This window comes from Buteo buteo, chromosome 17 (assembly GCF_964188355.1).
Source record: "Buteo buteo chromosome 17, bButBut1.hap1.1, whole genome shotgun sequence".
Taxonomy (NCBI): domain Eukaryota; kingdom Metazoa; phylum Chordata; class Aves; order Accipitriformes; family Accipitridae; genus Buteo; species Buteo buteo.
Genome location: NC_134187.1, coordinates 20,099,079 through 20,171,167, shown reverse-complemented (window position 1 = coordinate 20,171,167; position 72,089 = coordinate 20,099,079).

The window sequence follows — 72,089 nt, the reverse complement described above, 5'->3', positions numbered from 1 at the left end:
TGTGCAGATGTTGTGGATTCCCTTTCACCACCTGATCCAACAGAAGAGTCAGCTCTTGGCTCTAGGGATGTTTCTATTCCCAGTGACATGTGGAGATGCCAGAAATAAAATTACCTGTACGTGGCAATATCGGGTGAAGTCAGTATAGCTATAGCAGCATACTCTATCATCACATTTAAATAGAGTTAGAGAACCTGATTTAAATGCACTTTTTTTTCTCACATCCTCTCATGTGCTTCCGCAATACTTGCACACTATTGTGTAGACTGAACTTTGGATCTTATTATGGCTCTATCCTGATTTCAACCCCTTTGAAAAGAGGATTGCACTGGACCTCCAGATATCCTTTCCAATCCAGTTACTCCACAATCCTGTAAATTATATACAATGCAGTCTCTATATCAAAATAAGCTTTTGGATGATCTGTTAACTACAAGGACTTGCTGTCACAAATACTGTTTTATTTTTGTTTTCAAATAAAACTGTTACTTCTACACTTCTTTAATTCTTAGATCAGCATACACAGTTTTAACATATCATTAAGGCATATTAGGTACAAATGTTTTATGTCACTTCATCATAACATGATATCTCAGGTGCTTAATAATCAACTTGCTCTCAAAAAAGCCTACCTGCAAAACACACAATAGGAAGGAAACAAGAATTATGCTTTATTCAACCAACTGGATTGCTTATCTTGGTAAGTCTGTCAGCCTCATAAAATTTCATGCTCCAGACTCTTAACAGTTTTTTAATAAAAGAAAACAAAAAAAAACCAAAACCACTGAGGATCTTCTCAAGCACCCTGCACCTTCTACAGCTATTCCAGCACAGAGTGAGTGAATAAAGCCAGCTCAGGTGTATTTGCACACCCTGCACCCATACTTGACTATTTTGATAGAGACATACTCTTACTGGCTTATTGACAAGTAAGTAGATGACAGGAAAGAGAAAAAACTCATCGAGTGAAATGAGAATGGACTCACACCCCTCCACCCAGTTCATCAGGCAAAGGCTAGTGAAGACTCAGATAACACCTTTACTCCTGTTACTCTTTTACAGATTACTTGTCAGGTGGTACCAACAAACCAAAATCCCTTGAAGCAGTAGCATCTGTCACGGATCTAAAAAACAACATCATACTATTTACCACCATCAAGAGGAGCCTGTTCTTATTTTCCCTCCTCACTTTCTTTTCCTTGCTGGCCCATAGTAACAGTTTTTTAAAAAAAAGCCTCTAAAATTAGTGAGTAGCCTGGGTTAGAAATGCTAGTGGTAATACTTGCAGATCTGCTCTCATGCCATACTGTCAATTTGCAAAATGTCTTTTGTATTAGAAAAGATGCAGTGACTGTTACTAAGATCTAAAAAGGAGCAAAAAGGGCAAACGGATCAGGGTAACAGTGTACTGCAAAGCACCACACAGTTTATTTATATGCAAAGCTATCTGTAATTTGCAAAAGCATTTCACAAGACAAAAGAAGTTGCACAATGTTACACAACGAGGTGTATCCAAATCTATTTTCTATATCTCTGCCATACAGTGACAAACCCAGAATCTCTACAACTGTAAATGAACCTCAGGTGATTACAGTTATTTTGTTGAAAACAATTTTTTCACTACGCAGGCCCAAACGCAGATGCCTAACGTTGAGAAAATGCCCTTACTCTCATGTCTCCTAACCAGACATGAGGTTTTCAAGCAGTGCCTGCTGAGCGCTTGGAAAAACAGGATGCTTAGGCAGAATTTAGGGATGCACGTACCTCAGTGCCACTGAAGTAAGTAAACTTGTAGGAGACAGTACCACATAAATCTTTCCAATTTCAGGTCCAGAAAAATTTCAACATATAAGGTTAACTTATACATTCTTGTTAATTTAAAATTAGGCGTTTGGCAAATCAAGCAGTAGTAAAGTCATATATATGAGTTCAACTGATCATTTGATTTAACCAAAAGTATTTTGGATTTAATTGTAGTTTATTTTGTAACATAAGTTAAGGAAATGCTAAAAAAGCCATTTCTAATAGAAAATCAAACTATTTCATTCTGGAAGGAGAAATATTGTCATGTTTTTCCCATTATTGTCCTACTTACAGGTTTTTATAACAAGAACTCAAAAAGTTTTCCAGTTTTAGGGAATATGCATTTATTTTGTCTCAAAACTTCATTTTAGTGAACTTGATTTCTGACTCAAATTCTTAGGCCCTAATTCTATAAACATTTAAGTTTAACCTATGAGCAGCAGATAAATAGGCCTGTGAAGTTCAATATGAGCACCCAGGTAAGTATGTCATAAAAGAATCAGGATTTTATTCTGCTATGTTCTGTCTACAAACAGACACCTTGTTTTCTAAAGCATGAGATTCCTCTCAATGTTCCTGGCAGACATCTGCAATTATTAATATATAATGTAGTTGGCTCTCAAGATTTGCAGCAATGCATTCAAACTTACCTATTGTCTTGTATGATGCATATAAGAGTTTATGTGCTTAAAGCAATGGCATGCTCTCCATTTGCATGCAGATTTTTTTTAATTACGTGAGTAAAATCTCTGTCCACAGTTCAAGGTAAGCAACAAAGCTTCAAGGAAGATGAAGAAAAAGAGGCAACAGCTGAATATATTTAGAAGATTATTTCCCAGAAGCAGTCAAGATCTTACCACAAACGATTATGAACGTATCAGTTATATGCTGCTTAGTAAAGAGAAAGGTTGTTGAATACAGATACCCTATGCCTTTCAATTTGATACTGTTTTGATCATTAGTGTTTCAGGCTACCTGCAAACAGGTGCAGCAACCTGCCTCTGGAGAGGACAGTAAAATAATTCTTGGCTTATATCATGGGTGTGATACCCTTGGGGAAGATTGTTTTTAAGCTTACCACAGCCAAGATAATGGTTGATCAAGAAACTACTTACAGCAATGACATGCCAAACTCAAATTTAGTATTCAGACCTTTGGGCAAAATGATAAAGTAATCAAGAATTCAATTGATAAAGCATGGGTTAATAATTATATTTTAAATTGAACTGCTTTGAAAGCTGTACTGGAAAAGTAAGTTAACAGCTGAAAAACCTAGAAACTAATACAAAATGCCTTCTTCCCCTGAAGAAATTCTCAATGACTTCAGTAGAACAGGATTAGGCCACTGGCTCTGTAAACGTAGCCATGCAAATGTATTGTCTCCTTGTACTAATATAGCTGTCTGGCAAATTCTTTTTGCTGTTACCATGGCTCTAACATTTTGATGTTTCAGCAGAAAAATAACAGTTAAGTGTATGTGTGAACACTAACTGAGACATTTTTTAGTCATTTTAGGGTTACAGTTAACAGTGAGGTCAAAAATTCTTCTTTAAAAACATTAAGCTATAATCTGAAATCTGTAATTCTCATATATGAAAAGTCATAATATGTATCAATGATAAATTTGTCAGGAAAGCTACTGATTTTGCTTTCTCAGTTTCCAGTTCTAAGGGTTTTTTCTCTTCATCCCTCAGCTGGCCAAAACAAGGAACAGGTGGAATCTCCTGACTTACTCGCATCCTTACATCAAAATACTACAGATGATTAAGTAAAAGGCCTCTATTTCTCCTACAGCAGATTATTTTGAAGTCCAGCCTACAGTAGAAACCTTTCCCAGTAACAGCTGTGCCACTCAACAGCTCTTGGGAATGCAGTTTGTCGAGGACTCACACTACCTTAAATCACAGAATATCTCAAGTTGGAAGGGACTCATAGGGATCATGGAGTCCAACTCATTGCTCCTTGCACGACTACCTAAAACTAAATCATATGACTAAGAGCATTGTCCAGATGCCCCTTGAACTCTACAGAGGCACTTACGAAGGCCCATACATATACTCCCCATAAATGACTCTACTAGACAGAAACATTTTGCAATTTGGGATAGTTAATGCAATTTGCAGACATTTTTGAGGGAAATACTTGGCAATGCAATGTGGGACCCCAGAACTCTGCCTCAGGAATGTTAAGAGTTCAGGCTCAGCTTCCCCCGATTCCTGTTTTCTTTGTGCTTTTTGGGGAGGGTAACCCCTGGTTCTTCCTTCATTTCCCCATTTTCATGCTTCCAGTTTCCCAGACTCAAGTCTATAACAGCATTAGAAACATGTATGGAACAATTCAGTGTTCTTATGTCCCTTTCATAGGGTAGTACCTGTTTTCCCTGCATGTGCAGAGCTTCAACTTTATCAGCAGATTTTTCAAGAAAGAAAGAAAATTGAGAAGTAGATGATGGAGGCAGACAATAAAACTTGCTGTGAAGCACAATTATTCTCCAACTGGTTAAACACAGTAAGACTCATGATGTTTAGCCCTTGGAACAATCATTGTGCAAATCTAGCATGGTCAATAGCAGAAGCAAAGCTTTTAAATATAGGCAATTGTAATCCAGTTCCTATAACTGTGTGCTGCGCTTATATCAACCTTTCAATGGAATTGCCTCAAAATCAAAAGCATTTATACCGAGAAACTAGTGGCGTACTTGCGCTGGGAACCTGTAAACCCTGATGCTACCAGGGGTTAGCAACGTGGAGTTGAAAAATCTGTAGTGAACATGATTATTATAAAGGTGTAAGAACTGTGACTCTTGTGAAGTATAGGAAAGCAAGAAAATTCCTAAGCAAGGTATCCCATTTCCACTGCTCTTAACTTCCAAGTACATAAACACAAGTGAGACTTTTGAGTAGTTGCATGAAGTGATGATGGCTCACTAACTTCTGTGCAATTATGAAATCTACACAGAGCTCACATTTTTAGGAATCCTTTTGCAATACAGTAATGCAAAGTTTTCTAGACCACAATATTTATAAACATAGTTACTTTATTAACTGTAATTCTCAAAAAGCTGCTCTACCTTTTCTTTCCTAGTTCCTAAGTGATATACCTGAGATCTGGAAACAAAGATACAGGAATTGCTCAGTGGCTTCTGCTGTGTATTTGGTAAATTAAAAACCCCTCTAAAAACAAAAATTAAGATGTTTTCACTGACAGTAGGAAGACTGGTGATTCTGAACACAAAAGAGCAATTAGAGGAGTCAATCTGAATACAATTTCTGGAAGCCTCAGAAGCATACTCTGCTATGTGGTACTGGCAGTATTGCTTTGAATCTGCTTGTTCTGCTCTTTGAGTAAGCTATACTTATGACTGCTAAAAAAATGAATTTCAAGTTAACCACATTTTACTGAATTCAGCAAGAAGTGCAGGTATAGGAAAACGGTGTTGCATATCAGTTTTTTTAAACAGAACAAATACAGCACAGTTTTCACAAAATAAAGATTTATTAACCATAACAAACAACATATAAAATGACAAGTAAGAAGTGCAGGGTGCATGAGTCATTAGCATATGTCCACTCTCGTCATATGCCCTTATTTTCCACTGGAGTTGGCTGCAATTAACACTGTGGCAATCTGTGCTGGCTCTTGGGCAGGTAGGAGGTAAAGAAAGAACGTATATGGGATGAGACCTGCTCCGCAGAGGTATCTATGAAGCACAGTGGCTGCTGCAGTGAAATGACTGGGTGTTTTGTTCCATACAGCTTTGCAGTGCCTGCATTTGCTAAATCAGGATGCTCCGTCTTCAAGGTAAACTATTCAAGTGTGTCTTTTCTCCAGTGTGTTATGTCACGAAGGCCAAAGAGACCTATGGAAAAGATCTACCCTCTTCTTTCTTTTCTTTCTTCTAATCGTCATCTGCTCCTTCTCAGCCAAGGTCACTGATAAGCAACAACAAAACAAAAAAGTCATTGTTAGATTGGAAACGTCACAAATAAAAATCTCCATCCTTTTCCTACATGTATTTTTTCTCATAAAATATGAAATGGGTCAGCCTCATGGTGGGCAGTTCAGAAAGTCCATCAATGATGGCTACTTTATCACCTTTTGAAGAGCTGGCATACAAGGTATGGACTACCACATATACCAGCTGTAAAAACAAGGCAGTAACTATGACTGAACAGGCAATGATCTGTTCATAAAGTGCAGAGACCCCTGAGAAGGTTATTCAGAGAGCTGGAGTTCACCTAGACACGTTACCAGCTTTTTTGCAACAAGCACTTCTCCTGAGCTGATAAAGGTGAGGCAGTAACACACTGTAAAAGGAAAAGTAAAACAGGCCTTCCTAGACACTCACTCTCAAAGTTTAAAGAATACATGCTGAAAAATGCTGACATTGTCCTGAAGGTAAAAGGGGATGTTCATGCAAAGATCAACCTGAAAATCCATGAATGGAAATGGATAGCTGCTATTGTTTAACTCGGTGAGCAGGTTCTCTGAACCAAAACCAAAATGTCTCTCCTTCCCTGAATAAAAAATAAATGTTTTGAATTTGGTTTCCTCTCAGACAGGAAGGGATTGCTTGAAGGTTCATACTACATGTCTACGTTTTATTCACAGAAAACACAGTTTTGGCGACCAGTTACAAGACTGCTTGCAAACAGTCTTGTGTTTCCCATCTGTTTTAATGGCATACTAAGGTATCTGTTTCAATGCCATTGGTTTTGCTCCTGCATGCAAAGAATTGATATTTAGTCACAAAAATTCTACATGTCCACATACATTTATGTATATTTAGCACATACTTATGAATATTGGGTGTGGTCTATTCTTTTTTTTTTTTTTATCTTAAAATTGACAGTGCATATAGGGAGTGTTTTTAAAATAAACTGGCCATCTGAAAGGCATTTTCTCTGTTCCCTGTCCCCTTATAATTAGACACTATTCTAAGAGAGGGATGGAAGAATTGAAGAGAAGGGATGAGTTCTTAGGCCTGTGAAAGAAAGTTTAAAAAAAAAAAAAAGACAAAGAAAAGACAGACTAGCAGAAGTAGCATATGCAAATAAACCTACCTGAGCTTCCTTTGCCTTTCCAGCTGTCTTTGGGTTCATGAAGTACTCCTAACTTCCATCCAAGTACGCCTCCTGACTCCTCTGTGTACCCCTCTTCAATAAGCTTCTTGTCCATATCCATTTCTGAGGTTCTTTTTCTTCTCTTTTTTGAGGTCATATGTCCAATGGTCATGGAGTTCTACTTTTCTTTAGCATCAAATTCTGTATACTGGTCAAAAGAACCTCATCTTTTCCACAGGCAGCTTCCTTTTCATCAAATGTTTAATTCTTTTTCCCTACCATGACATTGTAACTCATTCATCTCATCACAGCCTCTGCATCTTTTATTCACAATGTCCAAACATCACCTCAGTTCTTGTGAGAATGCTGCAGCCTGGCCCGAGCCTACTATCCCTGAGGACTGAAGTATACTACTTTCCTGGAACACAGAGGTCCAGTAACTCCACACAGAGTAACACCCTTAAGCTTAGGTAGATCCGAACACCCAGAGCATTTTAAAAGGTTGAGAAAAATGTTTTTTCATCACTGGATGTGATGAAATATGGAATTTGATGAAAACTGGAGTTTGAGATTGGGAGCAGACTGGTCACAGCCAAAGGGTCAGAGGATTATGAAATTCTTCATGAACTTAGTAAATTTGTTTCTCTTAGTAAATAAATAACATACCACCTGTGCAGGCATCTTACCACTGATGGAACAGACAACATTTTCTCTGTGTGAATAGATAGTTTAACTTGACCTGCTTAAACTCTGCGTGCTTCCTGGCAAGACATGGAATGGACTTTGTGTGTGCACATGCTGAACAAACACAAGCATTACTTTGTTGTGTCAACTCCAAGTCCAAGGAGTTTGTTTTTGTGGATTTTTAAATCGAACTCTGCTGCATGACCAAGACACTGCAGAAATACCATTCTGAATTCATAACAACTTGTCTTAGACACACCATACCACTATAAAGATACACAGAAAATAAAAAGCCCTGCACTCAACCTTATAATTTTCTATGACAGAACAGTTTTATTTCTTTCTAAATATGCACATACCCAAAAAACAATCCTGAATATTTATACATGGGACATGACAGCCACGATGTATGCAAAGTTGTTATAAACGTAGTTTCATATTTAAACATGGGCCTTTTCCTCTTCAGACAACAGAGGGATTGCTAGTATCTCTGAAAATGTTACTAAACCAAATCACCAGTGCTGAAAATTAAGACATTTGATTTAACAACTAATTCTGGGGAAGGTGATAAGAAATAAAGGGATGAGCCACTGACTCACAGTGTCACAAGAGGTCTGGGGAACCCCTTTCAAGGGTATTCCTTACATGAGAGAATGCCCTGCTGCAGCACTGGAAGGAATGCCAGAGCATCTACTCCAAGAGAAAGAACAATCAGTCCCTACAGTTTATCCTCATAACAAACCTTGGATATCTTCTCTTTCCGCATTTTGGCTATTTTATTTGAACCAAGGAACTGTTCAGCAAGTGACAAAGATGGACTAGGTTAAATGCTGTAACATGGTACTTATTCACACCACATTAGGCAGAGGAACACTAAAATTAGGCATAAAATTTTATTCCCTTGGTAGTATCCTCCCGTATTGGCTAGAGACAAGAGGAGAAAAGGGAATTTCCCTTGGAAAAATAAAGCAAGCTTTTGATATGTAATATAAATATCGTGGCATTTCACCTTTCAAGTACCTATGATCATTGCTATCCGGGGGGGGGGGGGGGGGCAGGTGAAACATCACCAGAGAGACTGGGAAAAAAATTAGCCATTCAGTGAGCAGCCTAAAGGCTCTTTTGAATGCTTACTATACTCTCCTTTACATTCTGGCTGTAAACAACCTTATTAATTACAAACACATAAGAAAGTGAGGAGATGTTTTCTTTTGATTTTACTGGAGCCGCACGAGAAATATGTTTGGCCTATCACTCTACAAAAAGATATTACAGGCCTGATCCAAAGCTCATTGCTGTCTTTCCTTTGGGGTCAGGAGAATGCTCATGAAAAGTAGGAACGAAACAGCAGACTTCTTAAAACCTATCATGAAAATAATTTTTTAAAAATTGCTGCTTTGTACTGATTCTCTTCACCACTGCACATACTGATGGACAGCACTTGCTGGGTTCAGACTGAAACAGCTGAAGTTATGCCAAGTGAACATACATCTGTAGTATACCATGCCCTTTTTAATCAACTTCCTGATTAAAAAAATGCCATGCTGACATTAAGGTATGAGAGATGTAGACTTTTAATACTTTACAAAATAATAGACCCCGATGCTGGTTTGGTTGAAAATCCGTGACCTTACGGATGTTTATGAGTTTGCCTGGTGCAGAGCTATAATCAATTTGGTTATGATGGACCCTCAAGATACATAAAATTTATCCTGAAGGAAGCTGGTTTCTGAAACCAATTGCCCAGATGCATTAGGCAGGTGGGAGTTTCAGCAAACCAAAGGGTCTACTGGCAGACGCAACACTGATTTCTTAACGTTTACAACCTATCAGACAGTTCTATACCAGACCTGATTTGATGGATCCTTATGGGGCGTGCTGCAGCCCTTGGTTATTTCCACAACCAAGTTGGCTAGTTTCGCTACTTGGTGACTGTGTTCCACATCTGCAGCTTCAGTGCAAACATACTGAACTACTACATACACTGCAAATCTGATCTGAGATCAGATTTTAAATCCAATCTAATAATAATGTTTACTGTTTTCCTCACTAAAAGTATGATCCCTTTTAAGGGATCAAAAATCCTATTGTGGTTTTTGTCTGTCTCCACATCCTACTCCCCCTCCCAACACAAGACGTTCCCCCTTCACTTCAGTTTCATTACATTTGCTGCTTTCTCCTCTACAGCTAAAATAGGCAGAGTGGTTCTAATCAAAGCAAAATACTGTGAAGGATTCTAAAGAGATAATCTTTGTCAACAGCCTACAAAACCTTTGATTTGCTCTCCTTGTGACTTTTTAATCTAGGATACGTGGAGAAGATGATGCTATTTGGTCTGCACCCATTTTCATTCCATAGAAATCTGGCTGCACTTCTGTTTAAAACATCACTGATAATCTTATTAGGATTTCTCATCACTCCTATTGTGGAGAAGGAAAAGGTCAGTAAGTAATCTACAGCCATAAAGTTTTCTTGTACTATAGCATCAAGAACTTCACATCTTTACTGAAAGTTGATCAACATGATGCAAACATTTATCAAGTTCAGGTAAATTGATATTAAATTCAGAATTTCCATTAGTATATTCAGTGTTGTATACGTATTTAATATCAAAGTACTTTTCCACCACTGAATCTCTCAACAAAACAATGACTGTGCTCAGTTGATCAAGAAATAGGTTCTAAGACAGAGAACTTTGTTTTATATATGTGCTTGTGCAGTGCACTTAAAAAGAAATGCCCATACTGATCTCTCATGGAAATGCTGATGGATGGGAATTATATTTTCATTCTTTTGGAGTCCACATAAAAGCCTGACTCGTGCAGGAGAACAGTTTTCAAAACAGTACCTTTTTTGCCATTCAAATGGCAAAGTTTCTATGCCTAGCTAATAAATTGCCGCATATGTGTATGCATGTATATGTATGTAATCAAAATACTCTTTTGCATACCTTACTCATCTGTTCAACACAAAAATTAAACAAAATAGAAAAGAACAGAAAAAAGAGACCCTCAAAAATTGTTCTTAACAAATCTTGAGAAAGAATACACCTCTGAATACACTGAAGTAGCTCCTCTTCTTTCTTAATTGTCTTTGTCTCCAAACACACAGTTGCTCAATTCTATAATATGTAAGATACAAGATTGTAGAGTAAAACAACAAAGTCATACTATGAACTAAGAACTACTATGATAAAACTGATGCCCTTTTTGAAAATGTGGGCATATAACTGGGTATTTGAATCTAAAACAAAGAAACCACCGCAAATGTTTAGTATTTAACTATTGCCCTTGTTGGTTAAAATAATGGAGGGGGGGGGAGGAACAGTCACTCTCCAGAAAGTTCAGGCTGTAAAATACATACAAAATTGAATCTAGTCTTAGATTAGTTTAAAATGTACCGAATTCTGCATTTACTCATTGTAATCGTTTACTCTTCTCTTTGTTTCACTTGATAAACCAACGTAGTTTTCAGAAAAAAATAATAATTACTTTTCTTCCCAGTGAAAAATCCTGATTTATTGCATAGTCTTACATCACTCTGTATTTCTAATGTTAGGAGTGTTATGTTGCCTTCTCAATTGTTTTTAAATATGTCATATTGCAAACAAGTATAAACATATATATTCACCAGACCAAACCACAGCAATCAAGTTTAACCTTATCATTCCAAACTTGAAGAACCTTGATAAATCATCAGGAGTACCTGCTAACTGCCTACTAAGGGTTAACAGTTTGTTCCAATATTTTTTTGTTTGTTTGTTTGTTTGCAGAGTGACATGACAAAGACTTTTATTTGTTTGGTAATTTTTGAAAATAAAACTATCACACAAAACTGAAATGTCAACTGGAAAAAAAAAAGGAGAAAGGTAAAAACTAAACATCGCTGGGAACTGTATGCTGTTGTTCTTCAAAACAACATAATTAAAGGTGACAAAACCCCCACACCTCTCAAATTAAAGCAAATCATACATTAAACTGGTTTACAATAGTCACAAGAACTATGTAAAGACAATTAAAGGATAATAATTTCTACTTAACCCCAACCTTAACTGCAGTTTCAAAATTAGGTCAGTTAAAATGAAAATCACCATTTTTAAGGAGATTAGGAATCATTAAAATTGGATAAAAACATTCCTAAATGACCACACGAAAAAAAGCAAATGTAACTAAATGTTAAAGCCCCCCATATTTTATACACAGCATCAGAATTATATAAGAAATGCCTATCAATGGATGCTCTGTTCGAGAAGTGGGATTCCAGTCTGACTCAGTGTTATTATCTCTCAACAAAATATGTAATTCAAAGATAGCTTGTTTATTTTCTTCTTTTGTTTTCTCCTTTCAATAAAGAAGCCTTTATAAGGAGATATTTGGAGCTGAGAGAATCACTAGTAATTTGTCAATCAATAACTTCAGGTTTTAGCATTACTGGTGAGTTTGTGTTAAATAAGCATTTTTTTCCTTTCAGCCAAGAAAACGCATACCACACCAATCAAAACTAATCACATCTGGGCTTTCATTAAAACAGCAGTTGCTAATTTTACAGGTCTGCCCACATCGTTCTAGAAAATAGGAAGCAGAAATCTGACAGTTCCAGCAGTCGTTATTAAAACAACAACCACTGAGAGCTCGATCCCGTTTCCACTGGAAGCAATGTCAAACTCCCCGTTGACTTCAGGGAGAGCAGGATCGAGCCCTGAGCTGCTCAGCCTCCTCCAGCTCTGTGCACAGGAGATGTGTTGAGGAGCTGGGGTGGGAGAAGAGGAGAAGTACAAACCCCAGCTATTCCTTTGTTAACTGCCCAAAGAGTTGAACTTTCCATCACTTTGTGAACAACAGCGAAGTGCCCTGCAAACAACAACGGTGATAAAAGGACATATTTACCTTGAGGGAATAGCAAAGGGAAAGCCGTAGAATTGCAAAACAAAGTAGTCCAAATGAATTATCTATGCGTGCAGTCCAAACGCGCGCCTTCAAGTAGGCCACAGTCTGTCAAGCAGTCGTCTCGGCACCAGCCACCCTGCCTTCCATCTTACGAGATTCACCCAGAAAACTGACAGACCTGCTCCACGACAACAAAACTCTCCTAATGCTTTTGAACGCCCACCATTTGTTCTCCATTCATCCAATCAACTTTCCACTGCACATCTTCTCCTGCGACTGAGGCTCAGAGGCAGGATCCCTTCTCATCTGTATGCTAATTATTTTGCCACATGGACAAAAGTAATAATGCTTTCAGACAGGAAACCAACGGGCCCGAAGTCGAAGGCAGAAATTAATAAGTTGCCACCACTGAACGCTGAGAAGATGGGCATGCGTGCAGCTCCGTGGCTGACGGATCAGCTGTAACCTCCATTTAAGAGCAGCAGAGAGGCGACGGGCTGGAGGAAGCAGCCTCGGCAGCGTAGCATGCATCAAGCCCAAGTTCCCTCAGAGACCACATTACTGCAGCAGAACAGCATCCGTAGCAGATTGCCGACTTACCCCGCCTCAGCCCGCGTCCTTTAAGCAGCGCGACGCGCATCCATTTCCCCGGCCCCGCCGCGCGGGTGCAGCTGCCCGCCGCGGCCGCGCACGCCCAGCCCCCGCCGGCGCGGCAGGAGGCGGGCAGGGCTGGGGCCGCGCTCCGCGCCCTCCCCGGCACCCCGGGCCGGGCTCCCCGGCGGCGTGGGGCGCCGCGGCGGCGCTGTATTCCACCGAATAGAGGGGAAAACAGAAACGCCGCAGCCGCCCGCCAGGGGAGACCGCTCGAAATACTCCCCGGCCGCTGCTGCTAGCGTAAAATGGTGTCTCCGTTAGAGAACGCCCCCCCCACCCCCCCAAAAAAAGGAGAGAGAGAAACAATAATTAGGCACCTAGATGTATCTTTAGGAGAAAATCATGACTTGGAAACCATCGTTGTTTTGCCACTGGGGTACCACTCCAGGGCTTATAGAGTTAATTCAGCTGGGTTCCTGAAGCCTCGCTTATTTTACCTGCTCACACCATCTTCTCCCCTTTGAAACAAAAGAAATGAACTATTTCCAGAGGAAGAGACTAGCAGCCTTCCACCATTAGCAACTCGCGCGGCTCAGCTTTATGTGATCAACAGCCCAAACATAAACAAGGGCTCGCGGGCAAAAAAGGGCCAGATTTGCACGGGCCCCTCAACTGCGTTTTCCCCAGCAATCTGACGTGGATATCGCGGCTCCTGCTGCCTCCGCTTAGCCGGGGAGCGCGTTACTAAACGTGTCGCACAGACAATAACTGGGAAGAGGCACCTCACCGCCTCGCAACGCCGCTGCGGAGGCTTTCCTCCGCCGTGCGCCCGCCCCCGGGCAGCCTCCCTGCGGGGCTCGTCCCCGGGCAGCCGGATGCCGCGGCGACGGGAGCGGCTCGCCAGCGGGGAGTCACTTCGTTTAAACCCGTCCCCGAAATGTCATTTCGGGAGCCGCGTGACAGGCTGCGATCTCCACGCGGAGGCGGCGGCACCCCCCTGCCCTGGCACGGCTCCGCACGCCCCCGCGGACTCAGCCCTGCCGTGCACCGGCCCCTGCCCCTGCCCCTGCCCCTGCCCCTGCCCCTGCCCCGGCCCCCGCTGCGCCTCCCGCCGACTCCCCGGCGCTGCCCCGCAGAAGCCCGCCCTCAGCGTCCCTTCCCGCAGGCAGGCTGCCTTTCCTATGGGGAGGACCCTGGCTAGCGCACACGTGCAGCCTATATGCCCTCCCTATACACCCAGGCGCGCGCCTGCCGGTTTCGTTGCCCTCCTTATTGCCATTGTGCTGCTGCAGCCCCCTCCTCCCCGCATCCCTCCCTCCCTCTCCCCCTCCTTCCCTCTCCCCCTCCTTCTCTCCCTCCTTCCCTCTCCTCCTCCTTCTCTCCCTCCCTCCCTCCCCGCCGCGGCTCGCCCTGCGCGGTGATGCTCGGTGCGGGCAGCCCCGCGGCTGGCAGGGCATCGCGGGCAGAGCCCGCTGGCCGCGACAGAGGCAGGGGAGACTGACCCAAAAGTCACAAGGAACACCCTCCTCCAGCCCTGGGAGGTAATCCCTCCCAAGCCCGAGCCCGCTGCCTGACGTGTGGAGACCAGACATGTCGGTTACCGTAGAGGTTACCATTCCCTTCCCATCTAGCCTTGCCAGGAATCACACTGCGCTCTGAAGGGAAGGCGAGTCTCCGCGTACCAGCCCTCGGCATCCCGAGCCATCGCAGCAGCTCCACAGCCGCACGCCGATGGCAGGAGAGGGGCTTTTGGGGGGAAGCCTGTCACAGGGATTCAGGGGAGAGCCAGCCTGCTGGGGAAGGGACTAACAATAGCAGAGCCCTCACCACTTCCAAGCTTTTGGTGGAAAACGCAGTGTTTCCCTCAGAAAGCAAAAAAAGGACTTGTGTGTCTCTTCCCCCGCCCCCCATCTCCACCTCGCTCATGGTTTGGGTTTTTGTGTGTGTGTGTTTGTTTTTTTTTTTTTTTCCTTAATTTTTCTCTGTCATCTCTGATTACATCTCCCCGCACTCGCAGGGCTCCCCCGAGGCCGAGGCGCGGAGCCCTCGGGAGCGGCGCCGCGGCCGGGCCGCAGGTGCGGGCGGGGAGCGCAGAGGGCGCCGGGCAGAGCGGGGGGGGGAGTGAGGGGGGAGTTGGGGAGCGGGTCTGCGGGGAGGAAAGCCTCCTCGTAGCGGGGAAGGAGAGCTACCATGTTTGTGTCGTAGCGAGGGCATGTTAGTTTGGGTTTTTTCCACACAAATCAATGTAGCCTGAGAAGCACAGGCACACCTGGAGATGAAAGGGCCCAGTTGTAAGTGTACAGGGGCACCTGCACCCCTACAGAGGAATCTCATCCTTTTCTAACGCAAGGTTTGCATGCAGAATCTTTGGGCAGCTGTATTCGCGTTTCAAAAATCAAGGCTCGTCTCTTCCCTCTGCTAAAGCTAACCTCCTTATGTTAGATCCTGGCTAGCCTTAGTAAGATGGTGAAGGCGACTATGTGGCACACATATCATGGCAGGTGTTTTCAAACTTTGTGAAGGCGATTTAGCTGGAAAAAAACTCATCATCTTGTCCAGCCTTCAGGATGACACAACGAAATGGCACGGTGCTTCTCCCACTGAAGACAAAAACAAGACTTGCTTTAATCGGGGCAGAATGTATATAAATCCCGTTGGTGAGAGTTAAGGGGGGGGAGGGGAGAACTGCATAAATTAGAAACATTTACAAAAAGACCAGTGTGAAAAAAAATTTGGGAGACTGGTGATTCATTGGCCTAATTATCCTCCATAAGACATTAGGGTATGGGTTTAATGTTGTGGGTTGGATTCTCCCTCCCCCAGCCTGTGTCTCGTCAACGCGCATTATCCATGGGGAAAAGGAGATGCAGGTCATGTTTAAGCAGCGTTAATGAGAGCACAGTATTTTTCCTGAAGGTTAAGTTAGCCAGGTTAGCAAATTTCAGGTAAAGTATGCTTGAAAACCTTCCATTTATTTTACTTTCTGGCTGGTAGCAGTTTCTAACAAGACTTGAAACATTAGACAAACACAGAAAGCAGAATTCAAGCATCAGACGAACCCACTACTGTCAATAAGGGACTACAATTTCAGCTTGACAGGAGTATTACAAGAATATACCCGCTAACGAGCAGCCTTAATTGGCCTGCATATTGTGGCTGTCACTGTTAAAACCTGTTCCTATACAGTCCTATTTTATACATCCTTTAAACGTATAGTTCTCTAAAGCAGTTAAGGAGACAATACTTTACTCACTGGGCTTTTGATTTTGGGTGGGAAAGAAATGGGAAGAAAAGGAAATGAAAAGAAAATAGGAAACCCTGTTAAGAATATGGTATCAGTGACTGAAAAACTACGCGGAAGTCAAACGTATAGTAAAAAAAGCAACAGACTTTTTTGGTTTCAGTGCACTTTGTCAGTTCTGAACGTAATTATTATTTACCCATAGACTGCAATGGCTGCAGAAGTTTCACTGACATTTACTACACTCAAATCTTTTAAAATGTAGTATGTTCTTTAACAGATCCCACCTTTTCCTCAGCAGGACACTTTGTCTTAAAAGTATTTTTAATTTAGTGATTTGCAGGAGTTCACTGCTGGTCCTGGCAAATCCTTCACACAATAGAGTTTAACGTGTGGCTTCAGTTTCCAGTACAGTGTCATGCTCATAAAGAATACAAATGAAAGAGAAGATATTTTTTAAAAAAAGTTACTGCGCATGTGCAATTGGCAGTTATTAAATGATAACAATGTAACTTCTAGATAATAAAAGTCAAAATACCAAATAGGGCAGAGCAGATGATGCCCTAATGCTATGTAAAGTGCCTTACTTTAAAGAAGTTATTCCTAGTCTGATTTAAAACGGCCTAACCTGCAAACTTGAACATAAAATCCTGCTTCAACTGAAGACTGCAGAAGTCATTTATATGTATAATGAAACCTTAAAAAGATCTTCCAGATCAAGTTTCAATCGATAAAATGCTTCCTATTGTCAAACTCCGGAAAACGGGGATTTGCAGTGCAGGCACAGGAAAGACCCTAGGCACAATAGTGCTGGGGAAGGCAAACGTAATTCTGAGGTGGTGAGCTGGGTAGGTTGTTTCTTTGCACAAAAAGAAGATAAATGAAAGCATTTAGCTCAACAAAGCACTCTTTTACTAGGAAGGAAAAGTCTGGCTAAGTATGGCAACACCTGTAATGTCCCTCACGTTCCGAGAGTTAAATTGCACGGCTGCAAGGAACTGCTGTTTAAACTACACTGCCCCGTGGATCTCCCCGAGAAAACAAAACGCACGCCAAGACAGCTCTTGAAAGAAAAGAAAGGAAGAAGTATTTAAATGCAGAGATTCGATGCTTTACCACAGCCATCTTCACACCGCCTAATTAGAAGGCATAAAGCCTCTCCCGCTTTTACCTCACTGAGCAGAGTCATTAGGGTGATGAAAGCGAGTCGTTTCCCCGCTGCCGGTACGCGGGAGGGAGGGAAGCCGGGCGGCGCGGCGGTAATTGCTGCCGGCGGCGGACAGCTCCCGGTGCTGAAAGGCGCGGGCCGGCCCCGCGGGCACCGCGCCGCTGCCCGCCGCCTCTGAACCGGCACCGGCACCGGCACCGCCGCGCCGGGGGGGGCGGCAAGGGCTCGGGCTGAATAGCGCTGGCTGCAGAACAATGGCAGCCAGCTCCAAATCCTGCTATAATCACGTTAATGAGATTAATCAGTGAATTAGCAGCAGTCAAATGTCAGGGTGGCAAGGAGGAATCCAACCAAGCTCGGCAATTAACTTTTGGGGGGGCAGGGGAAGGCGACCGGCTGGGTTATCTGTTAGGCTTTTCTCGAAGTTTACCGGGGTTTATTCACCAGCCTTTAGAAGATGCTGACAATTCAAGTGGAGGGGGGAGGAGGGGATGAGACGGAGACCTCAACCTTTGCGTGCTGTACGACAGCCTGCTAATACACAGCATCCCGTTAGTTCCCGCTGAAGTCCATTGAGGAAACTGGTGCCGTTTCAAACCACCCACCCCAGCCGCCAGAGCTGCTGCACTGTGCTGAACTCTGAGTGTGAAATTAGTTCTGTGATCTAACTTCCACCGCAAATTCCAACAGGCATGATAAATATGGCGGATGCCAAAGAAGCATTAAATCTTATTCCTTTTTAAAAATCTACAAGAAAGATACTCTTTCTGAAATCAGAGGGGTAGGAGAAAAGAGTACCCTTTAAACAACTATCAGCAAGAGGTTATCACGACAAGTTAATGCTAGATCTGTTGCAGAGTGTTTTCTAAAACAAACAAACAAAAAAAAGAGAGGCATTTTAATCAAGTAATTTAGGGTAAGTTACTTAATGTAGACGAGTCAGAGATCTGGTCTCTAGCTGACCTCAATAAAAGTGAAACTTCTCTCCACCTGAAATTTAGCACCCACGACCATTTCTCGGTTGCAAGTACGAAATATAAAGAGATTCCCCGTAGATTATAAATAAAATCCAAATGTATTTATTTGCAAGAAAGAGAGTACTGCACATCTCCTTGTCTACCTTTAAAAGGAGTATCGTCAACCATGCAAAGCATTTGTCATGTAAAAACTCTACTTTTTTGCACACACTATTTCTGCATAAAACAAATAAACGTTTAAAAAAAAAAAACCTCTTTGCCAAGATAAGGCTGTGCACGTTGTTCAGTACTCAGAAGAAAATGGCATGCTTCTGTTCCACTGAGTTTAATCTTTGTTAGTGACAAATAAAAGAAGCAAACCTGTGTAAGGTCTCTTCCATAACAGACTAAGTCGTTTCTTTTTTACTAATATAAATCGTTTTCTTTTATACTCTTCAGTTACTTTTTAGCACTAAATTAATAAAGATTAACACATTTGCACTAAATGTACATGGATTAGTCACACTTATCTGAACTATTTTAAAATTGAAGTATAGACTGTGATGTTTTCAGAGAGTTAACTGAATTAAGCATCCCTTATTTACAAAGCTTTTTCTCTTTAAAGAAAAACTATTACAGATACGAAACATTTAAGACAGTGTTCTTTCAAAATGCTACTCTTACATGAGTGTTCCTCTTTAAAGTACAAATCCACTGTTTTTAAACGTTGTTTTAGTGTGAAAACATAGTATCTTATAATCTTTTATTTAATTGCACTCGGCTGTCATTGAGCATTCCAATCTGTGAAGTTTTTGTCTCGGGTTCTCCATATCAAACAAGTACCATCCAACATGCAGCAAGTTTATATAAACAACAACATGCTTAATGCATGCAACATTATGCGTTCATATAGTAAACACACACTTTAGGATTTTTTATCAGCTATTCTACAGCCCAATACAATTTCAGCTGCACAGCAATATTGCCAGAAGAACTTGAAAAGAGCAAACAATGGACATTTAAGTACAAGCTACAGAACGACTGCAAAAATCACAATAATCTTTCCAGTTAGCTACAAGAATCAACCCCCACCCTGCACAAAACACAGCCCACACCTGCACCGTTAACCATTTACAAGTTAAACATAAGCAAGACATTTCAGCATGGTTAAGAAACACCCTGGCTTACTACAACTTTGAAAGGATGAGGAGTAAGAAGCATACCACAGAGACCCAGAAAAGGCTGCTTTTTTCTTCATTGAACACTGAAAAGATACCCCATGTTCCAGGGAATTCAAAAAATATATATATATTAAAATACACCCACCAACACTGAGTAAAAAAATCAGGGGGGCTTCAAGAAGACTGCAGGGAAAAAGCTCTCACTCTCTTTAGTGTGCAGAAGCTTAGGGGGAAAAAAATGTCGCCCTGGCAGGAATGACAAATGCAGTAGGATAGGCTAGCAGGCCTGAGGGATCTGTTTTACTTCCACATACATCCTCTAATGCACGCACTCCCACTCATCCTCTCGAGATGCCTTTTTTTTTCCTCCACTTTTTTTTTTTTTTCACCAGCTCCAAATCCCCGGCATATGACCTTCTGTTAAATAGATAAAAAAAAATTTGCTTATCAGTCATGCAAATGAGGCTGAATTCATTTTCCACAACAGATGGCCTCATAGATAATGATGATGGAAGAGAGAAAATTGAATGTCTCTCACAAGGTGGTCATGGCAACCGAGAGCAGAATAATATCAATAATAAGCTCACTGCATAATAAGGTTGTCAATCCCACAAATCAAAGTCTCCAGCTAAATCAGGTATCCCACCCCCAGCTAGTTATCAGGTAAATAGAGAAATAGAGAGCGTCCTTTTTCTTTTTAAACGAGGAGCTGTGAAAAGAAATGGTAGCTCCAGCGATTCCAGGGTACAAGGGGAAGGAAGGAGCAGAAGAGATTTTGCTCCGCTAATTGTATTTTATTTAATGATTAGGGGAGGGGGGTGTTGGGTTTTTCCTCTTTTTTTTTTTTTTTTTTTATTATTTCCACAGGGGTTTTATTTGTTAGAGGGGGGGGGTCTGGTTTGTTTTTTAATAGCGAGGCTGGTATTTTGAACTCGATCTGCAGCCGAAGCCTTGCCTCCCCTCCCTGTGTCTGATGTGGAGTGCTGCATTGATGCAATAGCAGCTCGCCTCAGGCTTCCACCTTGGCTCCCAGGGGGCCATCCCGCAAAATGAATCAGCAGCCATCCTGAGCAGACTGATTAAAATGAAAATGGCAAGGCACATGTCTGGGCGGAACTAGAGCTGAGCTGCGCTGCCTGTCTGGCAAGCATGCTCAATATAGCTTTTGCTAATAATGGCTTACCGCCTTTCGGTTTTTTAAAGGTATTACCGTCGCCCCTTCCCCCACCCCCTAAACAGAAAACGGTGCTGGGGGGTTCCCCCCCTTCGCTGTATACTGCTCACAGCTAGAGTTTGCCAGACTGAGATGCAGTGATTGTGAAAAGCCACACTTGCTTTGCAGGGATTTTCTTCGCAGATGTGCTGAAATATCAAGACAACATATTAACATGTCGCTATAAATTATTCCCAGATATTAGCTGGGAAAGAAACCTCAGAGGAAGAGGAAAGCTCAGTCACTACCAGAAACATCATTTTTTCCCCCGTTTTTACACCTCAGCTTGCAATGGCACCTTGTGCATTATGCATCACGAGAAAATGACTGCCACTAAACGCAGAGCAACTTCCTGGAGCTCTCTATGCACGGTGTTTGACAGACTCCGAGCTGCATTTCTAACCGCCCCCCCCCCCCCCCATCTTCCCAAAGCAGACAACTGCTTGCATAGAGAAAGAGCCATTTAAAGCAGGCATGTCCTGTAGTCCTTTGATGAAATACATTTTGCGGACAGCTTCGGCGTGCAAAAACATCATCGAGAAAATATCGATCCATGCATGCACGGGATCTGAAACCCGGGCAGACTGTTGTTTTGTGAGGTGTGGGGATTGCTCTGCCCAGGGGTTTTTATTGTTGGGTTTGGTGGGGTTTTTTTAAGCAAATGGCTCAGCGGCATATCTCCGGAAACCGGCATGTACGTGCTGTACATATGCACATACACCCCGATGTGCCTTCGGTTAATTCCTGGTTTAAAACCGCTGGGATATTTTTTTTTTTTTTCCCCTGCCTTTTTCTCCCCCCTCCCCGCCCTGCACTCTAGCCCTGTTACTGCAGTGTGAACCAGAAATCAATAGGGCTGCTCTAATGGAGGTTCCAGCTGCAGTTGCCTGTGCAGACACACGCACACGCACACACACACACACGCACAGACACTGACGTCTGTGCAGCTTTCTCAGCCGATTGGGCACCACATCGGATGTTCTGTGGAGCAAAGAATAGGAATCATTTACAGTCTGCTAAAAAAAAAACATGGTACCTTGCATTTCCCTGTCTCCAAGAGCGCCAGGCTGGGCTGGGCTGGCCGCACCGGCGGGCTGCAGTGCGGGAGCGGGAGCAGCGCTCGGGGGACGGACGGGCCGTCACCGCGGGGTACCCGCTGTCACCCCGAGATCACCACAGAGGCTGCCGGGGCACAGAACCCCGCAATTCATATGGGATGTTTTTCTAAGGTTACCAATTCATATCGTGAAAGATAAGAATGCGAACATAGGAAAACAGTCACGAAATATCAAAGCGGTTTAATTGATAGATTAGTAGAGCTCTTGTGCCCTTCGATGTGTTTGCAAGTATTTCTGAGCTCTGAAGAGTATTTTAATGAAAGCTTTATTTTTAAGGGCTTTGTTAGAAATTATGCACTGAACATTTAAAATTTCGATGTAAGTTGCTCGCTTGCTTCCCCTTCCTTCAACAGAAAAATATTTCATTTGTTGAAGATCAGCTTCAAGTTTAATTTCCTATAGTCTTGAAGTATTTTTATATATGTATTCATGTGTAAAGCTACTCCTTGTTAATAAAATATGTTTGGGGTTTTCCCCTTTTAAACAATAAAAGCCAGGTTCTGTTGGTTACCTGATGTTGTAGCTGTTTATCTCTGAACCAAGAAACAAACCTGTTGGTGAGCGTATAAAAAAATTCTAATTCTCTACTCCCAAGATAAGGTATTCCTGGGATCTGCAGCACTGCAGAACACCTCCCCCACCACCCTGTCAATGTATTTCAACTTCAGTGTATTGACAGCAACTGCCCCAGCCTGAGTCTGGCTCCAGTGAAGCATTTATATTCCTTCCACTCAGCCCTGTGGATCTTTGCAGGGCTCAGGATGCCAACCCAGGACCCACTCTGGAGAAATAAAGTCTGGGAAAATGAATGAATCATAAAGCCGTATTGCACGACAGAGTCACATCCCAGCCTGTGTTCTACAGCTCATTCTTATGCAAGCTTTTAAAAAAATGTGGTTTAAACCCTAAAAATGATGGCATGTGGCAGGGTACTAAGTAATGGGCTGTAGGAAACGTTAGAACAAAAGGGGGCAGGAAGCACAGAAGTCCACCTCTCCTCAACATTAGCAATTACACCATCACAGTACCCCCTCCCCAAATATTTATCTAATCTCTGCTTTAATTATTTATACTAGTTGCTTTTTTTTCTGCTGTCCTTGGCAGTTTGGAGCACAAATTAACTGTTCTCTGTTTCTCTGTGTGGAGACTTTCTGCCTAAGGTTTTTTCCCTTCCTCCTGCCCAATCCTTATTAAGTTTTAACCCCTTTTGTACTGGACAGAAAGCTCAGGCTGTGTTAGTACTGTAATTGCTGTCCATTTAAAATGTCTATGCCTGCAAAAGCTACTAGGTATGTATATTCCCCAGCCTAGCAGCAGACTGTTTACAAGACTGATAAACATAGCATCATAGGCAAAAGTTAAAGCATGCAGTGCAACTACTGTCCTGGAATATGAAATTAGAGTCTGAACTCTAACCTATATGCTAAAATGGGTTTCTTTTGTATTCTTTTAGGAAGCAAGCAGATTTCCACATAATGAAGCTGTTAGGGTGCTACTGCTTGGCTCATGCTGTATTTATTAATATCAGTGAAAATGAACAGTGGCAATTGCCCAGGGATAGAAAGCCCTTACAGTGCCACTAATCCTTACACTCCTTAATCTTCTCTATCTTTTCCTAACACTGGCATTTAGCATGCCCAGAAACCCCAGCCCAAGGCATTATGATAGCCACTAAGCCTGAGCATTTACTGAGTATATGTGCATTGGGTAACTACTTTTTCGATCTGAAGTTGAGCAACCCTCTGGTAATTAATGGCTGGCTCCTACGAAATCTCCAGCTGGGAAGGGGCACCATGGGCTGGTTGGCTAACTAAGTTCTTTGCAAGGATTACCCAGAAAAGCTGGTGCTAACAAAGTGTTTAGCAGATACTGGCCATTCCAGTAGCTCAGTCCCCACCTCCACAGCCATGACAGTATCTGAAAAACAGTCCTTCCCAGTCCCTAAAGGCCTTGCCAATTTACTGATAATCTCTGCTATTTTCCCAATTCAGTGACTTTCCTTAAAGCAGCAGGTTAGTATTGATCATACCATATTCAGTAAGCAGGTGTAAAGATCACTTTCATGAGACTCAGAAGAACATCTTGCAAATACTGCTCTAGCACAGCACGGGGACATGGTGGAAAGTACACCTTAATAAAAATAAGTGGGCTTCACCCAGACAACTCAGACAAAATGTAATACACATAAGGCTCAGAGGAAAAGAAATTATTTTATTTCAAGCAGACCTTGTCTCAGTCATAAGGTTATACACAAAATATTGGTCACACTGTACCCAAACTAGTAATTCATGCACAAATGTGGCATAAATATTCTTCAGTATGTATAAAGTGGTGGCGCACTACTTTGTTCTTGCAGCTATAAAGTTTTTATACTGAAACTGCCTAGTGTCTGGTCCCCATGAACCACTAAGCAAAAAAATGTGTACATGAGTGCATCCATATGTGCAGAAATGCCCTACAATATTGAATAACTGCTTGCTGTTAGCCCCCAAGCATCTCTTTTTCCTCAAATACACTGTCCAAAATGTCAAAAGCCATTACAAATGGGGAAAGAAATCATAGGGATCAAACACCCAGTCCCAGACAAAATGCTGGTGGCTCCATATAAACACTTAGCCTGAGCATTCTCCATTTGGAGCCATATATATGAGGGCACCATTTTACTGTCTAGAGTGATAGGAACACTTAGCATTATGTTGTAGAGAAAGTACCTAAAATAGCAGGTACCTCAAGGATGACAGCTTCAGGATATTCACAATGCAGCTTTCATTTGAGTATGTAAGCAGTACTTCCGATATTTAGCAAAGGACTCTGACTAAATAGTATTTTCATCAGTGCCGCTGGCCTCATGCTCAAAATTACTGACCACGTCCTCAAAGTGTTTCCATGCAGGCTTGTAGAGTTGCAAGCAAAATTTGCCCATATTTCAAGCTGGCAGAATGCAAACTGTGTCTGGTCTGGAAGCCAGTCAGACACAGTCAAGATAATAAAAGGCCTGCCACCTAGAAGAATAGGTTGAGTTAGGTGATGACTATGTGCACTCAGGATAGACAGAGTTCCAGTCCCATTAGATGCGGAAACTGCAAAATACTCATACATTTGAGTCAGCTGAAGAAAAATTATGGAAATAGGATAAAAATTTCAGGAAAGAGTTCTGAGCAGTAACATGCCTTCATTTTTTCTCATTGGCTTCAGCAGAAAGGAGGAGCAGGCCCACAGAGACGTTAACAAATTGGAGAATTCAGAAAAAAAACCCCAATAAACAGAATTAAGGAAATTGAGGGAACATCTTATGGGAAAAGATTCAAAACTAAACCCATAGAATGCAAATACAAACTGAAAGAACAGCTATCTCAAGGATGATGGAAGGTCCAAAACTGCCAAAAGGGAAAGTTAAAGGTATGCAAAAGGATACCTCATACACACATATGAGAAGTCAGAGTAAGTTAAAATTGTCAGAGTTGAATTCCTGGAGGGGGGATGACAACGAGGCATTAAATATTGTGATAGTGTTCTTAGGAGAATAGTGCAAGGAAGTAAAAGTCATTTACAACTGGACCAAACAAAGCACTGGAAATTACACTATAGGGAACAATCATAAAATGGCAGGGGAGGGGTTTAAACAATGTAATAGGTCTTTTCAGCTTCTAATTTTCATGATTCCTAGTTATTATCAGTTGCTATCCCTATCTAAGTGACAGTCCCTACTGTAAACGCTTTTGACTAAATAGGAACCTATAAAGGGAATTAGAAATCTCAAATGGAGAAAAAAATGAGATAAACAAAACCCCTTACAGAATGCTTAGAATTTTTCCAGCTTAGAAGTGAAAATAAAAAAGAAATAAATACATAAACTTAGCAGAAAGTAATTTTCTTCGTTATTTTACAAGATTAACAAGTTTAAGGCTTTCACAGTTCTTGAAAAGACTACAGTCCAAGGTGTGTGTTAAATACAGGGGAGACCTTTTCACAGGCCTGTACAAAACAGACATGCAGTTTTAATTTGAAAAACCTGCTATGTGCTTGTCAGACCTGCATGCTTTGCTTTTCCCAATGATAACTTGGGCATACAACCATGCTTAAATTCTTTGCTGAATCAGGACCTAAACTCCTATTGCTACTAATACTTCAGCAAAGGAGTAATTCTATACTGATGAAAAGTCCTGCTGCCTACTCATATATATTTTTTTTTAATTATTTGCATTATTGCAGCAGTTCAAAGCTTAATCAAAGACTTGATAAGCACACAGGCAAAAAATGTGATCTGAAGTTCTAAACATCTTAAAAAAGGTGACCAATTAAATAAAGGATAGCTAAAGAAAAGTTTCTGACAGAATTCTTGGACTCAACATTGAGATTAGAACTTATTTCATTGCTTCTACTACCCACAGTTGTTTATAACATGTTTTCTCCATGACCTGACTTAGGAGAACAGACCTCCTGCAATAAGTGTGTCTTCTAAGGGGATGTGAAGAAATGAAGGGAGAAAGAGCAGACTAGAACAGTATGGGGCATAAAACAGGTATCATAGCAAAAAGGTTGCAGAGGAATGTATAGAGCAGGAAAAAGCCCATGAATTGTTTGTACAAGCTGCAGTTGAAAGCAGGATTCACTTCAAGGTTACGACATAGACATTTAGGTGGTTTAAGTCCCACTACAGTCCGTGGAGTCTAGTCAAGACAGTCAACATTGCTTGAAGGAAATTAAGGTGGTCAGATAGGATGTGTATACTTCAGAGAGAGATGAATGGCTCCCCAGGCTCCATCACGTGTTTCTCCAATCTCATTTTGCCGTAAGAGGAACTAAGATGCTGAGTACGTGTTCAGGACACCTAAATTAGGAGAAAGATTCAGCTACAGAGCCCGAGAACTACATGTAGATGTTTTAATCTCACCACGAATATTACTTTTTCAAGCTGATTCACTTTTCTAAACAGAGGCATCTACTGCTATCTGACACACCCCAGCTTCCAGCTGCTGCTTCAGAGGGCACAGGTTTCCCTGTAGGTCTTCCTGGAAACTTCTGCCAGCCCTGTGCAATTATCTGACACAGGTGCCATTTTGAGACTGAATTAGGGCACAGCCCCTAATGTGGCTCCTAATGACTCTTTGCTAGGTATTTTTGTACTTCTTAATAAGGAATAAAAAAACAAAAGCTGAGAAGTTCTGCCATGTTTTGCATTTTTCTTTTGCTTTCTTTTTCGCCTATCTGAAATATCAATGGTTTTCTGCTCTCAGTAGAAAAATTACCATATCGCCAGGCTCATTTTCATTAAAAAAACCCTGCTTAGTTCATACACTACCTTTCTTTTAAAACATTTACTGTTTAGTTACTAAGCTTAGATAAGTCTCAAAACTATTTAATACTACAAAAAATATTCAGAGGAAAAATATTCAGGAAACTTTAGTCAGGACACAGTATAACTCCATTGCCTTTATAAGCATAAGAACTGCTTGATTCAGGACAGTCAACGCTTTAATATACGATTAGGCAAACATAAAACAGGACAGGTATTGATCATTCCCCTGGCATATTATCCAAGGCTCGGCAGCTTGTGTTGTATGGATGTCCTAAGCCAAAGTTTGCATTGACACCATCGCGCTCAACACCTCAGTTGATAGTCTTCCATAAGTCTGATCAATTTCTGTTTGAAATAATGCATTCTTTTCCTGTCATTTGCTTTTAATGCCAAAGGATTCTGCATGTGATTACATAGTGAAATGTATTCATTATGTATTTCACAATGTGTTTTTGCTTCTTTTATACCTGATGTCTGATAATTTCACTGGGAATCTTCCCCTTCATTTATTGCATGGCCAAGCATTCCTAAGCCCATTCTCCACACCCTTCATGCTTTCATAGATCATCGGTCACGTATCTCCCCTTCCATTATCATCTCTATGCCAAGCAGAGTAGTTCTGGCTGTGAAAGTTCTTGCACAGAAGCTCACCTCTGAAACTTACTGTTGATTTTTTTCCAATTTAGTTAATCTGTTTTTGAGATAAGATCACCAAACATGCATGCAAAACTCAAGATATGGATATGGATATTTTTAGCTATACACACACACAGAGATATATATGTATATGTATTGCACATGCATACACAGACATTCATAGAGTGCCAGAATATTTTCCATTTTATTGAATTCCTTAATGTGCCATTTTGTGGGGGCAGTTCTGGGCACAGCAGTACACATGGGCACACAAAAGGTCACGCCTGATTTATGATTGGATTTAATCCCATTTAGGTTGCACAAGACAAAAACTGCCATCCCCAAACCATCCCATTAGCCATCATCTCATCCTAATAAAATCTCATCATCTTTAGACACTCACTGTTTGGTAAGAAAATTTCTCTCTTAAACAACAGCTAGAATTTTGATCATGCATAAAATTGTCAGATTAGAGTAGCTAAATGCCTTATTCCAAGTGAAACCACAGTGGGCTTCAGAAACTAGTTATGACTGGAAGGATCTGGTCCAGATGGCATGAGCCAAATATATTTAAGAAACCCTCTGTCTTCCCTCCTTATCCTCCCAACATGCAACTGCAACCATATTTTTAAAAAGAAGCAGCTACAGGAGGAAGAAGTGGTGCTCATCCTTACATGGCAACTTATTAACAAGGATATTTGCCCAGGGACTAAGGGGGCTAAGGGTACCCTTCTAGGTTTTGAATGTCAGAGAGCAAGACTCTAAAAGCCCAGGACTCCAAACAGAGGTGCTGGGGAGTTTTAAGAAACACCAGGAATAAGTGGTGCTTTAAAACAGGCAGTCTGCCTCACTCATAATTGGACACCAAAAGCTCTTTATACTCAGGTTGTATGAAGCCATACATGGAAACTGCAAGCAGAACCATGAGAACAGATGTGTTCTGGGACACCCGAAAGTTACCTGTTGCTGATTCCAAAACTAGTAAACAACAGAGACAAAATTTAACTATATTATTTGTTGTTGTTGTTAAGAAGTTTGCTTATGCACACACATTTGAAAAAAACAACCCACAAACCTGAAATACTTTAATAACTCCACAAGAAGCATTATAAAGAGGTTGAAATAAACAGAAAGCAGGCATGCAAGCAGCATCAGTGACAACCTGCCACTTGATCCACCTTCTAATCTACATCTTTACCAGTCCTGTTCCCACGTCCTGCTCCTTACTTTGGCATCAGTTTGTCAGCCATTGTGCTGAACCTCAATAGCAGGCTGACTATAATATCAGGTTTTTAATGAATTGCTTCAGAAGAAGTAAAAAGACAGTTTCCTCTCCTCTCCTCTCCTCTCCTCTCCTCTCCTCTCCTCTCCTCTCCTCTCCTCTCCTCTCCTCTCTCCTCTCTCCTCTCTCCTCTCTCCTCTCTCCTCTCTCCTCTCCTCTCTCTCTCCCCTCCCTCTCCTCTCCTCTCCCACAGAAGTAGTTTGGCAAAAAAGGACTTGGGGTCTTGGTGGACAGCAGGCTGAGCATGAGTCAGCAGCATGCCTTTGAGGCAGTGAGGTTTATCTGCATACTGGGCTGTACTAGACAGAATATAACCAGCAGGGTGATGGAAATTATTATTCCCTTCTAATTGGGATGTCTGAGACTATATCTAGAGCAGTCCAGTTTGGGGGTCCACACTGCATGAAATACATCAATAAAACTGGAGCAAGTCCAGAGGAGGGCCACCAACTTATAGAGCTGCAACATGTAACATATGGGCAGGGGCTGAGAGAAGTGTGTGTGCTCAGCCTGGAGGAGAGATGGCTAAGGGGGGATTCAGCTGCTGTCTTCAACAACATTGTAGGTGGTTTGTAGAAGATAGAATCAGACTCTTCTCAGAGGTGCAAAAATAGCATGGGAGGCAACGGTCACAAGTTGCAACAAGGGAAGTTCCCACTGACCATAAAGAAAACATTCTTCATCATGGGATCAGTCAGCCCTGGAAAGATTTCCCAAAAAGGCTGTGGGAGTTCCAGCTTTGGAGATATTCAAAACTTGATTGTGCAAGCCCTGAGCATGTTGCTTTAACCCTGAAGCTAGGCCGACTTTGAGCAGTGGGTAGAACCAGATAACCTCCAGAGATACCTGCCAACCTAAATTGTTTGGTGATTCTAATCACATATTTAAAATTAAAGTACAAGGGCATTTTCAAAGTTAAGGTTCAATTTCCAGTTAGAAAGTCTTCATGTTAAGCTTCAGAAAGATGTACAACCATTTCTAACTCTAATGCACTTGCTAGATTACAGGCTAGTAGTAATAATGTGTGTGATATGAAAAAAAAAAAAAGCAACATGTCTGTACAATCCCAATTAAGCATATATAGTCAGAAAAACGAAGGCCTGGGTCTGCTGTAACTTGACCAAGTTTTCATATCTGTACACACTATATAGCATATATCTGAACTTATATGTTTGTACTCAGAATGATAACTTGTTAACAAAAACTGAATTAGCACAAGAATATATTGCTTATGAGATTTATAAATTATGACATTATTAAATGCAATGAAAAGTAATTTTTGTAGTCAAGACTCGTAGGCAACATAGATCTGTAAAGCAAAGCATATTGTCTGAAATGAATCAGGGATAAAATCTGTGAACTTTAAAGGAAAAAGGATCTTCGGCATCAAAAGCAAAAGAGAAGCTTAAAGGAAGTAAGAAGACAAAAGTGAAACAAATGGATAACATTTTTGAAGAAATAATGAACATTGTGCTCTGGGGTAAGGATGAAGATTCCAATACAAGCAAGCAATACAAATGTAAAAGCTTTTAGGTAAAGTGAGAAGTATTTTCAAACTGTTTCAGTGGTTGAAATGGCAGCATTTGAAAAACAGAAGAAAACTAGAGCGGGTATCACATTTGTATAAGGCATTATTAATTCTACTGGTTGAACTCCCTCTTTTAACCCATCCTCACTGTGATAGGGTCATTTATTCTTCACTGACTACCTTGCAAAAACAAGGACCAGAAGAGGGAAGAAAATAGCTGTTTTCTCCAAACATTGAAAATAAATTGTTTTTAGCCAGATCTACGCAACACACAAATACAATTTAAGCCCAAACATGAGTAGTGATAGTGTCAAGGAACTCTGTGTTTACCCCTAGAATTAAACAGAAGCAGAATGTAATGGAGGAAAGATCCAAATCCCTAAATATTCATACACTAATTCTTGAATTAATTTAATATATTCTATTGGCAATATAATATTATGGGAGAAAAACATCCAAGTCTAATGGTATTTTTCCTTATGAACAGAAAGTCCCAATTCCTGGAGGAATAGTTGCTTTTCTCTCATCTAAACACAATTTACCATTATTTTTCAAACTGTCACAGAAAGCGACTAAAGAAATTCTACTAAGACACCTATAGGTGACCTTTAGGTAATTCATTCAAAGACCAACTGCTAAAAAAGCAATATGATTCTAACAAAATAAATGGTAAGTTTGCAGTGGCAGAGGATCAGACTGGTTTCTGTTCCTTGGATGTTATCCTTTTATTTTCTAAAAAGTACGCATGATGACTGAACAGAGACTGACAGCACCATAAGAACTGGTGCTCTGATTGTATTTCAGTACATATAAGATTGAAACTTTTAGCAGATAAAAAATAGTTTTACTTTCTACAGAACTGAACTTAAACATGTAGATAACCATTTATACAGGTAGGACCTAAGAATTTTGGCAGTCAGAGTCGGGTACCTAAGACCCTGGGATTTTGAAATGCATAAATAATTCACACATATAACTCCTAAGAAAAAAATGAAACTGTAGTGTCAAAAAGAGGAGACAAATGGATATCAGTGAGACTACACCTGTTGCAGAAATCCTGGGATCATGGAAAGCATTGTTTTTTTTAAATGCAATGCACAAAAAAAACCCCTAAAGTTGTCTTGTGATGTACATATGTGGCATCACCTTCACAAATTTCAAAATCCTGATTTGATCCATCACAATTTTCATGCAAAATATTAGCAAAAAATTCTACCTACCAATGAGAGAATAGTCGGACCACTTACAATTAGACTGACACTTTAAAACAGTATCAAGTAGATTGTTTAGGCAGAAGTGATTTGGGAACATGAACTGTATTTTTATTTAGAAAAATTAAAATTAGCCAGAGTCTTGTGAAGGAAAAGAAGTTTCTCTGATTTAATGAAGAGGACTTAAAGATTTAAGAAATAGTCTACTTTTAATTATGGTTAATTACAGTTTAATTGGTTAAGAAAAACATTCTAACTTATAAAGTTAAATTAATTCAACTTAAAATTGGTGCAGATTTTAGTTAGAGAAGGCCCATTATTAAAGAGCGGGTAGATTAAGAGAAAAAGTATTTGATCAAAACTGATCATGCTACCATAGGCAAATGAGTTACTAGCCATCAGCGGTATTACAGTAATTTGCCATGTGCTCGCTTCCAACTGTATCTAATTAGCATTTTATTTCAATATTCACAGTAAGTTATTATGACATAGCTTAAGTGAAGTGAATACATTTTACACCACAACAGCAAACTAAAAATACACACACTAGATTATAGCTCAGCTGAGGTCCTGAAGCTCATTACTTTATGGTAACTTAACCATTTTCAACATGATTAATGTTAACATGAGCCTGGTATGTCTTTCTTCCTTGGCATGTCCTCTTTTTCTTCTCCTCCTCCTCCTCCCTCCTTAGACAGAATTTCAGATTTGGGAAGAAGAAAGAGTAGAGAAATCACAGACTGGCCATATGAGCAGGATTTCCAGACACCCAGGATAAGTGGGATCTGGACATGCCTTGTGGAGTTGATCTGTGCAATTGCTAACCATCTGCGTAGTGTGTGCATGCTAGATAGATGTGCACATATGTAGCAAGTTCAGTGTATGGCACACAGCCCGTATTTCCCTCTGAGATTCCCTGGATGTGTGCCCATCCCTTAATTCTGTATACCTCAAACAACTCCTTCCATTCTCCTTTCTAGTGGCATAAAGAAAGTTAAGAAAGTTGTCCTGTAATGTAAAAAGCATGGTAAGAGAACAGCAGAAAGCACTTTTTAAACTTCATCAACAACACTGTCAACAATATTAGCTGCAAATAGTTTATTGCAAACAGCAGCAACCTACTATACACATAAGACAGTACAACCAGCTGAGAACAAACACCATACACTTCATCACAAGGAGCATTTACATAACACCGTGTAGGCACTCAGTATTATGTCACTAATGTGACTCTTTCTGTAGTCCCTTGAGTGCCTCTGGCTTTGCAGAGCACATCCAGCTAAATAGCACTTGTATGGCCCTAGGACATATGCCGTCTGGCCTCCTGCAGCCACTGCTCAATTGAATATAATGGAGTCATGCTAAATGACAGAGCCCTCAGCATGGTAGGCGGAGGGGGCAGGCACAAGCACAAAGAATTAATCAAGCAAGCCGACTCTAAATTGTACAAATTCTGTCAAGCAAGTATCTATAATATATTCTGTCACTGAGACTGTCAAAATGGGCTAAATCCTCAGCTCAAGTGAAAATATTACAGATACTCTAAATTACACCAGTTATGGCAATATGCACTAACAGAAGATCTTGCCTTATTTTATAGGGTTTTTAAAAATTTGATGCCACAAAGAGGCTTAGAAGCCACACTTGCTGCTTTGTACTCTCCTCCATTCACTGAACTTCATTTTTCTGTACGTTAGAAAGTCTCTGCTTTTCTGCCCAGGAGTAAAAGCTGGTCCTGTCCTGTTCTTTCCTGGACTGCCAGTGCAGTGCTAATTTTGTCAACAGCTCTGGGAAAAAGATTTGTTACTTAACTTGTACCCTAAGGCTGTGCCAATGATCTGTAGCAAGTAGTTGTCATTTCTTCTTCTCCTTCTTATGCTTCTGAAATATTTTCACTATTTGCAATTTTCATCAATTTCTTAATTTATGTATTTTCTGTAATTAACTCAAGTATCCAGCGTAGCTATATAATTATATATTAAATAAAAACCACATTCATTTGATCAGGAATTTGCTGTACCAGAAGAATACTTAAGTGTTTTCTGCAAAGCTGAAGCAATTCAATTTACTTCACACTGCACTGTTTCCCACCTCAAATAAATTAAGATAAAAATAATAAATAAAAGTTTACACCATTTTTTCAGGTGGTGTAATGGAACCACAAAGGTTTAGTTTCAGCAACTGCGTAAACAGCTGAAAAAAAAATAGAAAATCTTAAGATGTCAGATTTTCCAATGAAAGACAAGCAAAATTTTCTACAGTTCAGGTTTGAAGTAGGTATAAATTGAAAGTGAACAGATTAGGTTATAACCCTGTCTTTGGAACTAACTTTTTATGCCTATGAATAAGGAGTTTGTTTCCAAGCTCTGCTTTATTATTGACTATCTAAAATGGTATATAAAAATTCTTTACTAGTATCATTCACACAGTTTAATTAACAAGTATTAATAGTAGCAGAGGTGCTAATAAAACTGGCTTCTTTTTGTTGTCACAGCTGTTCTCAATCTACCGCTGTATTGGCATTGTAAAAGGAAAACCATGGTACACCCTCTTCTTGAATTTTGAGAGGACACAGAAATGGATTAACATCCAAACTGGATTTCTGAACTCCCTACATTTTTTTAAATCCTTAAGGGAAAAGTAATCAGTTATTGCTAGCTCAGAATATATAGGGCATGTTTTCTCTGAAGCTGGTAAGATCCAGACTGCCAGCAGGTCAGAAGTTTGTAACAAGCTGAAGATACAGATGAACAAAACCAGAAGCAGCTTAACGTCACAAATACCATTTCGAGGTTACTGTGGAAGTATAGCAAAATAGGATGTGTTTGTACAACAACAAATAAGGTCAAGCAAACATACTATTATATGAATATCTTGTGTAATGTCCTTATGATTAAACCCTCTTCCTTTTATTACATAAATATATTGGTTACTATTCATGCACCTGTCTTGTACAAAACAGGCTCAGGAGGCATATTCCCTCTGAGACAGGTGCACAGCATGTGGCTCTCTCAGCTGGGTTAAAAGAAAAGCATGCATATGTATGTTGCTGAGCATAGGGAGAAAGGAAAATGGATGAAAGTTGATCTGATACAAAAGAGAACCATGAAATGAAAGGACATACAACACACGGAAAGGGGACAGATGCAGGAGTATACTAAATGGAACAGAAAGTTCTGTGCATTAAAATGGAGAAAGTAAGCAAAAATTAATACTCCTGTACTCACATATATTAGAAAGATTATTTTCTTAGAAAGGAATTACAATTGTCAATAGTCTATAGGGCATCATTTTTCTTAAACAGGACTGGAATATTTCAAAATAAGGGCTCTTTTGTGAATGAACTGAAAAACAGATAAAAGAGCTGAACTCAGAGGGAACCCAAACAGAAGATGCACTAACAAGTTAGAACCAAAACCCTCTGATGTTCCTTATCACTTCATCTTTAGCGAAGTCCATCTGCACAGGAGCTCTCATTTCTCTACTAAAGAAGGGTTACACAATGATTAGAAGTGATCATATAAGCAGAAATCTCACAATGAATCAGGATGGGAATTCAGCATTTTCTCAGCTAACTTGAAGGAGTAGGAATGAATTTTCAAAAGCACTGGAGAGATTAGAATACTTCTATATTGTATTCAACTGCTTTTTGTTTTCTAGATATACTGCCTTTATTTATCCATCTCTCACAGGCAGGACAGTATTTTTTCTTATACATAGCAGTATATCTTTCTTTTTTGCTTAAAGCACTCTGAAGGAAAACCAAAAACCTGTGGTTTAATGTGAAGCTAAAATTAACCTTAGAGTCCTATTGTGTCCCATCTTCATATAAATTGATTAGAATCTAAGGAGAAATTGATTATTTTTCATTTCGCTGTCCTGTCCAAAGTCTGCATATTGTACACAAGTCTATAAAAAGCATAAAAATAAAAAAGCATCAAAATATTTGCTAAAGCTACCATAGGAATTTAGAGAGTCAATTGAGCTTCTTTATCTATTTTTAAAATGTACATATTCTGAAAATAAAGACTGATATAGCCTCATATTAAAGAAGTGTTTTCATACCTGCAGTTCTTCAAAACTCATTGGCAATTTCATATAAGTTTCAAGCCAAATACAATTCAAATCAACAATGTACAGTTAGAAAAATGCAACTACAATAAACTTTGAAGCAAACCCCTACCAGTGTGCGCTTTAAAGATATTTCTAGAACAGAAAATATCAGGCATAGACTCCAGATTCTCTCTTCTAGTTACTTCCAAGTGCAATTTCATGTTAACATTATAGAATTGCATAAGGAGGTTGAAAGCAGTTGAGATGTTCACCTGCTTTCAATTGTATGCTATTTTCTGTTTGGGTATGAAATTTCAGAATTCTACCTGTAGTTAGGCTGATAAAAATAAAAAGTATTCAAGCAAACATTTGCTAGTTGTCTCAATTTTGGAGAATTAAAAGGGTTCTTTTTTAATAAAAATAATAGCTATTGGTTTCTTGAAGATCCATTTTACACAAACGATTTTTGCAGAACAGTACAGGAAAAAAATAGACAGCTCTTTCAATTAAGCTGGCATTGTCATTCTGGGGATGGGGTGGCAGGAAGGCTCTTCTATCTAAACACTTCAATTTTTTTTCATGGGTTAAACAGAACCTGTATTTCTTTTTTTACCTTCATGGTATGCTACACATCTTGTCTCTAGGTGACCATGCAGGTGGGAACACACGAGCCAAGCTTACGGATATTATATACACACAGCTATTAATTTCAGCAGTGGTCTATTTGCAGAATAAGGTATGCATTCTCTATTGGCTTCTGTAAAGCCATACTCTAAGCCAACCTCACTGCATGCTGAAAACACTTAAGTCCATGAGGAACTACTCAGCAGATTAAGTCACTTCATATTCTGGTACAGAGTCAATCCAGATATGAAAATATTCCACTTTATCCCATTGCTACATTCAGTTTTGTGGTTTGTTTGCAAGTAATGGCCTTGTACACAAAAAAAACCCCAGCAAGGTGATTGGAGGTTTTGTTAGGAAAAGTTACAAAAAAGTTTATTACATTTGGGGAATTGGTCTAAATTGTTTTCCAGGTTTTACAATTCCTACTAAGTAAATTCATTAGCTTCAAGGAAAAAAAAAAGATCCCAGAGCCAAGTGAAATACAACTGATCCAATACAGAACAACCCATGAGGAAAACAGAAGTAATCAGTCTGGAAATCTGCCTGTTTATAAAGCATGGTCTACATGGCATACCCTACACTGGCAAAACGCAGATGAGGAAAGAGGGTTCTACTGGGAAGACTGTACCCTCAACCACATAATCATTATGTAAACCAGTATTCAGAGTCTGCATTGTAACATCTGACATATGAAACTGATTTGTAACTCCATGCATCTGAACACTAACATAATCTAAAATAAAATTAGCAATAGGAATTTAATCTCTATTTTTACAGAAGGCAGAGTATTGTTGGGAGGGAAGTCAGCCACAGGGAAGACAAGAAACGTGAAGCAGGATGGGATGCAACTGTTCTTCTCCTAAGAGACCCATTACAGAACTAAGTGCTCAAATTAGTTGGTCAGGTAGTATGTAGAAAAAAAAAAGACAGTCATAAAGAATCCAAACTGAAAATATGTGTATTGTTAGCATTATTGTTACAGAGAAGCTACTCTGAGATCAATGTTCAATTTTCTTGGGTTCTACTAAGCAGCTATTCATAAACTGTCAAATTTCTCTTTCACTACACAAGTAATAGCTTGTACACAGTCAGTTCTGAAAAAACAAATTTATGCTAGATAGTCCTCTATGAAAAAAAAAAACAATAAACCACACAAAACCCAGCAAGACTGAAGATGAAGAAAAAAAACACTACCCATCTACTTCCCTTCTTCCTTCAAACCCATTTCTGACCTTACCTTCTTTTCCTCTGCCCTCCCCACACACTAAAGTCCTGATGGCTCTTCCCTCTTTCCTCCAGTACTTCAGAGCACACAGTATTTGCTTCTCAATAGAAATTGTTATTCTCATTTTCTCCTCTATTTTCTAGCTGCCGGCATTTTTCTGTTTTCCTTTTCCCTTTCCTATTAATGTCCAGGTCTTTCTTTAAGCTCACCACGATCCACTACACACAAACCCTTCAACTACCAAGGATCTTGCTGCTCTCCTGAAGGATGGCTGTATCAGTATTTCATTCACAAGAATCAGCTGACTGTGATGAACTGACTATATACAAAGTCCCTTTACCCCTTTAAAGTAATATCCCCATTTCTTTTTTAAGAAAAACAGAAATTGAATATAAAAGTGCAACATTTTTCATTTACATAGTTAATAATAAAAATGTGGAAGACAGCAATGAAGTGGGGTGATTTCCCAGGGGGCGGAGAGGAAAGGAAAGGCAAGTGCGAAATGCAGTATAAAACAAGAAGTCCTTTTTTTTCTGCAGTTTGCTGCAGAGGTTTTTTTTGTCCTCCCTCTTTGTGATCATTTTTCTAGACAGGGTCCAGAAATCTGTTAGTATACTCAAAAAGGAAACTTTTGACTCATCTTTTCCTGTTATTTCCATTCTTCCTTCTTTAAGATGACTAAATGCTCATTTGAGGATAGGAGTGGAAGTGAAGGACAAGTGGGAAGTCTATTTCAAAGAGAGGAGATCTCATTTCGGGCAAATATAAACAGTATAGGGTACAATCTGAATGGGAAGCAAAAAAATAAAGAACAATGTTAGAGAAGAGGAGGCACTGTCTTTGGAGAATTGGCAAAAAGTACACAAAACATGAAGGTCATTCCCATCCCAGATCCACTTACTACAATACAAAAATCTGAAATATCCCATTTTGAAATAAATACACCACAATGCAATTTACAACTTGGCCAGCATAAATGATGATCATGAACAAATAAAGGCAGTTTTATGGCTCGAACTGTAACTAACACATGCAATATCAATGGCTGAAGCACCCTGTCACACAGGCCTGACGATACTTCCTCACTTCCCATCTAAGTCTCTCACATTTTAACTCTACTGTTTCTGTCACTGCCTCTCCCTCTTACAACGACTTCCAGTGTTTCTAAGTCCTACATCCTTCCATGTTCTATCAGTTACTGGCTTCCACAGATAAAGGCAAAAACTGCATCTTGACATCATTTAGGTAGGTGATATATAGTGTAGTTTCAGAAGTAAAACTGAGGATAGAGTGGAAAAGACTTTTTTTAAACATATTTAATTTTATTTATTTATTTACATGGGTAAATACCCCAGCAACTAGCACACAAATCTGCAATCAGTAATGAGCTAGTTGCTGAAACATGAAGTTGGAAGGACTTTAATGTGGGATATCAAGTAAGATATGCAATATAATATTTATCTAAGCACATCTACAGACAAAGGAAATGACAAAGTAGGGCTGTGGAAGAAGATATTTGCTTTCATTTGGTTGCTAGCAGTATCTTGAATAGAGTATGTGTGTTCCTTTCAAAAAAAGCAACTGGGCAGCTGAGAAAAATGCAGCTGTTTACTTTGTCCTGGAACGTGGAACCCTCTGGAGTGAATGAGGGATACCTCTTCCCCAACAAAACCCGAGAATACTCTGTACAAATAAGCTTCTGACATAGCTGGGGCAAAGACCAACATGTCCACAACAGAGAGGAATAAGAGAGCAGGGGAAAGATGCACAAAAGCAATCAGGCTTCAGGGATGAGGAAAAGAAACATATTTTCCCAGGGATCAGACAGGATCATCTATAATTTGCTGCAACCCAGGGAGCCTCTGAAAGTTGCTGAGATAAGACCAAAACTGAAAGTAAGACCTGTGAACACACCGTTGGTGAGAGGAAGATGTGCTGTGTTCTGTTTCACCCAGCTGATGTAATTCTTTCTGCTTTACTTACCTTGTTCTAAAAATAGGTTTAAATCAGAGTAAGAAGTAGGTTTTAAAGACCTTTTTGTGTATACCCACTTCAAGGATGGGGACAGGCAGAACAATATCAGAGTACAGACCAACTCAAGAGGCCCATGCTGGGTGTTCAGCATTTTTATTGCTCAGGAGGTTATTAGCCCTGAGCTATTAGAAATGGCATGATATTTCATGATAAGATGTGAAAACTGTGCAGTTTATCCTACTATCTCACATTTTAACAAAGTGGAAAGAATAATGTTATTAAAACCCTTAAAAAAATCTATTTTGTATTCTTTTTGCCTTTACAGCCAGGTTTCCCAATTTAGCATGCTCCCAAAGCAACAGTCAGAGGAAACTTTGACATGAGGCTGTCACAAGGTTAGATATCTTGTGAATCAATATGGCTAGAAATCAGTCATTTGGATTGTTAGCTTCCACATGCAAAACACTATGTAAAAACATGCATAAGAACTAAATAAGTTTGATATTTTAAAACTGTAAAATATGGATCTAACCACATAGCAGGAATGCCCACCTTATACGGATGTATTATTAGAAAATGGTATATGTCAGTGTTGCATAATAGACAGGCTTCGTGTTTCAGTATTTCTATTCTTCTCCATGCTTCATAATACTTTCTAATAGGTAAAGGATTCAGAGTCAATCCCCAAAACAGTTTTACCAGAAAGCATGCACTGCTGTTTGTATGGCTGCAGTTATTTCATCATCCCTAAGGAGGACAGAATATACATGTGTACCTTCAAAATGGAGATACAGTAAACCAGTGTGACTGACTGGTCTGGCTGTATGCTTACATTTAAAATATACTTCATTTTCAAGTCATAACTTCCCAATGTTAAAGCCAGTTTTCATTTAAAAAAAACCCAAACCCCACAAAACACCAAACCATTCTGCAGGACCTGGGGGGTCCTGGTGGACACCAAGTTGAACATGAGCCAGCAATGTGTCCTTGTGGCAAAGGCGGCTAATGGTCTCCTTGGCTGCATTGGGACGAGTGTTGCCATCAGGCAGAGGCACGTAATCCTTCCCCTCCCCTCAGCACTGGTGAGGCCAGCCCTAGAGTGCTGGGTCCAGTTCAGGGCTCCTCAGTGCAAGGGAGACATGGACATACTGGAGAGTCCAGTGAAGGGCCATAACAACGAATGGATGGGAGCATCTCTCCTACGAGAAAAGGCTGAGAGAGCTGAGGCTGTTCAGCCTTGAGAAGAGAAGGCTCAGGGGATCTCATCAATGTATATAAATACCTGAAAGGAGGGTACAAAGAAGACAGAGCCAGACTCTTGGTGGTGCCCAGTGAAAGGACCAGAGGCAATGGGCACAAAGTGAAATGCAGGAGGTGCCATCTAAACATCAGGAAACACTTTGTTACTGTGAGGGTGACCGAGCACTGGCACAGGTTGCCCAGAGAGGTTGTGGAGACTCCATCCTTGGAGATATTCAAAAGCCATCTGGACACAGACCTGGGCAACTGGTTTTAGGTGACCCTGCTTGAGCAAGGGGGTTGGACCAGATGACTTTCAGAGGTGCCTTCCAACCTCAACCATTATGTGATTCTGTGATACACAAGGGATTCCTTCTCTATATAGTGTTAATCACCAGCTGAACTGTACTTAACACTTCTAATTGCAGTTCAGAACTTATTGCTTGGAAACACCCTTTCTGGGGGAAAAATTTTTAAAACAGTAGCTTCAGCACCGAGTAGAGGTATGTTTGCCATTTTAGACCATGTCTACTACAAAGTAATTTCTCTACACGGGAACTTTGCTTTATAGCCACCTGAATTTTCTCACAGAATGTCTCTGCTGTGCTCCTTTTCCCTGGTAGGGGTTTGTTCAAATGTTGTCAAATGTAAGATTGCAGAGTTCAGATATTAAGAGACCTTTGCTGACTGTTGAATGTCATTGTAGATCTATGTGTACATAAAACCTGAATTAAAAGATACATTGCCTTTGGTTTATATATGTGTGCAAAGGAGGAGCAGGTCAGGGATTTAAAGCCTATTTCAAAGAAAGAGAGGCACATAAAAGAAAGATAAGTGACATACAGAGAAGGTGAATATGATGTAGCAGATTAATTATGGATCTGCAACGAAAAGAAATGCACTTCTGTATCGGTTCAGTCTCAAACTACAAAATGATTTCTTCCTTTGTGACATAGAAATATGCAGAGAAGGTCAATTGCAAGATCCTATTTTCAAAACAATCAGATAACTTGAATAAGGGTACAACATGCAGGAAGAGTGAGACCTTCACTGACATCACACACTGTAATGGACTGAGTAGGAGTCTAGCAACTCCTTTCCTTCCAGTTGGTCTGTGACTCTGCCCATGCATGCACACACTTGCTTGGATGCTATATAACAAATCAGCTACTTGGTAGAGGTTTTCATTTAAAAAGGAAGCAGGCATGAAAGCTTGCAAGCCTTACTGATACTACCAATGATTGTATGCGCTTTGATAGCAGTCAAACACAAGACATTCTTTACACACTGGAAAGGAGTGTACGAGAGAGATTACCTCTTTTCCTCCATCGAATACCATGTTTAAATTTTTTTTTTTTTTTTTAAATCACAAGTATCACTGTAGAGGATAGTCTTAGTGCCATACCTAAGCCTAAGGTACCTTGGAAAACTTTTTCTGTCACTTGGCAAAAATATTTCGGAAGCCCTGTCTGGATTCCTTGACCCTTTCACCAACCTGAACCTCTCTAGCAGAACACACTTATTTTCAACAGAGGCATACAAGAGAGCAAGCCATCTTGGAATATATGACTATGTGATAAATATCTATTAAGCCCTTTAAATATGCTGAATTTTAATAACAAACTAATACATGTTTTGTTAGAGCTATATGTTTCACAAATAAAGCTATATTTTCCACAAATAAATCTATGCCTACTCAAAAGTGTCGTGTGTTTACAGATATACTTTGCAAATGGAGGCAAAATTTTCTGCAAGAATGTGAACTCCAGATACTTAACCAAATTTGGGTGTCTCAATAGTTTAGAACTGTGCAACTTCTTAGTGGGATTCAGCTTTCTTCTGATTTGCTGTGCAAAAAACATATATTGCAGTCATGCAACGTGAGGCACCGCTGCAGCAGATTAGGTGGCAGGAAAGGGGCAGCAATGAAGCCTCAAGACAGATCCTTTAAGGTGGAGCCTTCCTCACATTCTAAACGATGTCCTTCAGGCTCACCCAGGCAGCCAGCTTCAGCTGTATGTGATGTTACATCCTTGAGTGGGAGAGACTGTGGCATAAAATACAGCACTTGGCAGTCTCCCTTTAGGCTTACTCATATGGACTAAAATCAGAGACATTTACTTTTTTAAATAAAATGCATTGCACATTAAGTCCATATTTGAGATCAGTGGGGTTTTCTTAGGTATACTCTTATTTTTAAAGGAAATTTAATGTCTTTCTGTGGAAACAGTTTTAGCTGTATTTTAAGTTATGTATGGAATTTCTTAGTCCACAATATGACCTTGTTGGTTTTTTTTTTCTCCCAGCCTTTTAAGAAATTATTCCAAATCAAGGAGTGAAATTGAAAACAAAAGAAGTATTTGAACTTTAGGAGAGAACATCTCTGCATTTGAGTTCCACTGCAGTACAAGCCAAGAAGCATTTTAAATGTAGACTTCACTTCTACCGGTATAGTTAGCCTGTGTAGTTATGTTAGCTAGAACACTGATGTATTTTGCCAGCTTTAATCACATTGAAAACCTCACAATACCTGATATTTTACTTTAAAAGCTACATCCTGCAGACAATGAGAAGTCTCATGTGTTTAAATTTAAAGAAATCCGTTTTCCATTAAAATACTTTGAAAAGAATTCTTTTTTATGGACTGGTTGAACATCAGGATCTCTAACACCAGTTCTACATGCAGTTCACTGCATCCAAAAGGGCACTTCAAAGCTTTTCCAAAACTCCCAGTAAAACCATGCTCCATCCTTTACTTAGTCCCCCTACCCCCACCTCATAACTGTTAAGGAAAACAACAGCAATGCCATTCCAGCTTACTAGAAGGTTAAGTTTCTAGGAACGGAGAGAGAGGAAATAAAAGAAAGTTAAGTATAAAAAATGCTTATATCACTGTGGGAATTTTTTATTTTCTTTAAAACTCTTATGGTTTCTGAGTACTTAAGGAATAATAGATGTGAGGGTAATTATCACTGCTTCCAAGATACTCACATATGTGTGCTAAAGAAATAAAGAAGTGGGTTTTTTCCAATTATTTAAAAGAATCCCCTGATAAAATTACCATTTTCAGCCAGAATGAAAAAGATTCTCCATGTAAGAAACCTTCTTTGGGGGTTTCATAATCTGTAGAAATGAGAATCTCTAACATACATAGTCATCTCCCACCTAAATACAAGCTCTGTTGAAAGTTAGCAGCACGAGAAAGAACGGGTACGTGTATGTACCTCCAAGCAATATTTTACTAAGATTGTGCAGAAAACAGTTCATTCACCAGGACCCCATATGTTGCTTTACCTACATGCACAACAGAAACCTGGCAGCCTGTGGGAGCAAGCCAGGGAACTGCCAACATTTTTTCCTAGCTGACACTAGCGGAGAGCCAACTCTTGTGTTCAAACTGACCTCCACAGAGGCAGGGTTCCCCAGATGTTTGTACAGAACCCTGAGACGTATCTACCAAGCAGCTTGCAGAAAGTCAGATTTCAGCAGCCGAAGACATCAGTTGTCCTGAGAAAAAGGTAAGGAAAACAAAGAATCCCAGAGCAGCCCACCAGGAACTGAATTAAAGGGGGCAACAAGCAGGTATCATTCCTTTAAAGGGCTGTGCTGAAGGAGCTGATGGATTACTTTAAGCCCTCAGATCAGTTTCCTTACATAACAAATAATGAGGTTTTGAAGTCCTATTCAAACCCAGTGAAAAGGCAAAACTTAGGGAACAAAATATCTAAAACAGTTTCAAAAGCCATACAGAATGTCTCCTTAGGTTGTGTGCTACCAACTGCTTCACATCAAAAAAAAAAAAAAGAGGAATAGGCAGATGCTTTAGAATGACAGGTAAGCACTTGACAACTAACTTACTTGACTGATAACAGGAATGCAGTCTCCTTCTGCTAATTGGTGCCTGACTGCTCTCTTTCTCATAGGAGTAGGTCAGATTTCTTGTGTGATTTTAGCCACCTAGACAGACGAGGAAAAAAATTAATTTACTTCTCTCAGAGACAGTGGCATCTAAACACAGTCCTTCAGCTTCCTTGGAGTAAGCTGGTTTTAGGCTCACCCCCCCATCTCAGTAGAGTCCCTTTTACTACAGGAGAAAAAAATTAAGGAGGCTGACAGAAATCTCTCAAGAGCATCTTTGGGACCCTGAAGTCAACCGAAGTATTTATTATTAACCACAGTGCTTCTAGGTGGAGACTGTTTTCGCTGCATCTTTGAGTGTCAAAGCCTGAAAATGCCGTTTTAGTCCGAGGTACTGCTTTTCCCTCCTCAGGATTACTGTCGGTTTAAGGTTACACCCTCATGGCCCCTCAGAGGCTGTCTCATCTTCCGGCTGAACGTCTCCTCTTGGACCGCCTTAATTTTATCTAATCTTTTTACAGACTTTTTAACCTCAAGGACTCCACAAATCCTCCCGTACCTTGACTCCTCTATCCTAAAGCGTCTTCATATGTTTGACAATACCTTGAAATAGCTCCCTGACTCAGTACTTGGGCTCCTTTCCTCCCTCCTCCTCAGCGCTCCAGAGCTCGGCTGTGGCCGGGGGTGGGGGGAGGTCTGTAGCCTCCCTTAAAGGAGCGGCCAACACCGAGAAGCTAATCTTCCAGCTGGGTTTTTCATCACGGCAGCAGGGAAATGGCGATACCGGATTTACTTACAGGTCCATCTACAGAGTGTACCGCATAGCGTGTCTGCACCCGCACGGGGCATGTTAGGGCACACAGGGCTTGTCCCCACCGCACGGCGCGGCATGGCGCTCAGCTGACAGGCAGCAGCTAACAGCAGTGGGACGGGCACCTGCTACACAACTCTCAGCTAGAACAGGCGTCAGTAAGTGAAACGTAGAGCTGCGGTTTGTACAGAAAGGGCCTGCAACTGTTCACGGCATCGTCTGCCGATAGCCACCTCTTGTGTGGTGAGGGTGAAGGTGCCTGGCCCTTTAAGAGGCTCAGAAAGTTCTGGAAGGCAGTGGCCATCCCCCGGGGCTCCCTGTCCTTCCTTCCCACTTCCACACGAGACTTGCCTTCAACTCGGCTTCACTTGAGGCAGCTGTAAAGCAGAAAGTGAGACCGCGGCTGTGAGAAGCAGCTTTCTGCCTCGCACCTTGGCTCCAGCTCCTCGTGCCTCTGGGAGGCTGTGCGTGCGTGGTGCTGGTGGCCAGGCCGGGGGAGGCCAGAGGCAGGGGGAGAGGGCTGAGGGGAGGGAGGGCATGTCAGGGGCCAGGGGCACAGCCAGGGGCCACAGGGGAGGGGGCGGGGGGGACCAGAGGCACGGTAAGGGGCCGCGGGGCGTGGGAGCGGGCAAAAGAGCTGGCCGGCGGCCCTTTTCTGTGGGGGTGAGAGGATGGCCCTTGCTGCGTCCCGCAGCTCCTTGCTGTATGGTAGAAGCTCCAACAGTCCTTGAAGGCGGGTCCGGTCTGCCAAAGGTGTGAAATATGAAGAAAGATTTAAAAAGTCAGAGGCGCGTGACAACCCTAAGGAGTTCTTGGAAATCTGAATGGTAATTTTTAATGCGTGGAATTGGCAGTGTGGCTGGCTGCAGGTTTACAGCGTATGCACAGCTTACACAGGTGATTCCTGCTTCAAGTTCTCCCACAGTCAACACCGTATTTCATGCATCTCCAGTGAAGTTGTGCAGCTTTCTTGATGTCTCTGATGCCATGGGCCAGCAGCAGCTGGTTGGTGCATGTTTTAATTTGCTGTGACTGTACCTTGCATGTTGGATTATGTATTATATGAGAGGCCACAGCTCCTACAACACTGGAACTAGGCAAGGATGTATTTCCTACTAGGACCCCAACTAAAGAGGCCTTCATAACATGCACGCACTCTTGCTGCAGCCTAATGCTGGGTACCCTATACCCACCCATGAACTCCAATGCATAAAAGCATCCCTTTCATCTGACCATGTATCCTACTGCCTCCTACATTATAGCACAGGGAACCCAAGGTATTTCATAGTACATCATTTGAATGTTGCTTTCACTCCCTAGAAAAATCTTTCTTCATTCCGTAAAGAACACTGAATATTCAGAGGGATCCATTGGCAGCTCTGTATTTTACAGAGTACCTTAAATTTCATTTTTCAGTGGAAAGACCTGATTCAAAGCTTTGTGAAGTTCATGGTAATCTTGTTTCTAGCAGGCACAGGATCAATTTAGCTCTTAATTTAGCTCACTGACCATCCTGATGTCAGGTCACAGATTCAATTTAGTTCTGACTTCCACTTTCCCTAGTTAATCCTTTCATTGTGAAAACTTCCAGCAGTCAGGAGTTAAACATTCCTGTTTTAAGATTTACCTCAGAGGATTCATATCTCTTCAGTCATGTGGTACACATTCATCCCAGACTTCAGTGATTTCACCTATTTAACTTCCACTTCCTTGTTGGATTTAGTTACCTTGTTATTTTCAGAAGCAGGAATCTTTAGGTGTAGATCATTAAGTTGGGGTATTGCACTGAACTGCAAATTCTTAATTTGCAATAGTTGGTTACTTATTTAGTCTTGGGAAAAAAAATCTAACAAAAATGCCCTTCCTGGCCTTTTCCCTGCAGATCTCCATCATAATTTCTCAGTGAGTTGTATCACACTTAGTATCACGTAAAGTTTTAAAACACTGAGAGAATTGGACTGCTGTGTATTTTAAGGATGGAAAAGGAGGGCTACAACAATGATAAGCAGCCAAAATGATTTTGGATGAATGAACCAAAATCCTAGAAGGGTGTTCACAGAGTATGGGTTGGAGAAAGAGGCACTTCTCGCTTCATTCTCCATCATGTCATACGTTGACTGAGGAGAAAGGGAAGGGGAGAGAGCCATGGCTTAGGTCATGTATTTTACATTATTTGGGGGGATTTTACCTCTCTTTTTAACTCCACTTATCCGTCTGCCTTTTGTATGTGGTAAGGAACATTCAGTGTCATATTTTCTTTTACCTTTGTATATAGGAAGGGCCAATGAGAAACTGATTCTTAGGTTATAATTAAGCAAAGAAATACCTAAAATTATTTTTATTAGTCTGTTAAACTTTGAATACATATATATTATTATCTAAGCACAGTTACAAACCCATATGGGTTTGTTACTTTTGTTATACTATGCTGACAGTGATTCAGAGAGTACATATGTGTATACCTGACCCAATGAAGCTCCTATGTCCACAAGATGTCTAAATAAAGAATACAAACAAATCACTCTTAGCCATGCCGTTTTGTCTGTCTTTGAATATTCATATGATTGGAGGTTTACTGGGGTTTACTTACTCAGAATGCAAGTCAAATACCAAATTCAGGTAACAAATAGCCAGAATTAGTTAAGTATGCAGCTCTACTCACATACAACTCTTTCGCTTAATTGTTTAACATGTCCTTAGCTCCAGCTATTTTTTTCAGTATGTGGAAAACACCTACCAAAATTTTCATCACAAAACATAGAGATAAATTAGACTTATCCACAGTGGACCACTGTCACAAAATAGCAGTTGCGAAAGCAATGAGTGAAAGGTAACAGTCCTTTTTGAAGTCGGTAACTTTTTGAAAATTATTAAGAATCTTTCTAACCTTAATATCTTGCTTTTGGTACATCAAATGACTTGTCATTTTCTGTTGTTTTTCCTTTAGATTTCCAGCTGCAAAGATTAACAGGTATCAGATAAAGAAACCTAGGCCACTTTTCTGACCCCTTATATTCAGTGAATCGTAGTCAGCTCTTGTAAAATGAACAATATTGATTAGGAGGGAGACAAAAAGGAAGCAGAGGAATAACTGTATCTTGCACCAAAACCTGAGGGTTATTATGTCTAGGCAGGATGTACAAGACCAAAGCACTCAAAAAAAGGGAAAGTGACAATTTTAGCTGCATAATATCTTAAAGGACATTTGTGTTGTGGTGATAGTTTTTATATATGCCCAAATCAGTATAATCAGTATTTTATACAGTCTGTTCATGCGGTAACACTTGACTTACTGCTCTGGTCGTTCTGCCATTCAGTGGTGTAATTTTTCATCACAAAAGAATGGATGGTGGTCATATCAGCCAAGTGCAGATAGTATTTTCATTTTTTAAGGTGGGAAGCAGTAGCTTATTATTAGCAAGCAAGATGTTCTGTGAGAAAGACTATTGGACACTAAAAATGACTTCTAAATTTCCCTTTTGGCTCTGGCACTCATCTTTGTGAGCAGCCATAAAGATGGCCTGGTTAGAACGGAAATAATGCTGAACAGAAGAAATTGTCTGCTGAAAAATACTGACACAGAAAGACCTGGGACTGCAAGCCTGGGAACTACGCCTGGAAACCAGAAACATCCTTGAAAAGGGCAGCCAGCCTCTTTCATGTGCAGCTGGGGTACCTAGAAACCAGAGACATCCTGATATAGCATGGATAAGCACAAAACCAAGGGACTGTAATGGCATTTTATAATCTGAGAAGGTGGAAAAACACCTGGGAAAATAAAATTGCTCTGAAAGAACAGAAAACAGCATCATCTATTGGCTGTTACAGGTGAAAAATCAAAATTAACAGCACCTATTAGTTGCTCAAAGTAGGATGCCCTACAACCTCTCAATGTTATAAAAATGACATAATTTTTATCCACAATGGAGCCTCTTGCTCTCTGAGAACTTCCAGGTTGAATCCCATGTGAACTTTCTATGAGCTTGTCGACTGTCACCAGGGTCACCTGGCTGACTCCAGACTCAGTGACGTGGATCATTTTTGAAGGGAGACTCTGTTATCTTAGTGCTTTGGTCTGTCCTCTGCTCTTTTGGCTAGGTGGCTAGGTGCCCCCCTTGGGGATCCCTCCCCCCTGCCCCTTTTGGATGGTGTGGGCCCTTCTGAAATCTGTCTAATTCACTTCATATAGATATTATATATATTCATATAAGTTATCTATCGTAAGTATATCGGCTGTTACATTGTTGATATGTTTGCTTCACTAATGATAAGTTGTAGTTACCTGTAGTAATATGTAACTATTTGGTTGTTGCTGTTATTGGTTGTACTGGAATACTGATTGATGCTATTATTGATTGATAACATATTATTGATTGATACTATCATTGATTGCTGATAGTAATTTGTAATAACTTGGTATATATATTCATTCATATTCACTTTATTAATTATACGTATATTTGTGAGTGGTGATTTTTGTGCTGTTTGTGGTAATCTGTAATAAAGTGCAGAAAATTAGAGGATAAAGCCTCCATGTTCTTATGTATTACAGAATGTTATGAACCCATGGTTGCGATCTCTACACACCGGAAGGCCAGGTAACCCTTTAGGTTGTGACACTTGGGAAAATCAGTTCACATCCTATGCTCCTTCCCTCTTTCTATAAAATCCTTGGAGTTAAAACTGTGTAGGCTTCTATCTTTCTGTCTTAGTCTTCCTTCCCCTCCAAGTGAACTGCTTCAATTCTATTTCTTCTCTCTTTTCTAGATAGGTTTATGAGCAATGGAGATTTTATACATCATGTTGCATAGAAATGTTAAAAAACCCACATTAATTTGAAACTTCTTGCTTCTGAAATACAGAAATGGCATTTTTTTGAAACTCCTTTTTTGCTGGCAAGAGTTTCACAAAATGGTATCTTTGTCTTGCTGTACAATGGGAAGGGGAGGAAAATTTTTATGATGCTACCTATAGAGAAGAGAAATTGGAGGACAGCATCTCAATCCAAGACCTTATATTTTACATAGTTTCTCATGCCTTTACATAGGAAAAAGGCAATTATTCACATGCAGGGACTTCAGATGTCTCTCTTAAGAAACAGAAACATGTATATTAACATTTTTATGGCTACTATGTCAATCATGTAGAATGACTTGCTACATATAACGTTTTTATTTCCCAAGAGAAGAAATAGAGCAACAAATACAATATCTCTATTAAATATTGATAAAAACAAAGGATAATATTTACTGTAAAGACAAAAATATTCCTAAGAAAGCTAACAGTGGAATAGAATGAGATTCCGTAAAGAAGTTCAAACATTCAAGTAACTGTTAAATCCTTCCCTTCTGACACATTCAATACCAAGAAAAAAGAATCTAAGGAGTTAGAATAACAAAAACTATCCCAATCTAAAAGATAATTCATGAATAGTGAATTAAATTTTAGTTCAGTGAGTGCCTGTGTTATGTCGTAAGAGCAAATCCACGTGAAATTCTGTGAATAGAAATTTTTCTCTTTAGTCTTCAAAGAAATTAAAACAATTCAAGACAAAAGATGCTTTGTAGAAATTCCATGAGCTCAATAAAGACAAATGTAAGTGGTTTTAGCAAGGGTAACAGTTACATTTAATTCTAATAGCTTTTTATGGTCAAAGATTTTTTTCTGCCTTTTCAGTTCTAATGGCATTGACCAGATAACCATGATTTCTTTTGGAAGAAATAGAATTGTGCTAATGATTTATCAGAATAACAGTATTCAAAGGTCATATATTTATCATACGTTAAGAGGAGGTACAGTGGTTTTGTTAATATCTTGCATCTTCATTAAGTATTGAAAAGAATTCATTTTATTATTCGGAAACCTCTTTACTACACAGGTTCTCTTAAGGTGACTTCTGTGTAAATCAGTTTAATAAAAATAATGGAGCTGGTGATGTTTGTCCTCCTCATTTCTTTCAAATTTCAAGGACTGTGTGGTCCTGAAGACAGTGAACTAGCTGGAGAGGTGTTTCCACTCGGGTTCTGTTATGGACTTGCTGCAGTAAATTTCCTTGTTGCTGTTTCCCCTTCTTCTGTTGCTCAGTATTTCAAGCACTTTGGAACAGATGCATTCTATTGTGTTTCTATAATCCCTGGCACAATTAGGACTTCATTTTATTTTACATCTGTAGGAAAATTTTAAAGTTAAAAACCACAAGTCAAGTACAGGTAAGCTATTCTATATTTTAAAATTTATTACAGCATACTAGTGTAAGAGCTTATATTGGTGTGAGGTGACATGTTTTATGAAGCATTAGTTAGATGTTCTTCATGGATTCAGTACATACTTACGGAATTTGCAAGTTGGTGTGTTTGTGCGAAAAACAATACAGAATCATGGAAGCTGTAGAGCAAAGATTGGGATCCACAGGACATGATGAAGCTTTAAATGGCCATCATGAGAAGCAAAGAGACATTGAAAACAAATGGAATGAATTTATCACAGAAGGTTTTAAAAGGTAATAAGTATGCATAACCAGTGTGAGAAAAGTTGTGTTTTTTTTTTTTTCTTTTGATACCCATAATAGATTTAGCACTTTGTTTTTCATGAGTGTTTTGTTGTAAAGAATTTCCTTATTGCATTAAGGAATGTAATCTTTAAGGCTAATTTTAGCTAAGGCAGGCTCTTCTCCTGAGGCTTTATTGACAAATGGTTCTTCTGAAGGGCAGTTCAGAGCCTAATTCACGTGCTTTGAATTAGTTTACTGAAGGAGCCTTCCTCTCTGCATTGACTGTCTCCCCTGGAAAAAAACAAGTTAGACAGACCTCTCCAGTATAAGCTTAGTCTTTGGTGAATAAATGGAAAACCCTGCTAGCATTCACACTATGGTTCAGAATAATTCTTTTTAGGTCACATTATTTGTGAAGATTTTTACTGAGTTTTCACAGGTTGATAACAGATAGAGTAATATTTACTCTTGGAATCAGCCATTTCCCACCCTCTGCAAGTCCTACGCATATCTTACAAAGAGTAATATTGTGCCTCAGGTCTTTGTGCTTTCTGCTTCAGTCTCCTTTGTTTTTCAGCAGAGTCTGAAGCACATTGGCAGTATTTGATTGCTATCTGCCATGCAACTGCACTGGTCCTGATAGCAACCAGTAAATGCCACTTCCTGATCGTAATCTTTCCTCTGTAATGATACACTCCATTCACAAAACTGTCTAGTAGGAGTTTCTTGGAATCACAAGCAGATTTATGGGGACCTCATATAGGAAAGGAAAAAAATGAAAATCATGTAATTATTCTAATTTTGTATGACTACCTCACCTGCGAAAAGCTTCAAAATAAAGCAACAGGACACATGCCAATGCCTTGCTGGGTAAGACCTTGCCACGTGGGAAGGGACGTTTATTAGCCGAGAGTGCTTTGTCCAGGAAGCTTTTGAAGATAAAGCTGTAGTGTCCATTGCAGTTATGTAATTACAATTATGTTACCTTGGTTATAAGTACTTGGATCTACTAACAACAAACTTGGGACATACTCAGACACTTGCTCGGGCATGTAATTCCAATGGTTATAAGTCTTTGAGTGACACTACATGCATGAAAATCTATTCATATATGTTGTGGTAATATACGGATCTTGCATGTGTGAATATAGGGATGGCTCAACCTCTTACATGTAGACAGCTGACTGGGGAATTTATTAACGTGAGTTTTTTCAGTTCTTTCTTTCATTCGATGTACATGAAATAATTCAGCCATGAAATCAGGATTCAAAAAGATTTTCACTCTGGAGAGAACTTTAAGATACCAAGTTCACTTGCTTCAAACTGTACATGGAACTGGGATATTGATTCCTGTCTTCAGTCAACAGATGATGTCATCATTAAGATCATGCCATTTCGCATTCAGAAGAGCACTTGGAAAATCCTTCACAAGAAACTTGCCAATCTACAGAAAACTCTTTTCTGCTATGAATCCTGCTAGAAAAGCCTTGATAACTGTTAGAGAGCAGATGTGATGAGATACAAGCTCTCTTTTTCTAACCCAAACCATCTTATTAACTGACTACCCTAGCTGTCTCTATTTTCTGTAACCTTTCTGTTCCACGTTTGCATCATACCCAATTCAACAGTAACCTTACCCATGATTAGAATTCTTTTGCACCATCACAATACAAATTAATTTTAGAGCAATTGAACTTGCAAGATAAAATGAAACAAAAATGGACGGATACAGCCAAACAAATAACAGATTAATATTCTGCATATGATCTTGCAATTTGGTGAAAACATTTTGCCTAACTGTATAAAGGTACCATGGAATTTTTACAGTTATATTGCCTAATATGTCTTTCTAGTCTTTGTATGGCTGCTTAGGAAACTGTCCTTAGCTATGATTGTGACACTAATCTAATAATATTTAATATAATAATGCTAATTGATACAGTAGCAATTACCTTGATTAAAGAACTTATGCTTGTGTGCCTACTTTGCAAGATAAATGTTGTCAGTACCAACCACTGTACATTTCTTTTGCCAGTGCAGTGTGGCTAACCAGCTTTGTGGCAAATCAAACAAGAAGATGGCTAATGTTTTCACCTTCTTGTAATGATACAAAAGCTGGCGTTGAAGCACAACATGGCATAGGGTATTTATGTCTTCCTCTGTCAGGAACTTAGAACTAAGTGTCAGTGCTAGGAGGTCAGTGCCTCAGCTCTCCATGAAATGGAGAAAACAATATTGCTTGAAAATAGCAGGAAGGTAAAAAAGCTGGAGCAGGGAAAGATAAGGGGTAAGGGAAGAATGCTTCTAGTTTTGCTGGATCTTTCAACTCTGAAGTCATGTGCAGCCTGTAATGTAGTCAACCACTAATCAGACAGAAGTGTGTTGAAGAGTTGAACCTAAGGTGATCAGTACACTTGGCATTTCAATCGAGTTTATAGTGTAGATGGTAACTTCAACATTCATGTGACAGTTGAATTTGATTCTGGCTTTCTCTCTCTCCTCCTTTTATTATCACTAGCTAAATTTAGATCCTGGGTTTCACTGCAGGATAAAGGAAGAAGCAACAGCCCATTCTAAGAAATCCACATAGAAATAAATAAAGTTACCCTGAGACAGAGTTGCACCCCAGTAATCAGAGCGCATAGGTAACAATGCAGCTGTTGGGCCATAACTGTACATATGCTTCTCAGCAATGGAAATCCTCAGTTTGCATAATACCTTTTTACAAATAAATGTATGATTACACAAATTTGCAAGACTTATCTACAGGTCTTTTTTTAGTGAAGTATCCTTTTTATGCTTTGTAAGTGGAATTCAAATGTAATACCAAGTATTTGATGGATCAATACCAATGACACAGTAGCTGTTATTGTCTCCAGTTATACCCACCTGTCCAACAGAAATCTGCTTTATTGCATTATGTACACTCACAGGCATTTCCCATCTCTTTAAACTTTTGTTCCTAAATAAAGTTAACATTCATCAGTAAAAATGGTGTAAGTAATTTCACTTGTATTAAGTGGTATTATACTTTAAAATTCTGTCTTAAGATTTCAGTAGTGAGAGCACTGACTGGGAAACAGTGCCAAATATCTGCGAAGAATTAACTTTTACATAACTTTCAGTGGAAGTGGAGCTTGGGAAGAGTCCATACATTTATATTTGTAAAAGGGAGAATTAGTTAGAATACAACTAAGCCATTCAAAACCATTCTGAGCTGACAGAGTCTTCCACCTGCTTAATAGAGCAGCCTAGATGAGGTGTGGCATTAAGCACATTCTCAACTATTTTCATTTTCTTAGGGGATCTTTTTGGCCTAAAAGAAGAGTTTCTATTTGTATGAGCCATTAACCGCAACATGCACTAGAATTTCTTGCATAACCTATTTTCTTCAAAACTGTTTGCTCTGCAGACGTCACTGAAATTTAACTTTAGAACCAGTGGACTTTATATGTACACCTTACACTAAACGAGTTGTATAATGAAGATATGGCTCAAAAAATAAATCATATAAGATAAAAAGTAAATTAAGTCATCCTCCTTAGCTTTCCATCACCTGCTCCCTGAGGCTGTGTTATTGCACTGTATGTTTTTTTGTCTGGAATTTCCTCTTGGAGTTCTCTTTTAGCTGCATACAGACGGAGCGTCTCATCCCATGTCTTTAGCGACTTTTAGCTCACACGTTCCAAATAATCCCTGACTAGTCAAAAACATCCATTAATTCTAGCGTATATGTTAGCACAGATGAAAGTGTATGTGAAATATCACTCACAATTAAGTGTTTGCTATGTGTCTTATGTCTGACCAAGACGCTATGTGTTGTTACACTACTGAGCTTCAGAGGGTTGGCTCTTAAGCTCTGACTGCAGAAAAACTTGTTTAGCTCTTAGGTTTTCATTCAGATCCTGTGTGTTGGATGGGGGGCAGTCATGACAAATGAAAACAACACAAAAACACCTCTTCACACCTACCTCTTGTTAATGGATATTATAAGCAGATGCCACCTCCAGCAGCTCCAGGGCCCCGGGGTTCCTCTGCTCTGCCAGTGGATCCCAGTCTAGAGACACATAACTCTCCATCCCAAGCTGTCGGATGTTTATACTGCTCACTTCAAGATTTTGCACCTCATTATTTAAATCACCAGAAAATGAAGATACTTCATCTGGGGTGATCACAAAAGGAGCGAGGTAGTCAGATGGTAAATAGTCTTAAAACCCAGATAGATGCACAGGCCAAAAGCCTGCATGGAAACTTCGGCAGCCTTTTGTATTACCAGGGCCAGCTCATGCCTCAGCTGCCCAGTTCCCTGCCGGGAAGAGTGATTTGGATAGCACAGGCCTCTGGGAAACCAGGAACTTGCCCTCTGAGGACCAGAAGAAGAGTTGAAACGGAACAAGAATGAGACTTTTGCATACTTCTAACCTTTGGAAAGGTGCTGTGACTGGGAATTGCCAGGGGCACTGCATAACTATGGTTTGAGAAGCCAAACAGGCCAGACGTAGTTCTACCGTATTATTGCATAGACTGTGAGTAAGCTCAAGATGATCCCAAACTCTAGCCATTCTAATAACTAACAAAATGAGTGGCGTATGATAGGCTTGAAGCCTGCTTTATTTTTCTTAAACCAAATCTGTAAATCTAAATGTTTACATGTATGTTCCATGTTCAGGTTCACTTCTTTTTTTTGGTACCAGACTGAAAATGTAGATTCTGAACAATAAAACTTATTTGGATGTGGAAAAACTACTACCTTCCCTCCCTCTTTTCACCCTCAGACCTTCAAAGAAAGTTGCAATTCCAGATCTCACATGCCCCTATTGTCTACAGAGTGGGGAAAATGTTGATGTCCTCAAAATTCCCTTCTGTTCTAGTCCTCATTCTGAGGTGAAATTGGAAATATCAGGTTGCGCTAGGGCAGTAGCCATTCCTCAAGGAACAGCATGCTGTTCATAGGAGTCAAACCCATTCTCAAGCATAAAAAATATTTGTATAGGATATTGGTTTCTATAAGTGTCCCGTTTATAATTTTATCACCAGCCCCACCAGGTAATCACTTTGTTCATGAACTGTTGACCATTAAATATGAATTCCCATGTAAAGGCACAATATTGCATTTTTATGCATGGTTCAGTTATAATCAGTGTGTAAATAGAAAACTGTTTGAAGTTGCTCACCTATAGAGGACTGCTGCATGTTCTGGAAGACACATTCTCCACGCACTACACCATGTACAGAAATGTATTTAGCAATCTGTAAAAGGCAATAGTTAATGTAACCACTCAGTCAACATAAGAAATATGGAAACTAAAATAAGCAACTTGAATCACTGTAACAGCAAGAGGAAGCTTGCAGCTCCGTACTACACAATGCAAAATAGACATAAAAGAGGTGCTGCTTCTTTTTTCAGCCTGCTGCAATACAGCAAACAAGCAATACAGCAAACAAGCCCCCGAATGTCTGTAAATAGTGTTTCTCTTGCACTGAGACTGACTTTTCCAGTTATAGAAATACTTGCAGTTTTAAAGGTGAGGTAGTTATAGATGTAGAATCGGTGGCAGTCAAATGAAGAAAGAGAAGACATGGTTACTACAGATGTAGAGAAAAATGTCTATAGCCAAAAGTAATCTTCCTGGCATGTTTTTTCAGATGTTACACTGAGAAGGAAACTCTGCTGTGTATGTTATCCTCTATTGCTGACATGAAACTTTAGCTACTGATTTAGCCTCTACGTAACCATATTTGTTTGACTCCTGGATAAAGGAACCATAATGCTATCACCAAACCATTCAAACAGTTGAATATTGAACTTTGGGGAGAAAAAGATTCTACATGCTGTATCTTTCTATGTTTTCAACACGATATGTCCTTTTTGGGATAAAAGGCTTATGTATATGTGTCTGTGTGCAAAAATCTTACCTCTGTCGTTGTTTTGTTGTGTGGCCTGGATAGATACCATACTCTGGGAGGGAGTGAAATCCTGGCCCTGCTGCTAAGAGTGGGAGTCTTGGTCTTCACTTCAGTAGGGTTAGGACTTCACCCTGTGTCTCATATGCTGAAGCTGTGCAATGAAGACATGGATATAACAACTCCCTGCCTCCTTCACAGGAGTATTGGAAGTTGAAGTGTGAGTAGGTTCACTTCAGAACAATTAATGAGTTTTGTTAATTAACTTTATTTTTGTAAATGCACAGAATAAAAAATTAAAAATCAAAGTATCTTTTTTCATCATAAGAATCACCTGAACAAAACAAGCCTTTCCATGTCTACCTCTAGTCACAGTTTTTTTCAGTAGTTAGTCCCTACTGATAAACTAAGTATAGTGTAGTCAGATGGACCAACTATTCTCATAATATATTTTGTATACACTCTCTGAAAAAAATTTATTACTTTAATGGGGTCTGAGTCAACATCCTTTCAGGAACTAAGTAAAGTTAGCTTTTCATTCCTTTTAGGGCTAGTTGAATATTTTGTACTGAGTGTTCTTTAAAATGTTATTATTATAATCATTGTCATCATTATTTTATATTGCCTGTTTTTTTATGGAAAATGTTGATTTTTCAAAAGCTAAACATCTCCTTTTACTGAAACAAATATTTTTCAAAAGTATTATTTAAAACTTACCTATTTATTTATTTATGAGAAGAGGGTGAAGAAGAATCTTGCAAATACTATAGTCTGTCTAATGGGGAACATATAGTCCTTTATGAACTACATTCCCAAGGCAGAATGCATCTTCAGAAATGCACCACAAAACCTAGACGACCATTTTGATTAGAATGTGGCAAAAAAAATGGTTGAGAACCCTGGAAGAAGAAATTTCTCCCAGTTTCATTCTCATTGTCTTTAGTGTCATGAGGGAAATAACGTGACTCCGCAGTTTCTCCTTATAAAACTGACCTGTAAAATTAAAATACTGGCTCGCTGTTCAGATTAGAAGTAGGAACGTTTCTCTTGGTCATTGCTTTTTCAGGTCACAGCAATCCAATTCTTTTCATATTTATTGCCTTACACTTTAGTTTCTCCAGTGCCTTGACTAGTGTTCTCTAAACACTTCATAGATTTCTGACATTTCTTGGTGCCCATTACCTCAGAACTCACCTCAGTGATCCCACTTAACCATTTATAGAAAGAGAGAATCAACTTCTGGATATGTTGCTACATATGTAGTCTGAAACCCCTGTTATCATTGTGTCAAATTTATCATATATGACTGTCCTTATATTTCATTCAGTATTATTGTTTTCTAGCTACAGTTGGTCAATTTGAGAAAGACATCCACTTGGAAAGTAATATTTGTGTTTTAGTATATACTTTCCTATTTTCAAAAGTTTACGTTTGTGATATATACTAGTACACTTTACTGTGGTAAATGACAAAAAGAATATTGACTTTTAGCAAAAGCACAGTAAATACAGCTCTTTCATTTTCAAAATGAAATTTCATTTTGTTTTTTGATATCAATTCCATGAAGACGACTTTGGACTCTTCTCACCTACTTGAATTTGATTTGCTGAACTAGGCTCTTTATTTTGTATCTTTTCCTTCCCTAGATCTCACATCTTGCTACTAACTTATCTCCTTTTAGTAATATCTGCAAATTTATGTTCTGGTATTATAAATAGCACTTTCATAAAATAATCTTCTGGTTATAATTGGACTACTCTCAGGGATTAACTCTGCTGACAATTTTTGGTAGATCTGATTCTCAGGTGCAAAGGCCAAAGGGGACTATTGGGTCATCTAGTCTGACCTCCTGTACCACACAGAACATTATATTTTATTCAGCTACCCTACCTGAAGCCCACTAGCTTGCTCCTAAGTTTGGATCTCTTTCTTTTAAAGTTTATTTTGACTTGGGGCATGAAGAGATGGGGAATTCAACATTTGCCTTAGTATCTTGGCAAAGCTAATCACATTCTTTTTGAAAATTCTTTTATTTGGGTTTCTCTTGTTCAACTTTAAGCCATTGGTTCTTGTCACAATTTCCTTTGCTTGTTAAAAACACCCTCCGTATATGGTATTTTTATACATGGGTGGTAACTAATCACTGAGAAAAATATTTCTTGGTAGGCTAAATCTGTGGAGTTCTTTAAGACTAAATGTAACGGATCATCCTCAGACTTCAGATCACTTTTTGGCTCTGTTTTTCATTCCCTTTCCCACTGTTTTGAACACCTTTTTTTTTTTTAAGCAAAAAGTGAGCAGTTCAAATTTTGGTTCTGAATAAGTATACATTCACTGCTAAATTGCCATTAGCTACACTAAATGAATGTGGCTTTGTGCTAAAATTTGTCATATATTCTTATTTTTGTTACCTTTTATTCACAGAAGGTCTTTTGGATAGTTAGTCATTCATGTGATGATGTTCCTACCCAAGATGATTTGAATTCAGATTATAAGAATTAGTAAGACAGTATCACTAACATTGTCTCATTCCATTTGGGTTTTCTGCTACCTAGCCATTATGTCTTGCATTACGTAAGTTCTTAAATTCTGGGTTGGTACAGCACTTTGCAAGAATTAAGTTCATGATGAGGATTCCTCCATAACACAGTAATACGTGAAGTGTATGTAACAGAACATCTTAAATATGCAGGGTATATATGTTACATAACCGTTACCGATTTGCCAGTTCTGTTGAAAAGCTGCAGCCAGAGGCCAGACATGCCAGATAAGAGGGAAAGAATCTCAGCTGGTGTAAATAGTGACAGCTTCATTGCCTGTAATAGAGCCATGACTGTTTATTCTAGTGGAGCAACTGACCGTAAGAACTTGAATCCCTGAATTATTCTGATCTCAGGAGCTTCACGTCTCTGTGAAAGGACAATATTATTATTCCTGAATGATAGTGTCAGGTGGATTCAATTTGCTCCAATCAGGCTAGGAGATGTGTTACAGCCTGTTTGAAATTAAGGTCATGGACAAAAAGATTCTGTTGAAAAGACCTTAGGAACAAGATTGGGGTAGAAATAAATGACAGATATTTCCTGCAAATAGGCAAGTGCAGGTTCTTTATGTATTTACTTTATTTAGAGTTTTGTGGGAACAAAGATTTTCTGGGAAGAATTGTTCTTAATTTTTCATCCTGTAGTTTATGGGGGGGGGTGGTGGTGGTGGTTTTTTTTTAAAACGTATCATCTGTTATTTTACTGGGAAACTAGTCTTGCAATATGACAGTTGTGTCACTTTTTATTTCACTGAAGAGCAATACCACGTTTGCTTCTCTGATTCCTCTGATATTTCCACTGTTTTCTATGACTTGATGAATTATTTAGCTAGGTCTCTTCTTACTGAAAAAAATGTATTGCATTGATTCTTGATGTTTTGTTACTGGTTAATCCAAATAGTCTTTCTTATCTTTTTATCAACAGCTATAGTTGCAAAAATCTTCCTTGCTTTTGATTGTACTTCCCTCTATTATTGTTCTTTACAATGGTTTCCCATGGGTTGTGTCTTGCAGGAGCCCCGACATGTGAGTTGGACAGTACATTGCAAAGAATAACAGTGTTGAAGAATGCTGAGGAGACAAGATCAAGACAGAGTAACATGATTTTTTCACTGCAAAATCTTAGCATGTATTATGTGTTTAGAAAGCTTAAATTGGCAAAGATTTTTATGGAATCAAAATGGAATATTATCTGAATCATACTAAACATCTACACACAATACTTCTCAGTTCTGTGTTGCTCACTAAAAGCAAGTGATTTACAATTATATCTTAATATAGTTGAATATTCCACCTTACCTATTAGTGTACTTGTGGTGACTTGAGCAGCTGGCTGCCAGACACCCACCCAGCTGCTCTTTCACACCCCTCCTCAACAGGACAGGGGGAGAAAATAAGATGGAAAGGCTCATGTGTCAAGATAAAGACAGGGAGATCACTTACCAATTACCTTCGTGGGGAAAACAGACTCAACTTCAGGAAAATTAATTTAATTTATTGCTAATTAAAATAGATGTGGATATTGAGAAACAAAGACAAACTAAAACAACACCTTCCTCCCACCCCCCTTCTTTCTCTTCCAGTGCTCAACTTCACTCCTTCATTGCCAACTCCTCTATCTCCCCCTGCCCCATGTGGCGCAGGGGCATGGGGCATGGGAGTTGTGGTCAGTCCATAACAGCTCCTCTCTGCAGCTCCTTCCTCCTCACATTTTTCTCCTACTCCAGTGTGTGTCCTTCCCATGGGGTACAGTCCAGCAGGAGACACTGCACCAGCATGGGTCCCCTATGGGCTGCAGGTTCTGCCAGAAAACCTGCTCTGGCGTGGGGTCCTCCCCGGGCTGCAGGTGGATGTCTGCTCCACCGTGGACCTCCCTGGGCTGCAGGGCGACAGCCTGCCTCACCAGGGTCTTCCCCACGGGCTGCAGGGGAATCTCTGCTCCGGCGCCTGGAGCACCTCTTCCACCTCCTTCTGCACTAAACCTGGGGGCCTGCGGGGTTGTTTCTCTCACATATTCTCACTCCTCACATCTCTCACACTGTGCAGCATTTTGCCCTTTCTTAAATACTTTTTTCCCAAGGCACCACCACCTTGTCTGTGGGGCTGAGCGGTGCCCTGGGGTGGGTGGGCTAGAACCAGCTGGAACCAGCTGGAACCGGCTGTGTCCGGCTCGGGGCAGCCCCGGCCGCTCCTCACAGAGGCCACCCGGCAGGTCCCCCCACTGCCCAACACCCTGCCTTGTAAACCCAGTATAGTACCTCTCTTTTCTATAGTACTTTTCTCTATGTTAGTAGAAGTTAGACACCCAAAATATCTTTAATTTTTATTATATTAGTTTATCAGGATTACTTAGTTAATATTTTGGGCCTTTGTTTGCTCTTTTTTTTGCTTTTCTTCTTCTGTAGCCTTTTTAGCTTCACATTCTCATGCCAAAGAATGTGTTCTGTGGAAGGTTTAAGAGGTTTTCTGGACAAATCACACCCGCTTTATACATCAAGCAAAGCACGTGAAACTATTCTATCACTTTAGGTATCTCAGCAGCCTCTCCAGGTCACTCCCTGCTTTGCCCACATCTTATAGTCTCACCAACATAATCAGTAAAAGGGATCATGTCCATCACAAAACCAATTTAATGAAATAACAACCTTTCTAGAAAAGAAAGTGTCTTCTTTCCTGACATTGGTTCTGAGCTATCATCACGAGGGTAGCTGGGATACCATGGAGCATGCATAGGTCTTTTGGATGCCTTCACATAGAAGATAAAAGAACAATTAATTGCCCTCTAGTTTTGTCCGATTCACTATAGACCTGGCTCCTAAAGTACTACACTTAAAGTCATACAGTGACAACGTAGCATGTTCAACCTCTAGCCTTGCTTCAGAACTGCTTCTGAACTTCAGAAACAGCATTTCAGTCAGACTTCTAAAGCACGTATGTGTAAATGCTGTCTGTGTAGTGGTTATTCAAGCTTCCTTTGAATTCCGTCCATCCATTTAGTCATCCCTGCCAAGTCAGTCTCTATTACCCATATCTATTAAGATGTGTTTTAATGGTGAAAGTAACAGGTTGACTTAATAAAAATGCTGGCAGTGACACTAAGGAATGCTGGGACTTTACTAATCTGAAGAATAACGACCTTAGGGGAGCTTTGTTCCTCCTTCTCATGGGTCCCTGCAAGACACAGCCAAATAATTATAAGAAGGAGCCAACTCAATAAACACAGTGGGAAGTATTGTGGATGATCTGAACTTCTGACCTATTGTTTCGAGCATATAAATTTCCCTCTGAACATGCAGTATGCCAGACTGGGTTTCCAGTGCCTCAGTTTGCTAGAATATTACATCATGTTAGAACAGGTTTGTGAGTCCTCATTTCAGCTAGCACAGTGTTAATCATAACTGGGTAATCAGTATAGATGGAGGAGATACACACCTAGCATGAGACAGCCAGCTGAGATTAAACACTGTGGAAACTATGGGGTTAATTGCAATCAGCTCTCATCTTGGTAGTAAACTCAACTTGTTCCTGTTGACACTGATTTCAAAAGTCTGATAATGAATATGGCTCCCTTTTTTTCCTGTAACCTACTTTTCTAGTGAAAACATTTCCAAAGAGAAGCTATAGGCTGTGACAAAGAGTTCTTAGGGAATTGGCCACTGGATTAAAATTTACCTTTATGTAAATAAGGCAGATCCTGGGAGAACTACATTTTATATCTAAGTGTATTACTTTTTTTTACCAGTGGTTTATTGAAGGTCTAGTTTATTTAGATGGCAAGGACCTTTCTGCTTTGACTGACTTATCTGAGACTAGTTAACATCTGTGACAGGTATGCTGCTGTGAGACAGAAGAGAAACTGTCAACCGAATGTATAGTCAGGATGGAAGAGTACCTATACTCTGTTTTGTTCGCTGTGATGGGCTTAAGGGGGCAAAATCCTTCAAGTCCAAGCCCTGCCTCCTCTGTACATCTGACACATATGCCATTTCACTGAACAGATAACAGAAAACATGATTTTTCTGGCAACATTTGTTGCAGCATAGGCACAGTGCTCTTTTAGGAGCAAGACAAATGACTGTGTGGACCTGTGCTGTTAGGAAAATGGTTTTCAATCAAAGTCAAGAAGATGTAACAGTTTTGGGAACCTTTCATGAACTGCTTCTATTTGAATTTAGGGTTGTGTACAAATGCTACTGGAATGTTATAAAAATACTATGTATTTACACAATATTATACCTGACCCAACCAACTGTTTCAGTCTGGCATCCATGTTTGCCCTCAACCACATCAGCACAGCTCTAGTCCCACCATAGGAACTGTGCTACTTCCACTGTTCCTAGAAGCCACATAAATATGAATCTGGCCTTTGCTTAGAGTAGACTGTTCCTAGTGTAAGGGAGATAAATCTACCCTGAAAATGTCCATATGTCTGGAATTGGATATGAAACTGTATCTGAGCCTTGTTTTCTGTGTAGCTCAAAGCGCTTCACAAATACAGGTCATACGCATTTGGCCTGTAAGATTCAAGTGGGGGTTGTTTTATTGTTTGCTTGGGTTTTTTAAAAAATCTTTGGTAATACAAACTGAAGTAGTGATACAAAATTAAAAAAAATAAAAAAAAAAACAAATGGCATGAAAATTTTCAGTAAATTCGTATCCAAAAAATCAAAATTGAAAAATATCTATAATGCATTTATATAATAACATCCACAATACTTCCCACTGTGTTTATTGAGTTGGCTCCTTCTTATAATTATTTGGCTGTGTCTTGCAGGGACCCATGAGAAGGAGGAACAAAGCTCCCCTAAGGTCGTTACTTTTCAGATTAGTAAAGTCCCAGCATTCCTTGGTGTCACTGCCAGCATTTTTATTAAGTCAACCTGTTACTTTCACCATTAAAACACATCTTAATAGATATGGGTAATAGAGACTGACTTGGCAGGGATGACTAAATGGATGGACGGAATTCAAAGGAAGCTTGAATAACCGCTATACAGACAGCATTTACACATACATGCTTTAGAAGTCTGACTGAAATCCTACATCCAGGTGAATAATAAATAAAAGCATTTGTTCTTTTGGTGGTTGCTGGTGGCTCTGTTTTATTATTTTCATGCTGGATGGCTAGAAAGTAGAAAGTGTGGCAGCAGGACATCATTATGATAGGTGAACATCTGAAAATTTACAGCTTTAGCTAGGTATCCGTAAGTTTCTTCCTTGCCCAATTAAAGGCTCACCCTTTGGTATCTACTAAAATTTGGATGAAAGTTTCATGTGAACAGGCTGTCTCTCAGGATATCTATACAGTATTTTCTGCTCTCACTCAGGCTGAATAGGCACAGAGAACAGTAAAGTATAATAAAAAACAAGTGGCAGGGTAGAAATAGCTATATAAAAGCTATATAAACTCAATAATTGAAATGGAAATTAACTAATAATAAGAGTAATAAACAGCATCAAAGTGCCTTCCTTGTCTCCTTTGTCCTCCACAAATCCTTGGATCTCCTTTTGTCTTAATTCCTCATTTCATTCTTTTGCTTTCCAGTGCTCAGTAATGTATGTTCCTTTGACCTTTATATGTAAAGCTAGGCCAATATTTTTAATCAGGTGTTTACAGTCAGGCGCCTAAATCTATATTAAGTATCTAAATAAGGCTTGCATTTTAAATGAGCCAAGCATTAAGTCAATAGCGGTTGTGGCCTCTCACTACTACTGAAAAATAGCCCAGCTCTTTAGGTGGCCAGTAATCTACCCACAAGCTGGAAAATGTTCACAGCCATTTTGGTGTAATTATTACCTTCACTGTGCAGTATACTCTTTACATTAAATAAAATTCTGCTATCAAGCTGTACCTTTGGCATAAGAAGACTGGAGCATTCGTGGCTGACCCAAATGTTAGAAGATAACTATACATTTCATAGACATTTGCTTATTTTGTGGTTACTCTTGCTGTCACAAAACTACTTGGAATTTTATAATTCTGTTGTGTTCATTGTATGATAAGAAACTGGCTATATAAAAAGAAGAAAAACATTCTGTTACTTTCCTTTATGTTAGGGAAATAGCATATTAGTAGATAGGTGCTCTCCTTCTGCTGAAAATGTTCGTTCATTTCTCGGATATGATCCTCATACTACCTGTCTCCCAGCTGTCAGTTCATGATTCAGGCAGGAGCTTGCAGGGATATGTGCGTTGGCTGGAGGGGATGTCTGGAGGAGCTGGGAAGTAACCAGATGACTGACAGCGATTCAGGCTAGACGCGGCATAGAGGGGGTATGTACAGAAAAAGAGCTAATCCTATAGAGGCAGTTGAAGGCTTTTTTGAGGAGGATGAGGGAGGTAGAAAGCATCTGAGGGATTTGCTTTAGAGAGAATTTGAGGTTACTTCTGCACCTCTCTGCAACTCAAGGAGCCTGAGAGCTAGTCAGCACAGCAGACTTTATCAGTTATGCCAGCACAGTGAAGCTGATACAGTTTAGTGTAACGACCCATGTGAACACTGTTACTCCAGAACTAATACTTCTCTTTTTTCCAGTTTAGCTTAAATATTGTGTAAAGCTGAACTGTGGCGTGTTTTTTTTTTTTTTAAAAAAAGAAGCATTTGTGCCAGTACAGTAAACAACACGGGAATTTAATTTTAGGTAACTAAAGCTGTTTAATTCAGCCCTTTCAGTGTCCTGGTGTATTTCCAGCATGTGCACAGCTCTGTGTACTGTTTTCCTTGCAATAAGGTTAATATTAGCTAGAAATGGAGACCTGCTGGAGATAAAACCAATTGCAGATGAGCTTAGCTAAAAGCAAGAGCTACCGGCTCTCAGTTTATAGCAAAAGACAGCTTGAAAGGCTAATATATCATGCAAATGGTGGACCAGAATCATTTCAGCGTAGATGGTCTGTGGGCTGTACAGAAGGAGTGAATCTTTCTGTATTCAGCTATGCATTTGTGTGTGTGTGTCTCGCTCCCCCTCCACTGGCTCCTCTCCCTCCGTCTCTCGCAGACAGGCAAACAGACCAGCTTCTTCCTTTGTGTTGCCAGTCAGGTCCTCCCTCTGCAGTCTTACACAGGAAGAAGATTTATAATAGCTGCATGCAATGCCAGTGTCTCAAAGAAACAGTATCGCGCCATGTGGAGGATTTTCGTATGAGGTTTAACTTTCCTCCACTGAATTGGAAAGGTACATTTTTTTAATCTTAATTATTTTAAACACTTAATTCCTGTGACTTTTATCTCCTGATAAATTCTGACCTCCAAATACTAGCATCTTCAAATCACAATCTGTTGTCACAGTACTGTAATGGCTGTGATGTCTTAATTGAAAACATGGGGAAGTAAGGAATTCGAAAGTATAATTAGGGCACGTTTCAATGTGAAGCTGTGAGTGCTGTTCTGTAAGATGGGCATCTGATATTTCTGACATACTGTATCAGAAATATAGGATTCAAACTAGAAAATGAAAATACAGCACACATGCAATGCAACTGTACCATATGTTAAGAAATGTGCACCTCGTAAACAGTGGGCTAATTAACCAGAGAAAACAGAGATGACTGGATGATGATGCTAGAAATAAAAAGGATAATGAAATCTCAAGGCTGACTTGTGTAGGAGATCCACCTGGCAGCAACTTGCCAGGTTTATCAAATTAAATGAAATCAAAGAAAAAATTATAGGTGGGAAATAATGAACTTAACAGCACTACTTCCCTTTGTTTTAAGCTCTCAGTTGCCTGCTTCTTACCTCCCTGACTAGTGGCATGTATTATACTTAACAATGGGTGAAGCATCAGAGTCAGAGAAGCCCAAAAGTGTAGAAACTTTCCCCAGGCCTGTGGAAATCTCTATCAAAATTTGACAAAGAACAGTTTCTTAGGATATCTATTTTCCCATTCAGTAGCAGGAATACAAAATTGAAGTAGATTTCCTTTTGGCATTTCACCTCAGCCTCCCCGTTTCCCAAAAATGAATGCACAAAGTTGAATTATTTGATTTCAAGAAATCCTTAGAAGGGCTAACCCATGTCAGTGTCTGGGTTCGATATTAGTAACGGTTTCCCTCTGCAGAGGAACCTACAATCTGAAAATATAAAGCCTTGATAAAAAAATTGGGAATAGAAACAGCTGCACTAAGAAGTAAAATCTTACACAGCAGGCCAGGGCAGGGAAGAGCCTCTACCTAATTCTTCTGACTCAAATACATGCACTAGATGACGATCAGTTGTGTTTCCTTCTTCTACCCTGTTTTCCCTCATCCCATAAAGAGCATATCTAAACATGTTGCTCGGGATTTGCCTTAGGACTTCTCTTCCCATAGGTCAATGAACTCCAGAAGAGTGTTCACTGTATTCACTCCCTGTTGGTTTTCAGCAGCAGGAGGTCTAAGACATGCTTACTCTTCCATTTAGAGAAACATAACCAAGAAGACCTACTGCCGCTATTCACTCAAGCCTGAAATACTTCCTCTGGTTTTCCTCAAATGTTAGTATGTCCACCCAGAACCACTCTCATTGCGTCGTTCTTGAGCTTTACTCATATCCAGTATTTTCAGTACAATGCTTGCTTTTGCTCCTCCTGATTACCAGAGCTTTGTCCTTCAACTTCTACAGCTGATCCCTTGGTAGTTTTGGTTGATGGAGCCTGCAAATGGGCTGACATAAAAGATTCCTGTCCCAGTGGCATGTTAAGTTGATATGCTGACAGCTATTTAATGTGTAACACTAACTATATCAGTTCTAATGTGCTAGGAATACTATGTTTACCCAGATTGAAGAACATTAGCAATAGTCCCATGGCATCAGGGAACTCAGTCTGCTCCCTTGCTACTATACAATTGTTTGTTGTTGTTTAAAGAAGCTTAGAGCTGATCAACAGAAAGGCTTCCACAGAAAGAGCTTAAAGCCTAACAGCCTACAGAAATGTTCATAACTCTGTGGTCTACTTTTAGTGAAGGACATAGCTTTCTGTACTGCTAATGAAGTCTGTAGCATCGGAACTATTCACATGAAGTCCTTTCTGCAAAGTACTCTTATACAACAGATAAATTTATGCAGACCATTTACATGTGAAACGAAACCTCAACGTTTCTTAAGTCAGTATGTGCGTCATCACAGTTAGGTATAATTTTTTATCTAGAAAACTGTATCTGTAGAGTTATTTTCCCTTATCTCTGGTCCATTGAGGTCTACACCACGTACAAATGTCACAACTTTTGAGATCTTTTTGGGACAAGATTCAGACAGTGTCTCATTGAAATCTGTGCAGAAAAGGTGACTGTACACAACAACTTACTTGAAGAGGACCAAACATAGCAAACAATGAGATGGGGCAGAGGCTATACAAAAGACTTCAGTGTGCATGTAGCTGTACAAATACAGAGACACTATGTCTGTGCATGCATTTGCATTAAGCCTATATAGTTATAATGCTAAGTAAACAGCGCTTGATTTCCAGCACTGGACCACTGGTTTTCCACACTGCTTGTCTGCTAACAGACTTCATTCTGTTCAGTTTGGCTGGTACTAACTAGCACCCTGCAAGACAATGCCAAGGCATGGGGATGGCATTTGCCAGGAATCATTCCCAATACCCAGCATCACCCTTGATGGTTTCTCCAAAACCATCTCTGAAGGTTTTGCACCGACACAGTCCTCCATACCCCCATGCCACACACCAGAGCATGCTGCACATTCTCTTCATTTCATACTAGAAAAGCCCCTGTGCTAGAAAGCTGCAATATGACCCTCACATTATTTCAGACACTTTGTCCCCTTGAGGGGACACTCAAGGCCAAGTGTTATGTAGTGTGCCTGCAGCAACTCTGTGCCATTTAGCCTTAGGGCCAGAAAACAGCCCTTAGCCCTATTTTATTTAGTGACATATATAGCCAACAGGACCTTCTGAGTTAAAGTTAGGGAACACTGAATGAGCGCAGTGTTGAGCCAGGAGAAAGAAGGAAAACTAAGACAAATGGCATGTGTCTCATGTATTTGTCAGCAAGGTTAAAAAAAAGGTACAGACCATATGAGAGACAAATGCTTGCTTCCCTTTGTGCCTTAAAGCACCAAAATATCTCAGTGGGATCAACTGAGGTTTTCTACAGACTTGTCACACCACAACAAAATGCTTAATCTCTAGAGAAATCACAAACAGTCAGCTAACGCTCAGTTGACTAGGTGAATATTCATGTTGATGAACAGAAGGGTAGTCACAGAGCCAGAAAAAAGACCTTCCTCTGCAGTTTATGTTATTGAATGAAACTATACAAGTTCCCTCTTTCCATTTCAGAGATAAAGCTTGTGTTCAAAAAGGGGAAAGAAAACAAACAAACAAACAAATAAAACACCCTACAACCTTAAAACTCATCCTACAGGAAGTTGGGATTCAGGTGTTATATTTAAATGGATCCATCTATAAGGACATTGGTGATGCCAACAACCCATGTTATATGAGATCTGCAATTTCTTAGCCAGGTTTAGTTTCAGCCAGAGGATGTGAGCTGCATTTTGCACCAACAACAGAAACATTGGGAATGCATATAGTTCTAGAAATTCTTTGTAACAATAAAATCTCTATTGACTCAGGAAACATGTGACAAGCAATACTACAGTGGTTGCAAAAACGGATTGTAAAAGAAATGAAGTTGTCCAACAGGAAGCTAGCAGCCCATCAAGCTAAGCTATCAAGACTGGAAGCCCAGCAAGGATGTAGCTAATTCCATTCAGCAAACATTGTGCCAGTAATGACTGATGTAGATACAGTGTTAAAAAATATGTTAGATGATGGCCAAAAGACAAAATATGTCATAGTTATTAATATGTTCTTGAGAACAAGTAGTATTGAATAGCATTGTAGAAAACACTATAGTAACGTATTGACTTAGAATATAATCCAGACTGTTCATAAATAAAGCTGAAACCAGTGTTCACGGAAGTGCTAAAAGTAGCATGATGAGTTCTTCATGTAGTTAAGACAAGTATAACATTTGTACTGTAGTTCCATCAACTCTGTAACCCACATCTGCAGAGGTTAAAAAGTGCTTCTTATAGGAACACCCACAGGTAATAGACAAAGACTCCATCATCAAGGCTAGGAAGTTTAAATTTCCATTCTTACAATCCAGATGGTTCCAGTGTGTTAAAAATAGTTGGAAACATCAGAGCATTATAAATTTTAGAAAAAAATAGTACCAACGAACCACTGTTTTACCTGAAAAAGAGTGTATTTCCACTTGTTTCAGAAATAAAAGGATTTTTGTTTTAATGGAGTCGCAAGATAATTCAGGTTGGAAGGGACCTCAGGAAGTATTTAATGTAAACATCCTCAAAGCAGAGTTGCATAGAGCTTTACATAGCCTGGTCTTGAAAACCTGAGGATGTAGACTATATAGCCTCTCTGGGCAACCTACTTCACTTCTTGGATGTCCTCATGCTGAAAAAGTTTTGCCTTATAACCAGTTGGAAACATTCTTTTTCTGATTTATGTCCATTGTTTCTAGTTCTCCTGACATG